Source organism: Alexandromys fortis, unplaced genomic scaffold (assembly GCF_014885135.2).
Source record: "Alexandromys fortis isolate MF-2015 unplaced genomic scaffold, M_Fortis_MF-2015_v1.1 scaffold_102, whole genome shotgun sequence".
In the NCBI taxonomy this organism is placed as follows: domain Eukaryota; kingdom Metazoa; phylum Chordata; class Mammalia; order Rodentia; family Cricetidae; genus Alexandromys; species Alexandromys fortis.
Window position 1 is genome coordinate 1,310,604 of NW_026067984.1, and position 72,089 is coordinate 1,382,692.

General features: G+C 43.2%; 1 protein-coding gene across 3 annotated transcripts; it reads left to right on the forward strand.

Annotated features, from left to right (window-relative positions):
* The first annotated feature begins 10,392 nt into the window (after window positions 1–10,392).
* On the forward strand, window positions 10,393–50,136 carry Gask1b (golgi associated kinase 1B). 3 transcript variants are annotated; one of them, XM_050158752.1, is made up of 6 exons: window positions 10,393–10,542; window positions 10,850–11,078; window positions 11,747–12,942; window positions 27,608–27,822; window positions 43,869–44,095; window positions 48,038–50,136. In XM_050158752.1, the coding sequence occupies exons 3-6, from the start codon at window positions 12,036–12,038 to the stop codon at window positions 48,243–48,245; spliced, it is 1,557 nt and encodes a 518-aa protein (XP_050014709.1). In that variant the 5' UTR covers window positions 10,393–10,542; window positions 10,850–11,078; window positions 11,747–12,035; the 3' UTR covers window positions 48,246–50,136. The 3 variants fall into 3 exon arrangements, with proteins under 3 accessions (XP_050014709.1, XP_050014707.1, XP_050014708.1); XM_050158750.1 differs by having other exon boundaries at window positions 11,805–12,942; XM_050158751.1 differs by lacking the exon at window positions 10,850–11,078 and having other exon boundaries at window positions 10,403–10,542; window positions 11,805–12,942.
* The last annotated feature ends 21,953 nt before the right edge of the window (window positions 50,137–72,089 follow it).

Consider the following 72,089-nt stretch of genomic DNA (forward strand, 5'->3'; position numbering starts at 1 on the left):
CCTTCCTTCCTTCCTTCCTTCCTTCCTTCCTTCCTTTTTTGGAGGGGAGTTTTTCTTTTTTTTTAAAATTTATTTATTTATTATATATACAGTAGTCTGCCTACATATATCCTATAGGCCAGTAGAGGGCACCAGATCTCATTACAGATGGTTGTGAGCTACCACGTGGTTGCTGGGAATTGAACTCAGGACCTCTGGTAGAGCAGTCAGTGCTCTTAACCTCTGAGCCACCTCTCCAGCCCAGAGGGGAGTTTTTCAAGGCAGGTTTTCTCTGTGTAGCTTTGGAGCCTGTCTTGGAACTTTCTCTTGTAGACCAGCCTAGCCTCCAACTCATGGAGATCCACCCTCCCCTGCCTCCAGAGTGCTGGGATTAAAGGCGTGTGCCACCACTGCCCAGCACTGTGATGCTATTTTCATTGATGTACCCCAAGTGTGGTTCTTCTAGGGCAAGGCAGAGAATTATAATATCAAGAATGCAGGAGAGAAGGCAAGGCTTGGGGAAAACCCTGGGACTGGGGAGGGATGGTGTAGGAAGTACGGAGCAACTAGAAGCCAGGGAGAGGATAAGCAGTTTAGACGTTGTTTTCCCCAAATTACAATAAGGAAGACTGATATGAGCTCCCAACCACTTGGACATGAGTGAGTAACTCTAGCAAACGCTCCAACAAGGGCTCTGTAGGCAAGCCTGACAGCCTTGAGTGTCCCTGAGTCCAAGAAATTTGCTCTGTGGTTTGGCTTTGTAGCAGTAATCTGTGTTAGGAAGCCTGGGCATGTTTGGGCAGAAACACTATTTCCAAACTTGGTGAGATGCGGAGATAACTCCATCTAGTAACAGTGACCTGATTTTCTCCTAGTAAAGGATGACTTGAGGATTGACGGATGTGGCTAGGACACAGAGATGGTGGGGTGGAGTGGGGTGGTGATGGGAAGCATTGAGACAGTTTAGTTGGCCTAGAACTCACTATGTAGTCTAGGCTGACTATAACACAATCCTAATTAGTCTTATGAAATGAAAACCCAGAGTCAGATATTAGGGGTGAAAGCTGAAAGATCAGAGAAGCAGAGCAGCCAGTCAGAGAGTTCTTACCTCTTTGAATGCTCAAACCAAAGTGGACAAGAACCTGTCTCTATAAGTCCTCAGACTGAATCCTGAGATCCTGTCTCCAACCGCCTAATATTCTTCTCTCTCATTTCCTGTCTCCAACTCCCTAGTGCTGGGATTAAAGGTGTGAGCCTTTAATCCCACTTGGCCCTGTTTCTCTTTTAGACAGATTTGAATCTCAAGTAGCTTGGTTGGCCTTGAACTCACAGGGATCCACCTGCCTCTATTCCCCCCCCCCCCCCAGTACTGGGATTAAAGGTGTGTGTTACTACTATCTGGCCTCTCTGGCTAACTAGTGGTTTAGCTCCAGGGCTCTGATCTCCAGGCTAGCTTTATTTGTTTAAGCACAAACAAAATCTCAGCACAGCTGACTTTAAAATCACAACAATCCTCAGCCTCCAAAGTTCTGGGATTATGGATGTGAACCACAATGACTGGAATTCTTTCTCTCTCCCCTTCGATAAGGCCAGGATTGCAAACCAAATAAACAGATAATAATTTAAAGAAGCAATATAAAAGTTACTTGGCTTGCTTGGTTTAAAATGTTGCACTAAGAGAAGCATACTGACAGAAAAACCAGTCAGTGGGAGTCTGACTGTCTTCTGCAGCTCACTGCACCTCCCTGCTGTACTGTTTACTGGCCCCATTCCAGCCCTACATGGGCCTGGCTTTGTTTCAATCTTTAGCTTTTTGCCCCCTGCCCTGTTTCAGGGATTAAAATATCTGTTTTCTGGTGACTTGAGGAGCTTTTCTTGTTATGACTGTAATATAGATATGTCTTCAATGCTAACGAGGTCAAATTGAATTGTCCAGGATAACAGATTTTAGCTTAGAATCAGGGCCCGGTCTGTAGTGAGATCTCCTACGAATCGGTTCTATATTGTTGCCAATAAGACCAATCAGCATTTGGTGCTGGGTCATTTCTTGGAACACGTAGCTGCTGCCATTGTCCCCATAGCTCGCCACACAGCAGTGCCCTCTCAACAGGTACTAAGGGTGTGCAGCTCTAACCAGAGCGTCCTTGAACTGGTGGGAGCCGCCTCCTCCACAGTTGCTTAGGAATCCCTCCTCTCTGGTTAGTCTATCTGGAGGAGCTTTCAGATCCCAGTATTTTGCAGGGTGGAGCTGTGGGGAAAGACTAACTCGGAACAAAAGGCCTGGCTCTCTTAGGACGGCTTCTACTCTGGTGTTAAGAAACACCAGTTAAAAGTCACCTTCCTCCAATTATTCCGTGGCCTCTACCTCGTGACTTTGCATCTTTGGTTAATTCAAGCATTAAAAATCGTTCTGAATCTCAAACCGAAGCATTAATTCCAGAAGAGAGTGTTGATGCATCTTCTTGGACAAGGTGTCACCCTATGCATCATCAGATATGCCTCCCTTCCCCCCACTTATGACTTGCATCTTTTTTGGTTAATAGACCTTGAGACATAAAATACAGGTAGGATGGAGTGCCTTCCTTCCTCTCATCAAGTTGCATTGATGTGAGGCTCCAGACAGAGGCACCGGATTCTGTTTCCATGGCAACTGCTTCACTGCCTAGGGGGAAAACAGGACAGCAATTGAAGTCTGTGTTAATGGCAGCCCTAAAAATAATCAGTAATGTGTTGAAATGAAAGACGCAGGAAATAATAGAAAAAATTAAATCCCTGCAATGTGGGGCTGAACAATGAGATGCTGGGCAGATCTCATCGCCACTCTCATGAGATCCAAGGTGAACAGAGACAGTGGTGATGGGTGTGCTTGAAGGAGAATCGATCATTCTTTTATTGGATCACTTATTCAGGAAACGGCTAAGTAGATCCGAGCCTTGAGTCAGCAGTGGCTTGATCCTGGGCTCTTATAGTTTTATGGGGTCAATAGACGAGGAAAGTTACCATAATTATTACAGATGTATTGCCCGCTATCCAGTAGCCATTCTAAACGTTTCCACTGGGTCTGACCATGCCCAGCTCCAGGGACAACTCAAAACAATTTATAGCATTTTATTAGTTTAGTTAAGGCTGTTGAGCTAAGGTGGAAGGCTCCCAGGTACACTTATCTATGAGACTGACTTCTGCTTGAAGCTCCGAGATCTTGTTTGGTGCTTGGAGAATGTTTTCATAATCTTCATTTTTCCTGAATATCAAAAGGATACATTTAATATCTGTCACTCCTGGCAGCTACTTTGTGATTAAGGGGAAAGGAAGTCTGAGAAGGAAAACAGCTCTCAGGCAAGGAAAATGCCAAGAGAATTACAGAGATGGGCTGAAAAGATGGCTCAGGAGTTGTGAGCACTGGCTGCTCTTCCCCAGGACTTGGGTTCAACTCCCAGCACCCACATGGTGCCTTACAATTGTCTGTAGCTCCAGGTCCAGGGTGTTTGACCCCCTCTTCTAGAATCTGTTGGCACAAGGCATGATCATGGTACACATACACACAATGCTGATAAAACATTTATACACATAAAATAAAAAAACCTAAATAAACAAACAAATTAACCAAAACATGAGCTGAGCTGAGCTGCTTGGAAACCTTTTGCTACCACCAGCAAAATTATTTTTGTAGCAGCTTGGGTAGAGATTTCCTGTTTTCTGTTGCTTGAAACTAAACAAAGAAACAAATCATTCCACTGGCAAGTAACTTCCTGCCATCGAATAACTTCCTCCATATGAACAGAGAATTCAGGTTCATCTTTGCTGTTGGCTCAGCTCCTGATTGCCCAATTCTCCAGAATTGCTCGTCCTGGCAAAATGGACCAGGTGTTTTGTGGAAAGATGGATAGATGGACATACAGCTAGCCAGTCTCTCTCTCTCTCTCTCTCTCTCTCTCTCTCTCTCTCTCTCTCTCTCTCTCTCTCTCTCTCTTTCACACACACACACATGCATACACACTTGTGTACAATGCATACATGCATGCATGCATACACACACCCCATTTTTAGAGGCTTGGATTCAAATGCTCCTCAGTTGCACTTTTGAGTTTGTTGCACAGGTAGCCATCTTGGCTTAGAGGTTAGTCTGTCTAGGGCCTAGTGGTGTGTCTGGGTGGAGGCTATAGTGAGAGTGAGCCGCTGCCACTATCCTATACTTGCCTGGCCACCAGGAAGAGCCACTTGTGGGGCCAGTCTGTATCTGGATCTTTCCTTCAGTTCATTTTGGACAGACATTTGTTTTCAGTAGGTTTTAACATTTCAACCAGTCTTCAGATTAGGAACAATAAGACACAAAGGCTACGTGGGATTTGCCCATTAAAATGTCTTGCTTCTTGAAGCATTTCACTGAATGACTTCACCCAACCAAGGCATCGTCTTAACCTTTGTTGTGCCACACTTATTTCAACGTTGACATCTCTAGGGAGTGCTCATTAACTTTAAGGTGTTTCTCTTAACTGGTGTCTGGCTGTAACAAGTCCCTTCCACTTGGAATTCCACCCTCAGTTTCACGGTATTGCTCATTTGCTGAAATCCCTGCATTGAATTCTTCTGTCTGCTGTGGTCTGTGGTCCTGTGAAGCTTGCCTGGCACACGGGAAGATTAGAGTGTAAAGGGATGGTGGAGGCTGATATGCAGGTAAACTCTTAGGTTCATCTCAGGTCCCATTCTCTCAAGTAGTTTGCTTCTCAGACCAAAGCTTCATAAACAGCTGTTGTAGTCTGCTTCTTTGCTGCTGTGGCAAAGCTCCATGACCAAAAAACAAGCCAGGGAGGGAAGGGTTTGTTTCATCTGACAGCCTCCAGTCCACCACGAAGAGAAACAAAGGCAGGCATTCAACATAGGGACCCGAATGAAGCACAGACCACAAGGAACAATGTTTACAGACTGACAGGCTGGATCTCTATGGCTTGCCCAGCTTTCTTATGCAATCAGAAACACCTTCCCAGAGGGGCCACCATGCACCGTGGGTTGGGCCCTTCCACATCCATGTTCAATCAAGAAAATGCTCCATAGACTTCCCAGCAGGCCAGTGATGGAAGCATTTCTCAGCTGAGATCCCTGCTTCCAAAATGGGTCAAGTTGGCAGACAGCTGATCAGCACAGCTCCCTCGCTTGACTCTCTCCTGAGATGGACGAGATGGTTGTTTGCTTCCTGGATTCTCTTCCTCATAATTTGGAAAATGCCCTTATGATAATTCTGAGGTTAGGACTTCTCCATGTGAGTCCCTTGGACAGGACTTCAGGTGCTCAGTGTTACTAGACATTTGATGGTCATTGCCTGCAGAGGTTTATAATTTTAAAGTTATTTTTAGTAGATTTAGTTTGTTTGTCGTTACATCAAGGTGCTTCATGTGCTGATTCACTTACTCCTCACACTAACCCTATAAGATAGGAACTTTTATTAATAATAGTAAAATTAGTATTGATAATATTTTACTTTTATTGTCATCAATCATCATTGTACTGGTAACTGTGTGTGTGTATGTGTGTTTGTGTGTACATGTGTGTAGGGTACACATTTATGAGTGTTCATATACATGTGGAGGCCAGAGATTGACATCAGGTACCTTCCAAAGACAGTTTTCTACTTTATTTTTTGAGAGGTGGCTTCTCCCTGCACTTGAAACACACTGATTGGCTACAAGGAGCAGGAAAAGACTTTCAGGGATCCTCCTGTCTCTGCCCCTACAGTGCTGGGTGGGATTCCAGGCATGTGCCACAGCACCTGGCTTTTTGGGGATCTGAGTTTGGGTCTTCATGCTCACCCAGCAAGCCCCTTACTAACGAAGCCATCTCCCCAGTTCCAGTTCTGACTTAGTTGAAGTGTGTCCCATTTAGCTTAAAAGCCCCAAATTATTTGGAAGAAACGCTTCAATTTCTGCTTTCCCACTTAGTGTCTTTTTGTGACAAAGATCCCTGATTTCAATTATGTTTCCAAGGTGCTAACTATAGCTTCATGCAGATCGCCACCGACTACTTCTAATTCTAAAAGGTGAAAATTACCCATGATTTGAATCCAAAGCAGCATGGAGAATATACTCTTGATTAGAAGACAGAACAGTGAAGCAAATTCTAATATGTCACATGACACCCGTGTCATGAACCTGAAATCGTGTGCTGATCACGGGCCGTGGCTATGACTGGCTTCTGACAGTCCATCTAGAGTTTAGCCATTGCGAGAAAAGGGGAATAAACGAACGAGCTCCAGCAGCCTGCCAAACACTGTGATTTCCATGTAAAGTGTTATCTAGTTTTAGAACCGCCCCCGTGAGCTAGATAAAACCAGCCTAGTTTTTCAGCTGAGGAAACTGAGTAGAATTTTCCCAAAGCACCTAGCTGAAGCAAGCATCTTTGTTTACAGATTCTTCAACCTAACCTAATGAGATGCAAATTGGCAATCATAAACGATATTGCCCACCTCTGTATTGTGAGCAGTTAGCGTGAACGTGAAAGGAGGAATTGCCTCTAAGCTGGTGATCACTGCAGCCAAGGATGGCTCCGTCCTTCAGAGGACTGGAATCCGACGCGTTCTCCCCTGTGGATAGACAACGAGGGTGGGCTGCAGCTAGGAGAAGCCTGCTCATTCTTCTAAAGACACTCTTCTTCTGTACCTTCCCTACCCGTCCCTGTTTTAGTTTAGGACACGCGCCAGACTTCTCATAAAAAGCTTGTAGGTTTATCTGTTTTGGTGGCAGTACAAATTACTAAGCACTCCCGAGCAGGGATGACTTGACTTGCAGACTGTCATTCCCCTGCATGGGATGAATCCAGTGGAACCTCTCAATAAAGCTCTTGTGTCCCAGGAGTGTCAAATCTTGTCACGCATATGCTTATAGCCCTGTCCTGGTTACTACACATAAGCCTTCCCCATGCATGTGTTTTGTCTGTGCGGCTGCTTAAGGGGAAGACACCACTGCCTCTGCTGCTTGGCTGTCACCGCTGTCTCTGCTGCATGGCTGTCACTGCTGTCTCTGCTGCATGGCTGTCACCGCTGTCTCTGCTGCATGGCTGTTGCTGCTGTCTCTGCTGCATGGCTGTTGCTGCTGTCTCTGCTGCATGGCTGTTGCTGCTGTCTCTGCTGCACGGCTGTCGCCGCTGTCTCTGCTGCATGGCTGTTGCTGCTGTCTCTGCTGCATGGCTGTTGCTGCTGTCTCTGCTGCACGGCTGTCACCGCTGTCTCTGCTGCATGGCTGTTGCTGCTGTCTCTGCTGCATGGCTTTCCCTGCTGCTGCTGCTGTCTCCTACAGTATGATGTGGTGCACCCATAGATGCTGTCCTGCTATGTTCTCCTCCCAAAGCAGACAACATACAGAAGTTCCTGAGCATCTTTGCAGAGAGCCCTCAGATCTCATGTTACATCTCCTCAGCAAAGACCCACAACGTGTTGCTGTGTCTCATCACGTCTCAGAACACCCCCATCAGGGTCTTCCTACAGCTATACCTCCCATGACGCTATTAGGGCTGCAGAAGGAAGAATGGGTGGGTGAGCAAGGCTTGTGATCTCTCCTGTGCTGTCTTTCCTAACCCAGTGTTTCGATGGGTTCATAAAACATGTATGTACAGTTATGCATGCACACATCGGATACGCTGCACACATTGGAATCACAGAAAGTGGCATATAAACTCTGAAAATACCAGATTTTTGCAGTTTTTCCCCCCCGTACTTAATATGATATTTATAACCGGAAGCATTTCTAGTATGCCAAATTTAATCTAGCATATCTAGGGGACCTTCCTTCAAATACAATCCTATAGTGGTTTTTTTTTTCATAGTATAAACTGTGCCAGAGGCAAGGGGAGACAATTTGAAATTCTGGTCTAATTTCTTGCTAGGGACTCGTGTTGAGCCAGCTTTGATGAATCTTTACCTACTTTCAAAGTGCAGATCGACTTTTGTGTGTTTCTGTCCAAGATGAGGGTGTCCTGGGGCCAGCGTGCAGATGCTGGTTCTTTCCCATGTGTGGTCGACTGGCAGGGCTGGGGGCAGCACATTGAAGATTCAGTGTCCACTGATGAAACAGAATCAGTTGTTTGGATTCCCTGAGTATTTTGCTAATAGCTAAGGTAGCCTTCAATTAATTTACTTCTTTTTAAAGCTTGGCTTCCTTGTATATTACTTTTAGGGAGAGAAAATATTTTAGGCACAGAGTTTATTAGTATCTCTGATAATAATCATAACTTTGAGCATCACACATGCCTTAGTTATATTGAAACAGGTTTTTCACTGCTCTGACTTCAGCTTGCCGCAAGTCCCACACTACCTGACAACATCCCTCTTCTTGGTTTCAGCAGAGATCTTGAGTCATAGGCGGCAGGGGCTTCCATGTTCTGAGATGAGGTGTGGATCCCCATGGGCGCAGTTGGGTAAACGAAGGGTGCGCGCAGCTGGTCACTATTCAGTTGTGTCCCTTATGAGGCGTGGGTAAGGAAGCCAGTTTGTTGGTCATGTGACATGCTGCCTTAGCAAACAGTCGGGAGGTTCTGTATATTATTATATGTGCACACACACATTTATATATGTATTTGTTTTAGTAATATATATTTATCCACCACACACACACATATAAAATAACTCTTGCATAGCAGGGGGCTGATGGATTTCAGAGTGTAAAGAGACATCAACAGCCATCTCTAGAGAGGCATTAATATTGTCACCTCCGAAGAGACTGCAAGATATTCATTGGAGGGCAGGGTTACATACACACCATGCCCAGGGAACTGCTCAGTAGAGTCTACAGCGTCAGAGGGGAGCTTTTCTGATCTTCTTCCTTCTTCTGCTGCCCTTGGACACTGGGATAGCGAGGGCCAGCTTAGCCTGCCGTGAGAAGATGGATCTAGAATGCACTCATTATACATGATTCAACTCTACAATAAAACCGGAAGATTCGGACTGTGTTACAGATTCGCATATTTTAAAAAAATATATAGATTCATCTAGGATTGACAATGGCTGGCAAACTTTAACCTCCTTCCACCTATGCCCCCAGTGTAGCTAGAGGAGCCCTGGAGTTTCACTCAAGGGGTTGGAAGAAAGTGACAAGGCCCCAGGTCAGGTCTCACGGGCAGTAGAAGGAATGATTTCTGATCATATCGAATGAACCTCATGGGTTATATTAGTTTTATTTTACCACGTAAACAATTTCTCATGCCTGTTCCAAATTCTATACTAATATCTTGGCACAGCAGGATTTGGTGCCACGGGCCTCAGTGGAAGATTCTTTGAGAAGTTCAGTAAGGTGTGGACAGGGGGAGATGCAGACAAACATCACCAGCTCTTCCCTGTGGTCCCTTCCTTCACTCTGTCTCCTTTAACAACACAGGAAGCTCTCGGGGTGAACGCTGTTGTACGGCTGTTGGATGTGGAATGAGAAACAGAATTAGGCAGGTGTGAGTATGCGCCACAGCGAGATGGGAGCACCATGTTTGCTTCCTTCCTAGCCCATCCTGTGCTAACCACATTCCTTAGCCGCTGCTAGCCCCCCTTGGGACTGAAGGAGGAGGAGGATGAATTGTTCTTCCCGAGTAATGACCATTATTTTGAGGTAAGGGAGGAGTCAGGCCAACTTAGCAGCACACACAATTTTATCTGCTTCCCCGGTACAGTTGCCTATAAGATGTCTGGAAGAGGCTTCTGCAGAGTGTTTACTTGTAACTTTTTAATTTAATAGTTTATGTTGTTAAAAACAGGTCTTAAGATCACCCGCATGTCAGGCAAGTGTGCCATCAGTAAGCTACATGGCAGCCCACGGCTTTCATTGGTAGAGACTTCGGCCAAGTAATCTTTCGAACACGTGGAAAGCACAAAATAGCTATAGGAAGCAGCTCAGCCGCTGACCCCTCTCAGAAAGTTCTGAAGTAGTCTCTAGACCATGGAGTATGTGCTTTAAGAATTTGGGAACATAAAGGAAATGATTCCAGTGTTTAGCCAAAGCCTGTCAGAAACTCAAGGCTACTGTCCATTTCGGAATCATTTTATCTCTTTTTATCATGATACCAGAACGTCTAAAGAGGGAGGAAAGTTTGAGAAGGAGAAATTCTCAGCTTTTTTTGTTTGTTTTTTGTTTTTTTGCATTGTTAACACAGTGTTTTAGGATTAAACAGTACCATATTCTGATCTGCTCACTTCCTGGCATCACGACCTTTTCCCTAACTGGGAAAACCACCCCTGTCCCATCATCAGTGGCTTCTTGTTTGACTCTGTGCTGCAAAAGCTAGGAAGCAAAGCCCAGTGAGACCCCAAGGTCGTCGGCTCCTGCCTTTGTGCCAGGACGTGCAAATGACCCAGGCCAATCACTAACCTGTTTTTAAAAGACCTCCAATCAGAAGGAGTCCAGGCGCCTTCCTGCGCTGTTGCTGGGTGTAGTTGCTCACCCCCAATGCCTTCTCATCTACCCTCTTATCTCAGGCTTCTTTTTTCCTCCTCACTTCCAGGGGCCCCCTTCTTAGCCTGGTCTCCGCTTCCTGCCGCCTGGTCCCAGAATTGCTGGGAGACAAGTGTTAGCCGGCAAACAGTCCAGAGGGAAGGTAAGTCGCAGGCCCTGGTCCTCCGGCGTCTGGTCCCTACCTCCATAGGGTCAGGCAAGGGTCAGCGGCACCCCTCCTTTTACAAGGCATTTATTTGGCAGGGAGTGGGGTCTCCACCAACCTCAGCAAACACTTCAGATCCCTTCAGCTTCCCCAAGGCTGACATTTCTGTGTCGCTTAGCAAGTGGGACACTAGGGGGCTCCCAGGAGTCGGAAGAGGCAGAAAGTTGTTTGAATGAAAACTGACTCCACTCCGGGACTGTGTTTTGAGAATTCAAAATTTAAGTTTTATTTTTATTTTTTTTAGTCATCTTTAAAAAGAACCTCACGTGCCTGAAAACTGCAGCAGCTGGTTTACAAATCGTTTTGCTTGGCTGTCCGGAGGCGGCAGCTTTTAGGGCTGAGCTGAGATGTTTGAAAGGTGGAGCCCCGTTGACCATGAGCTATGGTCTCCTTCCCGGCCGCAGCCTCGCAAAGTTCTGTGCCTTAGGGTCAGAGGTTCCATTGTTCCTGGAGCTGAGCGTGGGGCCAGCGGTGTAAGTAAAGAGGTCTTTTCTTTTTAAACTAGTTTCTTCCTCTTTTTAAACATGAGGAGAGAGAGAAGAAGAAAAAAATTATGGAGATTTCTTTCATTCTTCTCTCTTTAGTGGAAAGAAAAGAAATAAAAATACTTGGATTTGTGTGTGTGTGTGTGTGTGTGTGTGTGTGCGTGCTTGTGTGACACACATAGAGAAAATATAAATGTTCCTCTTTCCAAGTTTTACAGACGCTAAAGACTATTAAATACCAATGTAAGATGTTAGAACATATTATAGGGACAAACTGGGGCATTTCACTTTATTAAAGAGAATATGTTTAAATGTGAACTCACTACTTGGTGTTTTTGCCCAAGCAGTTAGTATATATCTTATAAAAAAATAAGGGTGCTTATACAATTTTTTAGATGTGTTTATTATTTGTCTTATTATTTCTGAAGCACACAAAGGGGGTGTGCAGGGGAGCCCAGGTCGATGATGCTCTACTGCTTCGCTTCCCAGTCAGGTGTAGTGGTTTAGCCCTGAGCCAGTAGCTACCCTTGGCAGCTTGTTTTCATTAAAGTGAAATCAGGCTCACCCAGCGATCTTGTTTCCATGTTTGAAACTTTTACAGCAAACTCGGTAGTATTTATGGAAAGAAAGGGTTACTCTCTTCTTTCCTCTCACAGAGGAACTGAAATGGGTTGAAATCGTGACTCAGTCAACTTTGTTTCCATTCATCCGCAGAGGCAGCCTTCCTTTCTCCTGGGAAAGGCAGACAGGGGTTTAAAAGGCCGGTGGCCGGTGCCCCAAGCGGTCCCAGCGCCAGGAGCGACCCTTCCCTTTCACCTCTGCCTATCGGAGACCACTTAGATATTGAAGCGGACTGGACGGCTGGATTCAGGAAGCCATGAATCATGTCATCAGAAACGAGCTGCAGACTTTAAACTCCGTTCAGCATGTGGAAGCGGCAGAGAAATGACCTGTCCAGACAAGCCGGGGCAGCTCATAAACTGGTTTGTCTGCTCCCTCTGCGTCCCTCCAGTGTGTAAACTCTGGAGCAGCCGGCGTCCCAGGACCAGACGGAACCTCTTGCTGGGCACTGCCTGTGCCATCTACCTGGGTTTCCTGGTGAGCCAGGTTGGCAGGGCCTCCTCCCAGCATGGGCAGGCCACTGACAGAGGCCCACCCCACAGCCTCGACATCTCCAAGGTATCCTTCCCTGAGATCCCCCTGGATGGTACCCTGGCCCCTCCAGATTCGCAGGGCAATGGGAGCACACTGCAGCCCAACGTGGTGTACATTACCCTACGCTCCAAGCGCAGCAAGCCTGCCAATATCCGTGGCACGGTGAAACCCAAGCGCAGGAAGAAGTATGCCCTGGCATCTCTAGCCCCTGGTCAGGAGGCGCTGGTTAAACCATCCTTTATCCTGCAGGAAGTTGCACCGGCAGCAGACGCTGAAGTACCTGGCTATGATCAGGGCTCCCTGACTAAGGTTGGAGAACGACCCTGGAGGGTGCTGCGTGGTCCTGGGATCAGAACTGGGGGTTCAAACTTGCGGCAGCCTAGGGCGCGAGAGAGCAACATTAGGATTTACAGCGAGAGCGCCCCCACATGGCTGAGCAAAGAAGACATCCGCAGAATGCGCCTGCTGGCTGATGGCGAGGTGACTAGCATCCTCCCAGCAGTTTCGAAGAGTGGTGCCCGCTTGCTGGTGTTGGAAGGCAGCACCTCAGGCTCGGTGCCTGGCTGCGGGCCTAGCCCCTGTGGGCTACTCAAGCAGCCCCTGGACATGAGTGAAGTGTTTGCCTTCCACCTGGACAGGATTTTGGGTCTCAATAGGACCCTGCCATCTGTGAGTAGGAAGCCGGAGTTCATCCAAGGTAACAGATTTACTAGCTTCTTATTTGCAGCTGTTGGGGATTTGGGAATCATTTTCTCTTTTTCCCTCACCCTCTCTAAATGATTGTCCCCCACCCACACTTCCCATTTGGACAGCAGCAACAGCAGCAGCGCTGTCTTTCCATATGCGTGACATTCTTTCACGCAGTCTGGCGCTGTGGGGCATGTGAGAGTAAGCCTACACTGCAGTCTCTGCTCTCCACGTCCCTCACTGCACGTTTTCGTGGCATATTAAATCTCATTCAAGCCAAGGGCAATTTGCACGATGACAGGAAGCCAGGGTGGAGGTAGAGGATTTGCTGACGGCCCTGCATATTGTTACAGCGTCCTGTGGAAACTTCCTTCCAAGGACGGCTTAAAGAATAAGGGGGTGTAGCGGGACCGGAGAGATGGCTCAGTGGTTAAGAGCACCCAGTGCTCTTGCAAAGGACTGGAGGTGGAGTTTTGTTCTCCACACATACATGGCGGCTCCCAACCGCCTGTTTACTCCAGTACAAGGGTGTCCAATATTGTCTTCTGACCTCTGCAGGCACCGCGAATGCTCTTGCACACGTGAAAACAAACACTTCTATACATAAAATAACGATTCAATAATAAAAAAAGAGTAGGAGGAAACAGTTCTTTCCTCAGTTAATAGAATCTTTGCCAGAGTTTCAGACTGAACTGATCACCTAAGAGTCAATGCAATGACTCCCTCTCACCAATCGAGTCAACCTCTTTTTCTAATATATAACGAAAATAAGGCAAAGCCATTGACGTACTTAGGATGTATACTAACTAGCCATGTAATTTCTTTAAATTCCATGCTTTATGGAGCACGACTTTCAAAATCGTGTCTTCCTGGAACACAAAGGTAGTGTCTAGGCGTGCGGCCGCTAACTGAAGTTTGGGGTCACAGTGCTGGTCCGTGGGAATGATGATGCCACAGAGCTGACAATCTGAATAAGGACGCCACCACAGGGTTAGGATCTGAAGTACCCTCAGTCAGTGACCTGTGTTGGAACATAGAATAATCCATACGTTGCAAAATAAATCCAGGCTGAAACGTTAGCCTATCTCTCAAGCTTCCCCAGCTATGGGACGGCAAGGCTGTCTCCTTCATGCAGCTGCTCACATGTGGAAAACAGTCCCTGGCACAGACTAAACCTTCAGTAACTGTTGGCTGTGGCTGCTATTACACCAAGTACACGAAGTCCTAAGTTCTCTGAGTTACTTTGAGCCTTCAGCCCTCAAAGGTCATTTTCTCTTGTGAGGAAAAAAAAAAAAATAACCTAGCAAACTCTTTCTCTTGACTCTCCCTGATTCATGCCAAGAGCTCTCTTAGATATTTCATTCTCTGCCTTGGGTTTCTATGTTATCCCAAAGCTAAGATTCAGTAAAACTTGTTAGGACCAATATGGACAACTGGGTGACCCCTCAGTGTCCTTTACTTCATTGTTAAGATATCGGCATCTGTGTCCTTGCCTAAAACACAAAAGGCCCTCATTCAACCCAAAACACCAAATGAATAAATAAAATATCAGTAATATATGATATGTGGAATTGGTAGTAATTATGATAGGCAAGGTGCTACCTGTGCTGTAGGCACTTGGTAATGCCTAAGTGAATGTATCTTAGTGTATTTGACCTTGACAGATGTGGGGACAGAAAGTGGTAGAAATCCCTGTTGGAAGAAAATTCCTTCCCGTTCCTGGAATTCCTTCATGAGAACCCTTTCCTTTGTTGAAGTTGTCTACAAAATCTGTTATCTAAAAATCCCGGGATATTCCCATATCTTGGGAAACCAACACCCACATTTGGGCACATCCCGCTGTCATTTCCTTAATAAAACACAACTTAGTTTTATAAAAATAAATGAAACATAAAACGATGTTTTCCCAGTAACTTTAAACTTGTCATCTATAAAGACCCCAGTGTCAACACTAGGACTAACATAATGGAGTTGTTAGCCATGTGCCTTAGACCACTTACTACCCTGCACCTGGCATCATGGTGCACTTGGGAAACCCCATACAAGGACAGAAAAGCCACACCCCCAGCTCCTATTACTTCTGTTGCAAGCAGGGATATTCAGAAGCTATAAAAGGTTATGAATTTTTCACCAAGCCACATGACTAGTGACTAGTAGAGATGGAACTTGTTCCTGCTTCTTCACAGCTTAATTCTTCCCCGGGTTTCTTCTGTGAGCCAACACCATATTTTAAATACTATTTGGCACAGTTATGGGATAACAACCAAACTGTACACATTTAGCATGACAGTTTCTGATTGTGCTGCTATGTCGACATGTTTATCTTCTTTTTCAGCTCAATAATATAACTGTGATAATGTCTTTGCTCAGGGGAAGAAGTATTGATGCTCCACTCTGGGCATGGTGGCACTTACTTTTACATGCAAGCTGAAATTCTAATGTTTAACAGTGTGAGCGCGTGCACATAAAAATATACTTGAACACGTCAATTTGGTTTTTTTTTCTGCCTCTCTTTTCTTACACAAGACTCTCAAATTATTGCAAAGGTCATCAGATGTTTTGTGGTGTTGTGCTGATATTTTCAGATGACTTTTGAAAATAAACTATTTAAAAATACTCGTCTAGGCTAAGACAAAGCAGACTGTGACCTTGTGAAAGTCAACACATTTAAAAAGAAAACCCAGGGCTGGGCAAGGTGGCTCATCAGGTCAAGGCATTTGCTGTCAGGCCTGGTGGCCTGAGTTTGATCTCTGTAACTCCCACAGTGGAAGGAGAGAAGCAGACTCTGAAAGTTGTCTTTTAACTTCAACAAGAGCCCTGACATGTGTGCCTTTCCCCCAAAAATGAATGAATGAATGAATGAAGAGTGGAAACCCAGTGTCCTCTGCGACCTCTGAATTAGTAAGTTTGCCTGACTTCCCTCGAGTCTGCACGTTACTGTGAGTGGATATCTCAGGAACACCATTTGGGTAGCATTTAAGCATCTTGCTGTTTTTCATACCCAGCATAGAAGATGCATTATGTATGCTTTATTTTTAGGATGCCGTTTTATTGCCATGGAGCTGTCATACTGAGTTAGGGGAGGCTAGTTCCAGAGATCCTGAGCAGGAAGCTGCTGAGATGACAAACTACAGGCCCCCCACAAACTTCCATTTAAATTCGTGTATCCCGAGTTGCTCTCGGTTTCCCAACTTGCATTGCCTCTTCCTATTATAGAGCAGAAGAAATGTATTGTTCCCCCCCACCCCTCGTGCCTTCTCGAGTTTACTGGAGCAACCTGGGGAGTCCTAGCTGATGGTGTAACCGCTGGGCTGAAAGAATGGCAGCTCTACTTTTCATGTTGTTTCAGGGGTCAGGTAGAGATGGGGTCCATTTCTTGGAGTTCTGTGAATCCCTCCACGATTGGAAACACAGTGGTTCTGAATTCTGCAAACTTCCAGCATGTCTGCAAGCTTTCTTAAAATATTTATTTAGGGAGTGTACAATCATGCTTTATTCTTTAAAGTGCATTGTGCTCTTTATCAGAAAAGTCCTAAGGCTCTTTCTTTAGCAATCAAATTGAGCTGGCCAGCTTAATACTTGCATTCATTTGCATTCAAAAGTTTCCTGAGCATCCCGTCCAAGCATCACCGGCTGGCTGCAGTGTCCTCTTATTTGTTTATGACATACCTTCCCAGACACGCTGGAGACCTGGCAACCTTCTGCTATGCATCCAGAAAGTTTTCCTTTATCTCACACAGGATTGGAACAGAAGTGATAATGAGTGTTTGTCATGGTGTTCACACTGTGAACATGTGTCTCTACTACACACAAATCTTTTCCTCTAGGATTTTATATATATATATATATATATATATATATATATATATATTCATTGAATACTGGTGGTTTTATTTTTTTTTATTTGTATGGTATATTTTTTTATTTGTATGGTATATTGGGGATAGTGTATATGTGGGGTATTCATATATTTTTCATTTTTTAAAAATTTTATTGATTTTTATTGAGCTCTACATTTTTTTTCTGCTCCCCTCTCTGCCTCTCTCCTCCCCTTCAACCCTCCACCAAGGTCCCCATGCTCCCAATTTACTCAGGAGATCTTGTCTTTTTCTACTTCCCATGTAGATTAGATCTATGTACGTCTCTCTTAGTGTCCTCATTGTTGTCTAGGTTCTCTGGGACTGTGGTTTGTAGGCTGGTTTTCTTTGCTTTATGTTTAAAAACCACCTATGAGTGAGTACATGTGATAATTGTCTTTCTGGGTCTGGGTTACCTCACTCAAAATGACGTTTTCTAGCTCCGTCCATTGCTTTAACAACTGTTTATGGAGCTCCCACTCTATAGCAGTCTCCCTTCCGGCCCTTTGGACTGGAAGATTACACACCATAGTTCAGGGTGGTTGTCCCTGGGGACCGGACATCACCGAATCTTGTGAGAGTGACTCTTACTGCCATTGACTGTAGGCTTCCTGCAGCAACCCCGTGAGCTCAAGGTCATGACCTCTCTAGATAGCTCTGCAGCTCTGGGTTGCTGGAGGGGCTGCACAGCTTCAGCAGGACCAGACAACCTAAGGGGCAATGCTTATGACTTCAGTACAATTTGGCTTTAATCATCTTAATGTATTGGCATTTAACTTTGTTTGTGGAGCACTGTCCCAGAACAGGGGAAGGGAGTAGGGCTTCTCATTCAAGGAGGTGTGAGACCAAGGGTGTATATTGGCAGTATATACTGCCCGAGTCTGATTCCTGATCCATTCGTTTACTGAGCCTTTTTTATTAGCATAATAATGATGGAGATTAGAACAATCATATTTGTAATAATATTTAACCTGGCCTTATTATTAAAATGGACTCAACACACACATATAATCAATATGTATAATTGATCAACACACATAACATATATAAAATTGATATAAATATAATTGAGTCAATATCTATAGACTCAAATATTTATTGTAGTACCTACTTTATACTTATAATGTGACCTTTGTTTTCATTTAGTTTCTAATCTGATTTAGCATCTTGTGGTGTGCTTTCTAGTTCTCTATATTTCTACTTGAGATCAGTAAATGGGCACCTACAACTGATTCAAAGCAAACCCTGTAGCTGGCAGTGGATGATACGATTGTCTCTAGGTTTTGGAAAGAGAACACTTTCCACTCCGTAGCTCATTAAGTCCTGCAAGAGTCTCACGGTAGAGGTGTCCTGTGGAGAAACTGAAGCCTAACAGATGGCATAGGTCCCAGGTGATGCCTCCTGGAGCTGAACTACAGGTGTGAGTTGGGAGGACTCAGTAGCTCATCCTTCATCTCTGCCTTGTGGCCTCTGTGATCAATCATGTCCTAGGAGGTTCTGCAGGGATTCTACCCGCATTCCTCAGCCATGCAGGCTGCAACCTCCTTATTTCAACAGCCTTATTTTCTTGTCTGGCCTGAGTGTAGTGCTGATGTCTTTATAGTTTGTCTCATATCAGTAGACCGAGGTCAGAAGGAGTGTGTGCGTGTGCATGCATATGTGCATGTGTATGTCTGTGTCTTTGTGTTTCCACCTCACCTTTCTTGTCCCTGAGTTCTCTAGCATCATGGATGTGTGAGAATCAAGTACCAGGTGAAGAGAATGAGGGCATGGAAATCTTCATACAACACTAGATCTGTTTCTCAAGTTTCTCTCTAACCCTCATTCATTTTCAGAGAGGTCTTTGGAATGGGAGGTTACTGGGGTCTTGCAGCAGCTACATATTTATTCTGAGCCCAATAGCTATGTCATAGAATATAAGAGTCCTCCGAGAACAGTGGGAGATTATGAAACAAATCATTCATGTATCAGAGTTGCTTTTACATTTATTTAGTTGTGTGTGTGTGTGTGTGTGTGTGTATGTGTGTGTAAGAGGACAACATTCAGGAGTCGCTTCTCTTCTTTTACAGCGCCATCCAAGGCTCAAACCCAGATCATCCCATGTGCCCTGGAGGTGCTTTAACCAACGAGCTATCTAACTGGCTCAGGCTTGTCTCTTACAAATCTTTATAGGTAGAGTAGGAGCTGGGATAGGTGTAGGAAGGCAGAAAGCCTTACAGACACGTGAAGGCAGTGTCTCAAGAAATGTCTCAAGTGTCTCAGGAAAATGCAAGTACTTTTAAACTGGAGATTGGGGCTTGGAGCATGGAGGGAGACAAGTCTTCTTAGACATGCAGTGTGATGGTTATCCCATCGGGACCCTGAGCTTTGTCTCCAGTATGTGGGCAATGAGGAGTAACAGTTTTAGAGAAGAGAGTGATGTGGTTGGGCTTGTATTCTAAGGTTACTCTTTTCAGTCACTCATGGCTCCTTTAACAGCATAAACCCAAGACTCCAGACTAGCTTATCCAAAGATAAGGAGGGTGTCACCTCCCAACTGTCACTGTTGAGTCTGGTACCCCTCCCACATTACTCCCACCCTCAAAAGTCAATTTGAGCCTACATTTTTTTTTTTTTGAGACAAGGCCTCTCTACATAGCCCCGGTTGTCCTGAAACTCACTATGTAGATCAGGATAGCCTCAAACTCTCAAAGATCCATTTTCCTCTGCCTCCCAAGTGCTGGGATAAAGGTGCCTGATTCTTGACGTTTTAACACAAACCTGGAAGCAGGAAGAGTCTAGGGGTTTTTGTTGGTAAAGTAGAGACACTTAGGGAGAAGGTGTTCAGGGTAGCACCACAGACAACCTTCAGAACCAAGGGTAGTTTTAAAACTGGAAGCGATGGCTCAGACTGCTTAGGCAGGTCAAGGTGGGTAAGTCATAAAGCATTCCTCCCGGTTCCCAGGCTACACACTTCCCTGAGCAGTTAATGCCGATGGCGAACTGAGCTCTGCTCAGCCCAGAGAAGATGAGCTAAGAGTGAGCGCTAGTTACCGGAATACATAGACATGTATTATTTTGCTGGCAGAAGTGGTCTAAATTACCTAGAATCTAATGCCTCTTTAATTTTAGTTGATAATTGTATATACTTGTGGGTTATAATTTTCTGCTTTGAAGGGGCGTGGTTAAAACAGGCTAATTAAATCTATCATGTCAGATACTTGGTATTTCTTCATAATAAAAACATTTTAGCTTTGCCCCTTGTTTTAAAGGCAGTTTTGAAATACACAATGTATTCTTATTTTAGTCACCATTCTGTGCAACAGATCATTAATTTTAAAAACTGTTCTCCCTCTCTCCTATGTATGCAGATGGGAGTGTTCTCACATGCATATGGCTTGGGTCTTCCTTTATGAATTTCACGGTGCTCTTTTGAGACAGTGCTTCTCACTGGCTCTAGTTGTTTGGGCTAGACTATCTGGATCTCCCTCTCTCTGCCTCCACCCCGACCCCACTCACAAGCACAGGTAGTCACACCCAGAACTCAGGTCTTCATGCCTGTACAGCAAGTACCTTATCCACTGAGCCATCACCCCTGCTGTGAGATTACTGAATCTTCTGTCTTGTATAATTGAAAGTTCAAACCTTTCTTCTTCTTCTTCTTCTTCTTCTTCTTCTTCTTCTTCTTCTTCTTCTTCTTCTTCTTCTTCTTCTTCTTCTTCTTCATCCTCCTCCTCCTCCTCCTCCTCCTCCTCCTCCTCCTCCTCCTTCTCCTCTTCCTCCTTCCTCTTTTAATCAATGTGGCCCATCAAGTAGACTTTCTCTTCTCTCCAGACTCCAGTAACAAGCATTTTATCCTTTTCTAAAAATCCAACTAATTTAGAGTCTACAGACGAGAACACACAATGTCTGTCTTTTCCTTTCTGTTTATCTGGGCAGTGCAAGGTTTCCTTTTTCCTTTCATGTTATCTTATGTGGCAGCATTTCCCCTCATATAGGCAGAATAGTATTCTGTCATGTGTGTGGTAGCGTATAATGATGGTCAGGCAGGTTGCCTCTGTCCTTGGCTGCGGGGAATGATGCTTAGGGAATACAGGAGTGCAGGCTCCTCGGTGAGGTCCTGGTTTCCGTCCCTGGACAGCATCTACAAGTGGGGTTATTGGGTCATGTATTTTCTTTTCCTTCCTCTGAGGACCGTGCAGAGTTTCCCACAGGGACTGTATTCATTTGCATTTTCACCAACAGTGTCTGAAGTTTCTCTTTTCTCGAGAACTCTGCCAGCACTTATTTTACATCTTAATAACAGCCATTCCAATAGATGTGTGATGATGTCTTCTATGTTTCAATTGGCAGAGAAATCTAGTTCCATGACTAGTCCTGAAGCCCACTACTTGGTTAGTTTTGTAGCATCTATACTTACGGAAGGAAGCTCCATAATCTTGACTCTATACCCTTTCTCCTTTAAAATGAACAAACCTAAAACTGTATGGAGATCTGTTTCCTTTTAAGACTCAGTGTGCTGGAGTTTGCTTTGCTGGACTCACACAGTCTTACGAGATGGCTCGAGGAACTTCTCTCTATGTGTCTTTGGTAGGTTAGTATCTTCCTCAGAGGGCTGGGTCTTGCCTCTGGTCCTGAAGAGCATGTGCTGGCGTCAGGATAACATCAACCATAGGTGCCTTTTTTTGAGCCTTGAGATGCTTCTTAGCAAACTTCGTGCCCTAGTGACCTGTGACTTCCAACCAGGTGTGTCAGCTCAGGCTTCAGTTCTTCACTGTTTCTGTCCACTCACTTCTTCACATGGCTGTTTAATATGCCGTGTGTGTATCCCTGGTTGACACTATTATGTTCTAAGATCTGTAAGGCTCAGCTTTTGCCTGGAACCTCAGAGAAATTCCTAGTAAGTTCTCTTTTTAAAAATATACGTCATTTATATTTTCTTCTACCCAAACTTAGGACCAGAGAAGTGAGTCCAGTAAATGACATTTTAAAAGTACTTTCAATGGGTAAAGGAATTAACAATCCCTAAAATCCTGAATATGTGTAAAATTTCCTCTGATTCTTCCTACTGACTCCTTTCTCAAGGCTACCACAGAGTCTGCATTTCTATGTGGGCCTCTCTTATGTGTGGTATCTTGTTACGCTCACTAGCTTCAAGCTGAGAGGGTTCACCGGTCTGTTCAATTCTGTCAAGTTGTGTACACGAAAGTAACATTATACAGATTGAGGAGAGGGAGAGAGACAGAGAGAGAGGGAGGGAGGGGGAGAGAGAGAGGGAGAGAGAGACAGACAGACAGAGAGAGAGAGAGAGAGAGAGAGAGAGAGAGAGAGAGAGAGAGAGGAGCGATTTCAAAATTCTTGGCCATGCTGCAAATATCTACCAGTGAGTTCAAGCCCCATCCCTTGGTATTTTGGGAAAGTGTTTGTCTCATGTAGCTCAGGCTGTCTTTAAGACAGTAATATAAACCAGGCTGTCATGCACGGAAAACACCGTAGCCTCAATTTCTGTATGTTGTGGTGAGGCGGCAGCACCATACCCAGCACCAGCCTGCCAATTTTGAAAAGATTAATTTTTAATCTTTATTTGTGTGCACTCTAATGTCCACGTATATATGACACATGTGTGCTGGTGCCCTTGGAGGCAGGAAGAGATAAGACCTCTGAGAGCTGGCGCTGTAAGAGCTTGTGAGCTGCAAGACATAGGTGATGGGAACTGGGCTCCAGTCCTCCAAAGGAGCACCAAGAGCTACACAACTGAGCCATCTTTCCAGGCCCAAATACACACATATGTATGTAATTGTCCAAATCCTGCTTTGCCCGCACTGGAGATTGCTGGAGTTGATAGGACTTAGTGAATTTTCGATGTTTTTGACATGACTGCTGGAGCAGCATGCATGGACCCCTTACTGCTTTTTGGCAAGGGACACTGTACTATAAAGCTTTCTATCAATGTTTCACTGGTGCCTGAGTCCATGGAGTTGGAACTCGCCTCCCACAATGAAGATGCTCCTCTGGCTTTGTCTGGGCCACCTTCTCTTTCATGGCTCTGTAGAGCTGTGCTCAGTGAAAGGCCCTGAGCTGAACTGCTACTCCCTTTAAGTCTCATTCACAAGCAGTCTGGGAACTTGGCCCGTGCGATAGAAAAGCCTTTTGATCCACAGCTCAGAACACTTTTGCTTACTTTTGCCTGGTGATAAATACAGGGAGACATTTACACTCCAGCAGCATGCTTAGCCTGCCCTTATGGTGCAGCAGAACCAGTCAGACAGTGTTTAAAATGAAAGGAATTTAATACACGTAGACAAAGGAGATTGTGCAAAGCATACATTCTTGGTTAATTTTCGCGTCCATCTTCTCCGAAGAATGTCTTCTTTGTGCTGGGGAGTAAAAAAAAAAAATGACTTAAGAGAACATCAAAATTCTGAGGAGATATTCAGATATTGGAAGAAAGGAACTTTGCTGGCAAGTCTCATTTTTACGACAGCTGTGTAACCTTTAATTCATACGGACATCCATACACATCTGTCAAAGGCTGCTTTCCCACCACTCTGACAGCCAGAATTTTATCTCTTCACCATTAAGATTTCTCTAGAGAGCAGGGCACTGCATCATCTTGACAAATCTGAATGGGAGGAGATGAACACGGCTCAGCTCGAAAACACTTCAGGGTGTCTGGCTTTAACCAGGCTCCTGTTTCCAGAGACCATTTTCCCATCATCACTTCAGACTCCCCTTAAAAGCTATATTTTATAGAAAGTAGAATTCTCCCCTCAGTGATACCTCCTGCTCTGGGATCTGCCACTACACTGACAGGTATTCTTAACTGTGGGGGTCACAGACACCCAGGTATAGTGGGAAGGCTGAGCCACAAGGACAGAAAAGAGGCCCTGGCTCTACTCACCAACCACAGAGCCTCAGATCACCAGCTCTCTTTGTTCTCTGGGAATCCCTTTCCCTGACAGCCAGGGAAGAGCGCTATTTTGCTGAAGAAGCATGCGTGGCTGTGGGGGAAAAAAACAAGTGTGCTTTTCTGCGGAAGCACCAGTTAGAGAATGACTTCTCGATAATCCAAATAGGAAGTATGTCAAATGGCCAAGCACGGTGTGTGCCCGTGGTCTCAGCGCTTGTGAAATGAGAGGAATGAAGATTGAAGCCCAGCTGTGGCTGAAAACGTGCAGCTGGGTGAGAAGAGAAAGCCGCGAGTTGTGGTGATGCACGCTTTTAATCCCAGCGCTTGGGAAACAGACACAGGAGATCTCTATAGAGCTGAGTCCAGCCTGGTCTGCATAGCGGGTTCTAGGCCAGCCAGGGCTACATAGTCTGACCATTTTCAAAACAAAGACAAAACAACCAAAGTCAACAAAGAATTTCATGATTTACCAAAGAGAAATGGCAAACCCATGGGCTAGTAAGGATTACAGCTTGTGGCCAAGGATGGCCCACTACCTATTTTGATTTCATGAACTGATGTCTGCAATTCTACATGATGACCTCTGCATTTCATATGCCTGGGAAATAATAAAAAGATTGATAATGTTACTGCGATACTTGGGAATCATATGGAAGTCACACTTTAGTGTTTATAGTCAAACGGTATTGGCTCAGTTGTGACCAATTGTCGCTTTGCTATCACTCTTTTGTGCCCTGGTGATACCGAGTCCTCATGGAACTGAATGGCTATGGTGGAGACCATGTGGCTAACAAAGCCCCAGGTATTTACTCATTGCTCTTTGCATGGTGTGCAGACCACCGGGCTACATTACCCTAACACGGTTACAGCTCTGCTACTTAAAGATTTAACTGTAAGACCAACAGGTGTGCTATATTTAGTGAAACAATGATAAGGATCTGTCTATAGGAAATAGTCCTATTTTTTTTCCTTTCTATAATTTTTTGCTTCTTTATCCTGGGGGGAAAAATTCAAGCGTCATGAGAGCAAAACACAAAAGTTGACACCCATTTGTTTGTAATTTAGCTTCTGTTTCTAGAACACTGCATGGCATCTAGTAGCTGCCCAGCGAGCAGCGAAGGCTGGCTGGCTGGACGCTGATGAGCTATGAGCCTGGAGGGGGTGCATGTTTAGAAAAGCTGATAAAAACATTTCCTGGTTATGCATCTATGCTAATCACTAGGATGATGATTTTATTTATTTTGCCTTATTTTTTCTTTCATAATTTATATGTGCCAACATGCAATGTTCAAATCAGGGTAGACCTACCGTGCTGGTCTTACACAGTGGGCGGATATAGACAAAAGTTATATAATTAACATGCCCAAAAATCTTGAGAAAGGGATTTATAATGTTTGCACCAGGTAGAAGTGATAAAAGTTTGAGGGTAGATTTTTCTTTTTAACGCACAGCCTTATTTAATAATAACAAAGTTAGTTGACAAAGATACATGGTCACACCTTCTGTTACAGAGGAGGAGGCGGGCTTGGAAGGGCTTTGTTCCTTGTCCAATGTTACAGAGCAAGGGGGCGATAGATCAGAGAGCCAAGGTCTGTTGGGTTCCATAGTCTAAGCTTCAGCCACATGTCAATCATGTTCTCTTCCTAAATGTCTACAGCTTTCTATTTATTCAGGGGAGCGTGGAAGGGGCAGGAAAACAAACTGAATGTGGTGGTGTAATGATAACAAGGAGCTGCCGTCACAGCGGGTGAGAGACAGAACAGGCACGCCATGCAGAGTGAGGTTGGGTATTTATTTAGTTGGTTATGGAAGGAAAAGGGAAGGAGAATAGGAAAGAAGGGAGAAGAGCAGAGAGAGGCAGAGAGAGGGAGGGGAGGAGAGGAGCCACCACAGCAGCTGCCTCTTTGGGAGAGAGACAGAAAGAAAAGGAGCTCAGGCTGGAAGCAGAAGGAAGATCTGCTTGTCTCTGTGGTGGACTGGGTGGGAATGGGCGGGGCTTGTCTCTTAAAGGAACAGGACAGACTATTACAGGTGGTTTGTGGGCTGTGTCAGGTGAGTGTTTTTCTTAGCTAGTCTTTCTCATGTAGAATTTTCCTCATTGCCTGAGTTGAGGAGACTTTTTAAAATTTAATTTCACAGTAAGGCGTGAGTACTCGTAAAGATGAGGAGCTAGCCGCGAAGGTTTCTCTGATTTTTATAGATCACTTATTTCTTGCTCCTCCCAGGGCTGAGGTTGTACAGGAAATGGCTGCCTGCCTGTCCCATGTAGTGGCTGTGCAGTGACATGTGGTGTTAGGCTTTATACCTTTGAACACTTCCTTGCTTGGAGATGAAAAATGCTGTTTGTGAGTCACTGGGTGAAGGGCACAGGCTCATAGCCTCTCAAAGTCCAGATGTCCCATGTGTTTGTCTCTGGAAGCTGCATTTTCTACTCATATTTGGTGACACAGGTGTGATGTGTCTTCCCCACACGATAGACAGATCTTGCAAAGATTTTATTCTCTCTCTTTCTTTCTCATTTTTTTTTAAATTAGCACAGTATTTGGGGTATACAGAACTGTCTTGATCTTCTTAGAATGTAATTAGGTCTTAGGAACCCCTGTCACTTAGTAAAAGAAAACAGAAAGAAGGGATACAATGGCTACCCCACACTGTTGATGAAATGGATAATGAGTTTTCTTGGGAACAGCTTGAGATGGGGGCAATTGGAATAATTAAGTGCATGCGTTTGAAATGACTGGTGTGCCACCAGCTTCAGAACGGGTCAAGCAGCTGGCTGTTTCCTGCAGATAAGAACACCCTGAGCTGCTAGCTGGGCGAAGAAAGTTGTAGATTCCCAACACCCAAGGCCATTGTTCAAAGGGCTTTCAGAAACTCCCTGGGCATGCCTGGACATCCCGGCAGGAATTCCTCAGAGCTCTATTGTTCAGGCTTGTTCAGAATGAGTGAAGGGGGCTTTTTAGATAATTGTGTTTGAGCTGGTTTTTTTTTTTCAAGAGCCCCACACGGACTTCTGAGTTAAAAGCAAAGCCGGTCACCATCTCTGTGACTTTATTTGGTGGGGAGGGGTCCTGACAGCAACAGTTCTGGCTTTAACCCTGAAATGTTCAATGGACTCCATCATGATCCTTCCTGTTGATGATGACTCCACTGGGGTTTAGCATACTTTATTTAGTTTAGCAATGATACAAATGGCATTTCTATCTAGCGACTGAGATCCAAACAACTTGAGTGACATTTTAAAAAAACATCTGTGCACACACAGTTGAAGAATGTGGCATTTGCTGAAAGACACCGTATGAGGTTCTGTGTGTCTGTTCCTTTCCAAGGGAACTGTTGTGCTCCTATCAGAAAAGAAAAACAGAAACAAGCACACGTCTTTCTCCCGCTTTCCTTCTTTGGAGACTCCAGTAATTGATGTGAAACATCCAATTCCTCTTTGAAACTTGTGACTTCTAAAAATTCTCCCCACCCCCGGCATCCTAGTGTAGCCCTTCAAAAATCAGACAGCTGTTATTACAAACAGAGACCGCTCTGCTTAGACCCTGAATAGACAATTATAAATGTCTGGATTCCTTCCTTCCTTGTGGTGGCTGCTTTTAGATGTGGAATAAAACCATGCAAACCAGAGGAGGCCTGAGTGAGTGGTTAGTATCCTGTTCCTGCCACATCTATAAACCTTGTTAAATTTTCTTTTCATTGTCTATAATAATTTCCCACTTCATAAGACTTATAACTAACCAGGAGTATCATTGATACAAGAATATCAAAACTTGTGGAGATGCAGGGACGATGGAATTTGTTTAACCAGTTGTTTCACGTAGGACAGGTGAGAGAGGGTGTGGAAGAGTGAGTGACCTTCCCTAGGACACTTGCCCACTCAATGGGGCAGCATGCTGAGCGAAATGTTTGCTTCTCTCATTCCGCAGATGGCCGCCCTCGCCCTTTCATTCTCTGGGACTCATCTCTAGCATCAGCGAGCAATGATAGCCATTCTTCTGTTAAGATCACCTGGGGAACTTATCAGCAGTTGCTAAAACAGAAGTGCTGGCTGAATGGCCGGGTTCCCAGACCTGAGTGGGGCTGCTCTGAAGTCCATCACCACGAGTGGTCCAAAATGGCTCTCTTCGATTTTTTGTTACAGGTAAGTTTATCCAGTCGCCTAAGTGGTTCTCTGAGATTGATGGTGGTGTTGTAAGGCCTCAAAGGGATCATCAGAACCTGGAGTTTCTATGAAGTTGTATTTAAGTCCTGGAGTGCTGTGTCTGGCCAAGTGCAGCACACGTATTATGAAAGTTTACATTCTTCTGGGAAGTGGTCGTGGATATTCTTTATAAAATTACTTTCTGAAGAAGCAAGCTACTGGCTAACCTGCAATATTACCGCTCATCGTAGCTACAGGGTATTGAGTCATGGGGTGTGTCTTACATATTCCCTGGGTCAGCTAAACTTGGTGAGGATGGGTAACTCATTCAGGTTCTAACAACTGCTAAGAACGGGAGCTCAGACTCAGCTCGGGCTTGGCGATATGAAAGTTTATCTTCCCTAGTAGTGTTCCAGCACTCCGTGGAATGCTATAACCACCATTTTCTGTATTTTCTTTCTAGTACCCACTTCCCCTCTCTCAGCAGGGCCTCCCTATGTAGCCCTGGCTGACCTAGAACTCACTGTGTGGACCGGAATGATTTCGAACTCAGAGAGATCTGTTTGCCTCTGCCTCCCAAGTGCTGCCATTAATGGTACACACTTCCTACCGTGCCTGGCTCCAGTGTTGTTTTTCAACAACACTTTCATAAAAATTGAACATTTAAGAATAATACTCTGGAGACAGTCTTAGGTCCAGTTGGAAAACAGTTGATTGGACCTATAACAGTTATACACATTTTGCTTGGTTTGTTGGTGGTATACTATATAGAGTCCATAACAGCAGGGCTTTTGGTGATAATTCTTCCCAAGTGACCCGCATAGGACTTTCCAGGATTGTAAAAACCCGGGCAATATGGAAGTAGCTTCTGTTTTAGTTCCAGCTTCAATTTTCGATATCCTAAAACCAAAACCTGCAATGTCTTCGGCAATAGGGACTTACTCTCTAGTTCTGACATTCACCAACAGCAGGAATAATAGACTTAGAGGTTTGTGAGAACTGAGGGGCCTCCTTAGCTAACAGTTTATAGGTTTATAGGTCTATGTCTTACTTAGATGTAGCCGTCAACTTCACAGAGCTTAGGTTCAGCTGCAAAGAGTCTCAGCTGGGTAATTTTCTCCATCAGGTGGGCTGTGGGCCTGAGAGTGAGGGATTGTCTCGATTGTTACTGGCTGTAAGGTGGTCCTGAGTAAAGCAAGCTCACTAAGTGTGAGCCTGAGAGTGAGCCTGAGAGTGAGCTGGAGCAGCATTGCCTCATAGTTCCCGCACTGAGCCCTTTCTTTGACTTCTCCCAGGGATGGATGTGACCTGGCAATGTAAGAAGAAGCACACCCTCTCCTCTACCAAGCTGTTTTTGGCTAGAGTGTTTTATCTTAGCCACAGAGGTAGTTAGAATAGGGGCGGATCTATTCCTGGCCCCAAGGTTTCTCTTTAATAAGGTATGGATTCTGAGAGTGCCCTTTCCCTCTCAGAATCTTTGACATCCGCTTTCCCTTTCCCTCTAGATGGGTTTACACATTTGTAGCCTACCCAAGACACTTGCAGGCATCGTGTAATGAAGCCTTTTTATGGAGGGCAGGATGTCTTAAGGCTTTCCTCTGTCCACCTTAAGCAAGTGCCGATTGGTCTTTGGATTTAGCAGCTAGGGTTATACTTTTCAACATGTAGAAAGGTCCTTTAAAAAAAAAGCATTAAAAGATCTTACTATTTCTATCAACTGTTTTAGAAAGAGAACACTGTTGAATAGAGTAGAATGGATGGGAGGCAGGACCGTATTTAGCCTTCTTCAATCCAATTTGTTCTCCATTAGCTGTCCTTGCTCACTCTTCCCGGGACGTTACCGTGTGACCCCTATGCGTCTCTCCACCCTAGGTGGTTTCCACCGGGCTGCCTCGTGCTGCTTGGCTAAGCCTGGGTCATGGTGTGCTCTGACCAGCTGCTCAAGCACAGACTGTGGTCCAGTGCCATGGCTATAATCTTAAATATAATCATATTTGACTGCTGAAGGAATCCTGGGCTGGGTATATAATCTCTACCCCCAGTATATTTTCTTGTGGGGAGAAATATATGCCCACTTCTAGGACAAGGCATCCCTTTTAACTGTACCATTCTGTTTTCCATTCTTTCTTTCATGTCTTTGGTGAGCTGGTGCTTGGGCATTAAAGCCTCCCAACATTCGCTGTTCAAGCTTACCCTAGGAACTCTGTGTTTACAGAAACCTTGTTACATTGGATATTGGGTGTCCTGGGTACACCCTTTGCATAATTCCCAGCTTAAATGTTTAAGTCACTCCGATCTGACATAACCTCTTCTTCCTCATCAAGATCATGCCCCACCTGTGGCTCAGTAAAGTAACAAACACCTTCTGGGAATGAATTTCTTCCTTAGTCCTCAGCCAACCCATCCCATAAGGCTTGGTGAGCAGGTGAAGGAGGAGAGAGCCGATACTTAGTTCCCGGCAGCTTAGGCTCAAAATAACCACACAAAAACTGTATTAATGAAATCACTGCTTGGCCCATTAGCTCTAGCTTCTTATTGGCTCACTCTTACATATTAATTTAACCCATTTCTATTAATCTGTATATGCTACGTGGCTGTGGCTTACCGGGTAAAGATCCCAGCTCCAGTAGCGTGAGAAAACAAACTTGGAGCTCTGTCCCCAAGTGTCTCACACCTTAAGTCCTTGGATTCTGTGTAAGGGATAGGAAAGGTTCACTGTATTCTAACCATCTGAATCAGTTGTACGTACGTGCTTTATCCCTCAGCAGGGCTAATGCACTTGAAGGAGTTTATGAAACAAAGTCTACTTAAACTGGCCAGTTTCGTGAGTTCTGTAATAGTTAATATTTTTTGGTATAAAATTTTTCTATTCATTCGCATGGAGGTTGTTTTTTAAACAGAAATACGCCTTATCGAAGTGTTGCTTGGGAATGTAGCGAGTGGCTTCTGTGAACGATTTTAGATGTCACGCCTGCAGCGAATTACAGTTGCTTGCTCTGTGGTTGCCAGAGCAAGGGCCAGGGGACACAGGACAGTTGTTATTCTCTGCACACACTGTCCATTCGTTTCACACAATTAACAAATCTACAGTCAGAAAGGCCGGACCATATTTCTGCCTCTGGAAAGTGCAGAAGAGCCACAGGCAATCTTTTCTTCTTGAAGTGTGGGGGTATGAACTGCACAGGCCAAAATTTATCACCACAGAAACGAGAAAACTAAGCATTCTAGAGACTATTTTGTTTCTAAGGCTTGGCCCAATTTCTCTCAAAAGATTAGATAAAATAACAGAAGCAGGCTCAGCACGTGGAATCCCTGTTTTCTGACTTGGGAGACTTTACTGTCATGGTAAGAAACTGAGATGGATTAGTTTGTGGAAGATGATTGTCAACCTTGCTGCTAGTCGTTTCTTAGCCTTGAGAAATCTTTTCAGCTTCCCTCTTTTTTGGCTTTTCCATCTGTAAAATAGGACACTGTTTAGAGGACTATTGAAAGAACAAATTGCTTTTATACATAACTTTGTGTATTTAGAATGATACTTGATACGCAGTCAGTAAATATTTATTAACTCTGCAAATTAAGCACCCAGACATTCATAGACATAAGTAGAAGTTAAGTAAACCAATCTTCCCTTCATTTTATTCATCGAATGTAATTTGACAAATAACTTAATTTCTTTGAACATTTATGGACCGATATATTTTTCTTCTAGGTTGTCTGTTATTGAGGTTTAATTCTTTATGACAACTCTGTCTTTTCTTATAAAGTCTGATTTCCTCAAGGGCAAGTTCCTGTCTTACTGGACTTGTAACCATTTTGTTAGCAGCCAAGTGTTTGGAAATGTCACAGTATCTGGGCACTGTTTTTGTTCCGGGGAAACTATCCAATTAAATTAAAATATTAGATCTGACATGCCGAATTAGGATTGTTATAAGTAGAAGAAAAGCTGCTTGTGACACAGACAGTAAGTAACGTTGTTAAGGGAAGGGGGGTTGGGGGAAATATTCAAAGCGAAGAATCGAATGAACAGAAAATGGTTAGCACTTTGTATTGTCTGACGGACGTACACTTTCCGAGACTGTTTGTAGGATGAGAAGTGAATGGATATTTTCCTTAAGGGAGCAACAGTTGTGTGTTCAGGGATAGCTGATTCCACAACCACCAAAAGTTAGAGCATGTGTCTTTGCACTGCCATTGATTTCCCCAAGTTCTCGTTTGTTGTCCTAGACACAGGGAAGTTTAATTCTGCGCATAAAAAGGTTGAAAGAGGCCATCTTCTGCCTCAAGGGTCATGAGATTTCATATGAGAGAAAGATAGCCATCATAGAATATACCTGGTACCATAATAAGTCTTATGGAAAGAAACCGGAAGCTGTGGATTATTTTCAAATGGTTGGCTTGAGAATGAAGTTAGGGAGTTTGACATTTAAACCAGAAACCAAGACTCCATAGAAAGAAATTTTAATGGAGAAGAATCTTAGCAATGAGCTCAACGTGCGAAAAAAGTTTGTCGAGCGGGAAAAGGGTGCCTGAAGCGCTTCCTGTTTTTTTTTTTTTTTCCTGAGTAACGAAGCCCAGGTCATCAATTCAGCAATTAGCCACAGTTTGTCTTGTCATGACAGCTGTCTCCTCCAGTTACCTCTTCTCCCCTTCTCATCTGGTGCCTAAGGAATTCGCTCTGGGATGAATTCCATGGCATCCCCTTTGCTTTGATCTTTGTGGGTTGTTTAGTTTCCCACTTAGTGGTGTGATAAAACTAAAAATGCCATTTGTTTTGTGTATGTGTGTGTGTGTGTGTGTGTGTACACGCGAGTGCACGCATGTGAACACATCTGTATGTGTGGGTGTGTATGCCCTAGTGTGTGGAGATCAGATGTTCATTGGTTGGCCACTGAGGCACTGTGAATTTCTTGTCTTTGCTTGCTGGTACTGGAATTACAAGTGTGAGCCTCCTGGCTTTTAATGTGGGTGCTGGGACCTGAACTCAGGTGCTCATGCATGTACACACACTTTACCCCGTGAGCGTTCAGCCATCTTCTATGCAAAGGAGAACCTTACTCTCTTTTACAAAACAGTGTTTTACTCATTTTGAACATTCTCTGCCAGGCAAAGAAAGATTCTGTTTATGGCCCCTTGATAGATGAAAAAGGACTCCCAAACACAGTTTGGCTCAACCTTATTGGTTTTCAGTATCACGGCATTATCCATGTAAATGACCTCTGTCCGTGTATCATTACTGGAAGTTCCAACAAACGGTGCAGTTTCTCATTTACCCGACAGGGAACAGGGAGGGATGGTGGCTTCAAATCATGTCTTGGGATCAAGTAGCAAAGAAAGTCTGGGATTAGCTTCAGGGAGAGTGGTTAATTATCTTGATGAACTGGCTTAGACCCAGTGGGTGAAGAGGGAGTGGAACAATGGGGCCACAGAAGTGTGTGTTCCTGCTTCTTATTGTTTGTTGAGAAAGCAGCCCAATTCTTATGGGGAGTATGAGATCACCTGGGTGATTTCCTTGGCCATCCATCACTTGCTCAGGTAAAGGATGCTTCTCTACACAATAAAAATGACTGAGGTTCATAGATGTATTCTCTGGGACCCCAGGCCTTCCTTACTGAGGAGCTGTTAGCAGGCTGGAGGTCTTCGGTAAAGGAGAATCACATTTTGAGAGTGTGGTAACTGGTAGGTCTCCAGTGGATGATCAAACACTCATATTAGCTCCCCTCAGTGGACTTAATGAGTCATTGACAAACGTACAAATGGGAGGATGTGAAGTTGAAAGGGGGACGGGTTGGAGGGCATCTGGGGGGAATTAGAGTCAGGGAATGGGGTGTATATGATTTTGATTTATATACATGTATGAAATTTTAGACATTTTAGAAAACTTACCAAGGTCAAACGTCACCGGGATGGACGTGCATATCTTATGGTTATTATAGAATTCTAGTTTTATTAAACTGTCTCATTTTGTCCATGAAATTCAAAAGACACTATTTCAGCATTGCCGAGGCTTTTTAACACACTTAATGGCTGTGCTTAGGATGATAATGATGTTATCTTATTTAAAAAGTCTTCCCAAGGTCTCCCTTCCTTTTAATATTATCTTGCAACAGTGCAATTTAATTCAAAATATCCAATACTGTTTCTAATAACAGGGTGGACTGCCCAGAAACCTTGGTGTTTATTGTGCACCCACAATGTTTCTTGCTTTTTACTATTTAGTGGAAGAGAGACGTTGGATGTAGTATAAAAAGGATTACTTGTGAGATTAAAAGAATAAGAAACATAGGGTTTGGGCCTTAAATGGAGAAACTATGTAAAAATTATTGCTATTAAGGAAGGTTTGGGGCTATTTTTATATAAATTCTAAGAAGAATTGATCTTATTCTTTTCCTGTCTGTGACAGAGTCTTGCTATGTACCCACATGGGCCTTAAACCTCCAGTTCTCCTGCCTCAGTCTCCTGAGTGTGGGCCTGGAAGTCTGCCTCATTACATCCAGCTGACCGACTTTACTCAATTATCTCATTACCCTACGTTTAATTCAAGACAGTTTATTTAAAAGTGAACCACACATTCGATTAGTTATTATTTTTATGCATGCCTAGCTCACGAATTTGTGTTCTGGAGCAGCTGGTCCCTTAGGTTCTCAGACTGCCTGAGGGTATTTTTATCAACTCATCCCTAAAGGCTTCCTCTCTTGACCTACCTGCTTCTTTCTCCTCCTTACTGAGTTAAATCTGCCAGGTCTGTGCATCCTGAGCCAACTTTTAGCCTGCCTCTGCTTAGAGTTTCACAGTCAAGCAACAGCAAAGTTTGAGACTTCCTCAAAACGGCTCCCCAAATCTGTCTCTTCCTGCCCACGCCACCTTTAACAGACTCCTTTATGAGCCAGACGCCACCCAGAGCTCCCAACTGACCTTGTGGGTAGTCTTTCTTATCTGCCGTTTACCGTGAGAATCGTTGCTAAATCTACCACTCAGAAAGCTAAACTATATCTGTAAGGACTTCCGTTTGATTGGATAATTAAGTTTAAATGCATTAGTGCTTTAAAAATTATTGTGGAAGCCAGGGGTATAGCTGAGTGATGGAGGACATGCTTGACACACGTGAGGCCCCAGCACCTATCCTCAGGTCCGAAGCGAGTAGGCACGTAAATAGTGCATTTCAGCACTTCTTATTTTACTGTATAAACCAAATTGGGAGTTATAGACATTTAGAGAACCGTTGGTGGGTTTCGATGAAAGTCAATGTATTTCTATTGAGGGATTTCTTAATTCTCAGTTGACCTCAGTTATCATTTGAGATTTGAGGGCTTGCCTCTTGATGCTGGCAAAACATCATTGCCTGCCCTGTTTCTCAGTGAGACTCCTCCCCAGGTGTCTTTGGGTTGATCCCACATCTTCCTCTTCGACCATTCTTGTATATACTTCCATTCAACAGACAGCTCCTTTCGATTTCTTGCCTCCAAACTGCATCTCATCGGAAGGTCCACAGAATCTTCCTTGGCAGAAATGGACAGGATTTCCTCTGAGAATTAGGTTTTCTCAAGACCTCAGGATGGGAGGAATTACAGGGTCTCTAATTCAAGGGGCAAATGCTTCCCTTTGATGGGCCTTAAAAGGAACACCCTTGTGGTGCTGACTTCTCTTGTGAGTTGTATGAAGAAGGAGAGCACATGCGTGTGCACTGAGCTGTGATGGTTTTCCCATCTGGGCTTTGACCTCGTCTTCTGCTGGAGACTTGAGGTTTAGAAACCACATTCTCTCACTTCACAACATGTAAACTATTTAATTGTTTTGTTCTGCAAACAAGAGAGGGGGAGATGAAGAAGAGCGGTCCTTAACTACATCGACTCACACTTGGCTTAGGAACCAACAGCTGGCTTCTGCAGTCAGTATCTACTTTTCTGGAGACTAGCCAGTCCCACCCTCACTTTTTTTAAAAAAAGTGTTTGGACAGGGTCTCACAGGCTGGCCTCAAACTCACAATCCTTCTCCTTCACTGTTTTCCTGTATGCTAGGATTGCATGTTGGTACCACCACATCTGCTTTAGTCCACTTTCTTTACAGAATAATTTGTGCCTCAAAAAACCTATGCCCCTTGGTAAGGAGCACATAGTTTCCCAAGATGTATGCTCCCAACATGAAATATTTAAAAATGTTAATATATTTTTCTTCTAAATATTGAAAATAATTCATTGTCCATATTTACCTGAGGGTGCAGTCTTCCATCATGTATATGCGATTTTTGCTGGTGGAAGGAGGCATCTCCATTATCTCTCATTTTTGGATGTCCAAAATCTTTTCTAACAGTACTTTTGAAAAAGGCGGTTAATAGTCGTCGGGCATAGTTGCGTTACTGCACTGCAGAATAGCTTACTCTTCCTCTATCCCACTGTAACCCTGTGCCGATTAGTCATCTCCTCTTATCATCCCCTCCCAGCCCTTCCAGTGTCTGGTGAACATGAGTCTGCATACAGTTTCCACAGCATCAATGCTTCAAGCTCTCACAGATCAGTGGGGCACATGTGAGTTCTCTTTCTGTGCTTGACTAGTTTCATGTAATAGAATGTTCTTCAGTTTTGTCCATGTTGTCCAGAATAGCAGGATTTTATTCTCTTCTATAAATAATGCTCCACGTGTGACTCATGGTTTCATTTTCCATTCATCCACGTAGATACCTGATATAACTCCATGGTTTGGCTGTCATACACAGAGTATGGCAGTGAACGTGGGATGTAGATGTCCAGTAGACACACTGATTTCATCTTCTCTGGATATGTACACAGGACTCGGATTTCTGGGTCATACAGTAGCAGAACTTTGTACATGCTTTTGTACGTATCCCAGAAACCTCTGTCTTTTATTTCTCTAAACTAGGAGATCAGTTGACCCAGGTGATTGCTTTTATATTGAGTCAAAGAGAGAAATGTTTGATTAAAACTATGCTATACATAATCCTATATTTCTTTGTGATAACCAGCCAGATATTTATTGTTCAAGTCTAATTTTATTGTTAGTCAGAAGCAAAGAACGTATTGATTAGCTATGGGCCAACTTTAAAATCTATTTTCACAGTTGCTGTGAACTTTCCAGACAGTACTGATATGAATAATACACAGTTAGAATCTTTCAGTCATGTGTCTGGTCATACATGGGGTGATGGGAAGATGATGAGTGTGAGACAGCCTGTTAGGCTGTACATAGCCGTCTGAGACTCAAAGCCTCTTTAACACGTTCTGTGAGCTAGAGTTCACCTTCTTCCCGGCATCATTGCTCCTTTCCGAGACCCACTTACTAACATGTTTCAGGGAGACTGGAGTTTTGTGAGTTGGACTTCTGGGTTAATCTGTTGTGAAGCAAATTTAAAACTCTGAACTTGTCATTGAGTCTGATGGATATTGATATGCCCTGCCCATTCTCCCAGACATTCCTATAGAACCACTATAATGCGTAGAGTGTCATCATCTACTCACACATATGCTTGTAAATATACTAGTGTATGGCTATTTAAAAACCTTTACTGTTTGGTATTAGTTACTGAGGATATAGACTCAGAGACAGGGTTGAGGGGGAACCAGGAGCTGCTTGGTCCATTATGTACTCCCCAGTCATGTTAATGTCGTTGTTTACAGACATCATTCTCTAAAAGATGGACGGAGCTTCCAAAACCATTACTGTGATGGGATCAGATCAAGTGAGATTTGGTCTGGGGCAACGGCTTTCCAAGGGACTACGAGGTCAAAATATTTTCGTAATACCGAGACTTGTTTTCTTTCTCCCTTTCCCGTTTTCTCTGTGTTAGTGTTCATGCTATTAAGTAAATTTGTCAGAAAACATTGCTGGCTAGTCAGAGGCTGCGGCAGCCTCCACACTGTCTAGCAGCTTATATCAAAGTTAGACAACTGGGGACTCCCTCCCTGCAGCAGAACTTTCTGCCTCGAATTGTCCTTATCTGGAGAATGTCCCTGGGCCTGCAAGACTGACCTTATTTGAAAGCTGTCTCTAAACTAGATGCCTAATTCATCTCGAGCTTGACCTATGGCACAGATTCTGGCTAGAAGATTTGTGCTGGGAGTTCTGCTATAGGACCCTACTGCCATACTTGTTTGTCCTCAGGCTCCCCCATCCTATGTATTCCTTATACTCTGGAGTAAAGTTGAGCTGATTTGCCAAAATCTGTCTCCGGAAGACTCTCTGTTCCTGTTCTCGGCCGCATGCAAAGCTTTCTGTCACCCTTTCTGCCTCTTTCCTGTCTTGAACTGATGACTGATAGAGCGAGAAGGAAAGAAGATCCCCCCGCACGAATTTGTTGATGTCTTAGCATGAGTCAGGGTAGGCAGTAATCCACCAGTAATAGTCCGAGTCTGCGTCTCTTTGCATGGCTCACGAAAATACAAGGAGTAAACACCAGATTTTCTCAAGAATGGCCATGGTGAATGAAATGGTGCTTTATTAAATGTCTGCCTATAAGCTCATACTTTTTAAATACCGTGAGTGAAATCTCATGTATTGCATCTCAAAACTCAATTGTTATATTGAGACGGTTAATAGGACAATAGATGGAGGAACATGGATGTCTGGCTTCATCGCCAGTCAGAGGGGTTTCCACTGTTCATGTCAGGTAGGTGAGTGGACCCTTGGGGAGACAGTCTTCATGTTTTTCATTAACAAACAGTTATCAACTACACATTCTTTCTAAGATAGGAAGTGCACTGGTAAAGACATACAAAACCAACCATGCCTAGCACAAGAGGCTGTAACATCACGGCAGTAAGCACACTGGTCTGTAAGCATGAGTTTCTCTTCCTAGGCGGCTGAGTTACCCTCTTGGAGTGGTTCTCTTCATTTGTATGTAACATTGGTATGTATCCACATGCCAGTTTGGATTGTCTTAATGGTTAAAACATCTATAATGTAATAAGCCTTAATGTTTTGAAATATTTTTAGTCAGTTATATATAAGACCTTAATTTATAAGAAGCACAGAAATGAATCCATGTTAGAATGGGAGATTCTACATATAGTGGATGTAAAAATAATTTTGAAAGCAAGGTCAATGTAGAAGGCAAAAACAAAATATTTTGAAAGACTAGAGAACAACAGTCCATTTGTCAGAATTGGTTAGTGTTCTGAGTTCCATTAAGAATATGAATCTAGCCAGCTGTTGGGTTCATCACACCAATTCTGGCTGTGGTCAGAATGGCATCTGAGCATGGTCATATAGTTGGTCTTTATTCTTGTTAATTTCCTTTTAATAAATTCCTATTATTGAAAAAAATACAATTGACAGGGATTCTATGTAAATGCTAACTATGGACAACGTCACTGTACAAGAGACCAGTTTCCAGTGATGTTATCCCTTCATATATGAACAGGTGGAAGTTTTAGCTCCTTGATTAACCTAGCTCATGTAAGCTAAAGTGCTGTCTCATTTCTCATTAGAGGAAGGCATTTTAAGAGGATTTTCTTAGATTAGGTATACTTCATTTCTAATTTAAAATTTTTTGCTCATTATAAATTCCTAAGAAAAAAATTTTGGTTGTTTCATTCTCATTTTGTTTATTTTTTTAATGTTAAAAATGTGATTTAAGTGTATGAGCATCTTGTTTACATGTATGTGTATCACCTATGTGCCTGGTACCCAGGGAGGAGTGAAGAGGGTATCGGATCCCCCGAGACTGGAGTTGCCACTGTGTGGGTGCTGGGAATTGAATCTGAGTCCTGTAGAGCAGCAATACTTTTTTAATCCCAGAGCCATCTCTCCAGTCCCCTCCTTTCTGTGTTAGATTTCCCTGCTTAATATAAATTCAGGCTACAAACCAAAAATTTACAAGATACAAAAATACTTGTCTTTTTCTGTTAGTTGGCATGCCTTTTAAAAATCATTGCAGGGAGGTGGGTGTGTCTCTGGCAGAGGTTATTTTTACTCAGTTCTGCCTATTCAAATTATAGGAAGTGAATTTCTTTCCCTAAAATAGGCTGTTGGTTGCCTGGGGCCTCTCTCCAGAGCCTTTCTGTGGTGCAGTAAAAGTTACAACATTACATCTGATGATCTCAATACATCCCCGCACTGCACTTGGAGCAGAGATGAGCTACTATGCCTTTCGTTGTGATCTGTGATAAACTAGAGATTCGTTTGTGAATGGGCACACACGGATAGCAATTTATTTTTACTTATGTATTTATTTATTAAAGATTTCTGCCTCCTCCCCGCCACTACCTCCCATTTCTCTCCCCTCCCCCAATCAACACCCCCTCCCACAACAGCCCAAAAAACAAACAGAGTTCCCTGCCCTGTGGGAAGTCCAAGGACCACCCACCTCCATCCAGGTCTAGTAAGGTGAGCATCCAAACTGCCTAGGCTCCCACAAAGCCAGTATGTGCAGTAGGATCAAAACCCAGAGCCATTGTTCTTGACTTCTCAGTAGTCCTCATTGTCTGCTATGTTCAGCGAGTCCAGTTTTGTCCCATTTTTTTCAGACCCAGTCCAGCTGGCCTTGGTGAGTTCCCGATAGAATATTCCCATTGTCTCAGTGTGTGGGTGCACCCCTCGCGGTCCTGAGTTCCTTGCTCGTGCTCTCTCTCCTTGTGCTCCTGATTTGGACCTTGAGATTTCAGTCCGGTGCTCCAATGTGGGTCTCTGTCTCTGTCTCCTTTCATCGCCTGATGAAGGTTAATATCCAGGAGGAAGACTATATGTTTTTCTTTGGGTTCTCCTTCTTATTTAGCTTCTCTAAGATCACAAATTATAGGCTCAATGTCCCCATCTTTCCCAACAGGGCACTCTAACTGTGTTGTGCAGTGTGTCTCAAGGACCAGGTTGTGACAGCCATGCAAACAGTGCATGCGAGCTCTTTAGAGATCTCCATAGCATTTCAGGAGAGCACTTTGTCCACCAAGTGGAATGAAATATTTCTTCTCCAGCTAATTCTGTCTGATTCTTTAAACTCAAGTCTTAGGAGCACTCCTTCGTGCGTTTTCCCTTGCAGTTCTGGGCTGAGGTTCTTGGGCTTCTTCTGAACCTCTTATAGTAATCCGTATTTACTGAATACTGAATTATTTAACATTTTGTGCAAATGTAAACAAATGCCTTTTTTTTTTGTCCTCGCTGGGAGACAGTACTGGAATGATACGATCAGTGTGGATAAGAGTGTGGGTGAGAGCAGCTTAGACTTCTGTGCTGGGATACTGAGTTCTGTCCTGTGTGAGAAGAGGGACCCCGAGATGTTAGCTACCTCTGCTTCCTAGCTCAGTCTCCTCATTTAGCGTCTCTTGCTTTGTTGAGACATTGTCTGCAAGACTTGGTTAATCATCTTACTCTGAAGACAATGGAGAGATGAATAAGCTAACCTGAGTCCTTGGGGGACTTGAACACCTAGCTGGGTGGGGTTCCTCCCTTTGTGTAGAAGGAGTCGGTTTTCTGCAGCTGTCTAGTGGCTCTTGAGGAGCCATGCAGCTAGGCAGAGGTTCCCTTGGTTCCGTGCTATAGCAGGCATTTTAAGTCACTTGGATGATGTATTTTTTTTTTCCTACAGACAAAACTATTGCTACCAAACGAAAATGGAACTAAGGGTGGACTGTTTTGAAGGAAATATACCTAAAAATATCCATCCCCATCTCTTTAAAAAATTGGCTGGAACACCTGGATTTTTCTGAGTGTAATTTTAGTTAGGTAAACACTAAAAAGATATTACTTTTCTAAAGAAGGAAAGAGCACTTTTATGGAAAATGACAGTTGGCAGTCCTCTTCAGCGGTACATCAGTTTTGCAAAGATGATTTTCCTTGTCTTACAGTTGAAGAAAGTGTGAATTCAGTGAGGGCCAGTGACATGGCTAAGTTGGTAATGGTGCCTTCTGTCAAACTTGATGACCTGAGTTCTGTCTCTGATACCCACGTGGTGCAAGGATAGGGCCCATATCCAAAGATTGTCTTCTGACCTCCACATGTGGAGGTTGTCATGGAAACACACCCCCACCACCACAGCCACACAGAATAAGTAAATTAATAAAGTAATAAGAACTCAAACACTAATGTGATTAGCATCATTATTGCTTAGCTGAAAATATTTACCCTTCGATAGGCTTCTTTGCAGGATACCCGCTTAAGAACAGAGAGACACAGATGGGCATTGCGGGTACTTTCTATACAATCCTTCAGTGTTTGTTTTAATGTGTGCACTAAACAAGCTCATTAAAAAGACATCTGGGCTTCCTAGCTGTGTGGGATGTGCTTCATTAGGCTTTAAAAATTGGTGAGCTGTCTTAAAAGCATGCAGAATTATATTTGGTCTATATCTAAAGCATCTGCCAGGCAAATGGTGCTGACCTTAAGAGTTTGGGTTACGGCAGTCAAATGATCCTTGGTATACTGAATGGGGACTAAGAAGGAAAATTATGACAAACTTCTGAAGAGTTAGACGGCATGATTTAATAGCTACATAAACCATTGCTAAACAAATACAAAAATAGAAGGGCATACTTTAGTCAGAAAGCAAGGAAAACAGAGAAAAAGAAATCATTTGGGGCCTGAAGTCTGACTGTTATATGTTATATATTATACCTCTAGGTATACATTCGCATACACTCAGCACATGTTTGAAACTGAAGAGCATCTGTGGCAACATTCCTAGAAGATGCTGGTCACCATCTATGATGTTGGTCAGAGTTGCCTGGCACAGTAGGCTGTCGGAGAATTGGTGAAATCATCAGAATGTCTCATGACTCTAAATTAGATTACATAGGACACTTTAAAACACACTGTAGGGAACAGCTGAACTTGGGGAAAGCAATAAAAAGTTGTTCTACGTCATTCTTTTCCACCTCTAATTGCCCATGCTTTCCTGGGGTTTAAAAATAAAAACCATAAAATATATTTTCAGAAATGTCGGCAGGGCCTAAATTTATGAGAGCTTATGATCAAACATGAATACACTGAATACTCATGTTTTTTGTTATAGTTTGGATCATAATTCTCTCCCACATTCCCATGTATTGAAGGCTTGGTCCCCAGTTGAAGGTACTGCTGGGAGGTAATAGAACCTTTAAGAGGATGTGTTCAGTAGGAGTTTTTAAGTAATCATGTTAGATCATAGGAAGGGATTTGAACCCTCATCACTCCTCTTCCTCTCCTTGGTTCTCAGCTTCCTCTGCCTTCCAACAAGTCCGAAAGCTAGGAGGACAGCCAACTAGGGACTAAATTCTGCAAAACTGTTAGTTAGGGTTAAACTGCCTGGAGCCTGTTTTTCATTATTACCATCATACATTCGTGCTCAATTATATTAATACTTGTAGGGGAAATGAATTATTTTATAGTTTTGACTATACTAGACTATATAATTGGAATTTTAGTTGGAGTTTAACTCTTTAGAAGAAATTTATTGATCATTTCATTTTGTTTTTGTTTGAGACAGGGCTTCTCTATGTAATAGTCCTGTCCTGATCAAAAGAAGTGACATTGGACAGTATTGGAACTAATCTTTCTACCTCTGCATTATAACAAGCCTCTGAAATCTCAGTAGCTTTGGCACGTATTCAGGATCTAGCTGATGCTTTATTATTGGGTCATATACCTCCTATAGATTTCCTCTGTCTTATTTCTGGTTAGCTACTACAATACTGAAGTCTGTACAGTAGACTTTACAGTCAACAAAATCATCAGAATCTACAGAACCCAGCCCAGGGAGAAAACAAGAGCTAGACCCTTGGGTCTGTAGAAGTATGGCGCTGTGTCTCTTCTGCTGAAGAGTCAGAGATTGTGCTGGCCACATGCTCGAATGTGATTCCGTGGGAACTGCGGATACCAAGGGTGGAGACGCTTGAGTTGGACGACCTGACGTTGGAGCTGTTAGCAGAAGCTGGAAGTGCTTAGGACTCTGAGTCAGAGGACTTTGAACTGTGGACTTTTCTAACAGTTGCTTTCAATTAAGCCAGCCTGGCCTGCTGGGATTCTGGCAAGTCAGCTGTTCGGAAAACTCCCATTCTTTGGAAATGTTCTGACTTTCCCAAGCTTTTACTCAGCATCTTGGATTTTGTTTTCATTTCCATTTTCAGATTTATAATCGCTTAGATACAAATTGCTGTGGATTCAGACCTCGCAAGGAGGATGCCTGTATGCAGAATGGACTGAGGCCAAACTGTGACGACCAGAATTCTGTGACTTTAGCACACATTGTCCAGCGAAAGAATGACCCAAGGCATTTGGTCTTCATAAACAATAAGGGCTTCTTTGACAGAAGCGAAGACAACTTAAACTTCAAACTGCTAGAAGGCATCCGAGAGTAAGTTTTTGGTCTGTTGTGCGGGTCCCATCTTTCTTTAGCCTGGGCTGTTCTGGAACTCTCTGTGTAGCTCAGGCTTTCCTGGAACTCACTGACTTCCATGCTGACCATAACCTTGCAGTCAGCCCCCTGCTTCAGCTTTCAGAGGGCTGGGATTACAGGAAGAAGCTGTCACACCCAGAACAAAGACTGCACTTTCTAACGACCTGACATCTTGGATGATCACATGTGTGGTAAACGACTAGTCACGTTCTGTGAAAACTCAGGCCTGATGTTGGATAGATTTCCAAAGAAGTTGTGAGTGTGGGAAGAGACACCTAAGGGAGTAAAATAACCTTCCCAAAGCAGCCAGTGCACCTATCAACAGTCCACAATGCCTACATAGCTCCTACCACATTCTACCTTCACCACCTTGCTCAGCCTTCGTTGTGAGAACCTGTGTGGGTGAGGTTGGACAGATTCGGTGCTGTCAGGAATAGGGAGAATCAGGTGGCAGAAACTCTGTGATTAGGGCATGGGAGAAACAACAGAGATGTCCAGATCAATAATAAATGATTTGGCATGTCAATAGAACTGATAAGTGTGGAAGGGTGTCAGATTCATGATAAACCCACACGAGTGCTATTAATACAGGGAAATGAAAGACTCTCTGAAGAACAGGGCACCACAGGACAGCAGACCCTCCATGTTGGGTAGTAGGACTTTGGAGGACTCAGAAATCTTTACAGTAGACAGACTGTGGGGTTGGATCTTGAGCAAAGGAAGGCCTGCAGGAAGCTAGACCATGAAGTACTGTTATACACACTACTGACCAAAAACTCAGAGGTGATCTAAACAATTTGGGAGACATTTGGTAGAACTTAGAAAGGATACAGAGTAAAGGGAGGCAGCAGCGTGAAGCTAAAGAAGATAGTTGTGCCCAGTGGAAGTAAGAACACAGCCGATCTCATGCATTTGTGGATAGAGGAGGTTCAGATTCCTGAGTTGCAGGAACTGGCCACAGAGTCTGATCAATCCCATCCCAGTTATATAAGTCGTGACTAAATTTCATAGCTTGTGGAGCCAACCACGATCATTACCCATTTTAGTCAGAAATAAGATTCCATAATTAGATTGGAAGCTTAAGAGTCCATAAGATAGCAACAGCTCCCCAAGAGCGGAGCAATGTCAGGAAAACACCCCAGTATGTCTGAAGTTAGTGATAGATCTCGGCTTTTCCAAGCCTGCACCCCCTGTTTTTTTCTTGCGGATATTTGTACTTGTGTTCTGATGCGACTACTCAGTGTGTTCCATGCCCAGAGCTTGAAGGCAAACCCAGAAGAACACCAAAAGGGTAGGACTCCCCAATGATCCTTTGTCTGCAGCCCATTGCAGTTGCTTCTCCTTGACTTTGTGCTTAGACAATGTGGATTTTATATACTCTCAATACTGAAAAAGCATACTCTTCCTGTTGGTTTCGAGAGTCCCATGAGGCTTCCCCCCCCACATCTTTCCCTGTTGATGCTCTTCACAGCTCTGTGAATTGAAGGCAGAACACGTGACAGAGTCTCCCTTTTATATGTCTAAGCCAAGGAGAATTTATTGCATAGGAAAATTGACATTCTCAAGACATCACTTAGTAAATTGATACTACAGGAGCTTAAATTTCTTAGGAGAATTGAGAGTGCCAAGGGCATACATCTATCTATCTTAAACATTCACATAAATGTGAATACTTTTTTTATAAAATATATAGTTAACTAAGTATAATTAATTAATTATTGATTAATTATGAATATTAATACTTTATACAACAAAATGCTGCTTGGTTAATTCATAGCCCACAAGACTACATGATCCATGTCTTTAGGGAACCCAGAACATACAATAAGCCTTATTTAACTTCACACTTGTGAGATTTACTAAGCATGCTCAGCTCTGTGACCTTTGGTCTTCTAGCAACCTCAGAATTCTCGACCTTGGGTCCCTAGTGCCCATGCATCCCGGGTCTTGTCTCCAGGTTTGTCTCTAAATAAGTGCACATTCTTGCCATGTAGTTTTTGAGGTACAGCTGAATAGATTTGAAAGTTACTCTTGAACTCCAGTGATTATATGGTGATTTTAGCAGCATTTTAACCAGAGTTGGAGGAGGCCAAGCTGACATGTGACAGAATATAATTTATGATTTAAATGAGAATTTTTAAAAAGATTTCTGTATTTACTGCTAAATCCTATATATGCTAGACACTGACTCTAGCCTTTCTATATGAAAAAATGCAAGTTCAGCGAACTCTCTCAAGGTGATTCACCCAGATCCTTCTTAAGTGACCTCAGGAATGTCTAGTGAGATGTCATCAAATGTCCTTGCTCTGAAAGTTTACAGTTGCCACCCTTTTGTAACTGTAACTAATGTCTGAGGCTACCGCCTTACAAAATGGGAAGATTTATCTTGGTTCACAGCCTTAGAGGTTTCCGTCCACAGCCACCCGGACTCTGTTTCTTTGATCCTTTATTGGTGCTAAATGTCACCACACTTCCATAAACCAATGCCATATAAAAAACAATAGTAGAGTAATGGTTTTGTTTTCTTCTATGAACAGCATGTTTGCAATCAAGGATGAGAGGTTCCTTTTCAGTGAATGGCCAGGAATTAAAAGAGGGAAAAGGAGAAGGTCGAGTCCAGCATCCCTTTCAAAGCACGCTCCAATGACAACACCCTCCATTATACCTCACATCCTGAAGTGAGCACCATCTCCAGGCATAGCACTCTAACGACTAAGTCTTTAATACTTGGACATTTGGGGGGACCTTCAAGATATAAATTAGAGCATCATTTAATACTCTACGTAAGAAAAACACTGTCCTCTCTCCCTTCTCTTCTGTCATGTCTATTGTGGTTGCTCTTACTCAGATCATGTCATGTTGGTGAGACTTTTTTGGGTACAAACTCCCTGATTTTCTAGGCCTTTTAATCTTTCCAGTCTCTCCTCTGCGATGTTTTCTGAGCCTTAGGTGTGGGAGCTGTTTTTATAGATAATCCATTAGAACTTGGCTACATGAGTCCTCACCCCTACTCAAAGAATTACAGGCAACAAAAGGATGCTGAGAGCCAGAGAAATAGTCTTATCCAGGGAAGAGTACACCAATTGGTTGTCCACTACCAAATGGTCAACCTTGAAAACACACACACACAAGTAATAGTATGTAGACTGGGCAGATCTTATTTGAGAATAGATATGAATTCAATACACATATGTTTATGTAATAACAATGAAAAAGAGGCTATGAATTTGAAAGAGATCAAGGAGAGATATATGGGAGGACTTGGAGGGAAGAAAGGGAGAGGGGAAATGATTATATTATAATCTCAAAAATAAAAGAAATGACTTAAAAAAGAAGAGAAAAAGACAAGTACTGGCAAACACTCAAGTTCCAAAAGTGTAATCTGAACCAGAGGGAATTCTTCTTGAGCTTTCTTAAAAAAAAATAATTTACTTTTGTTCTTTTACAAGTTTGAGCTAATTGAACTCTAAACTCTAGGTTTTGCTCAGGGAGAATACCCATGTTTTGCTTCTCACCTTTTCTTTCATTGGACCCACCTTGCTACTGAGAAAGCAGATAAAAGACTTTCTGTGGGACGTATGGAGCTTGAGATGAAGGGAAATACTTCTTCAGACCTCAAATGATCTCACTTCTGTGCTCCTCTTTGCCCGTCTGTAACAACCTTTAAGTAAGAAATTAGGATGTCAAGTTCTAGTTTAGATAATTTGGTTCAATTGAAACAGAATTTTTTTTGCATTTTATTTTTAAGAGAAGTGTCTGCTTCATGGCGACAAAGGCCTTCTGGTTCTCAAGGTCCCATTTGGTAGTGTGACGTGTGCCAGATCAATGAAGGCAGAGCAGCTGGGGGAGGAATAATGACTGAGCAATCGCGAAGAGTGAAACGCTGTGTTATCGTTTCAGGTTTCCAGACTCTGCCGTTTCTGTGTTGAAGAGCCAGCACTTGCGCCAAAAGCTCCTCCAGTCTCTCTTCCTGGATCAGGTTTACTGGGAGAGTCAAGGAGGAAGGCCAGGCATCGAGAAGCTCATTGATGTGGTGGAGCAGAGAGCCCGAATCCTTGTCACCTACATCAACGCGCATGGAGTCAAAGTGTTGCCTATGAACGAGTGACGAAGGGCCTTCTGCCTCGAGGGCTGCACATGTGTGACTTTTGGGTTTTCTTAAATACAGCACATCAAGCATAAGTGTTTCTAGGAGGGAGGCCGCGTAGCTGAATATACAAAACTGACCCAGTATATATCATAAGCCAAGTTTTAAAAAAAGTTTGCAGAGTTGAAAGATACGCATATTCAAGGAGTATGGGAATAGCATATTGCTTGCAAAATGCCTGATGGTATTTTTTTGCCTAATTTTCTGGCACATGTGTCTCAGCATTGTTATTACCCAACGGCCCCAATTATTATTCCCAGTAATCTTTAAACCACTGTCATGTCATCTGATGGAGCAATATCAACCAGAGGCACTGACTCTTCTCATAACCCATTCTCATGCCGTTTGACCAATCTGACCAGCTCCCAGCAGAGAGTTTATTGACATTATCCTGATGATGATATTACAACCATTTCCCTAACCCTATCCAGGAGCAATTCTACATCCGGAAAACTGAGACACGTGGGCTGTGAAAGCAGCAGAGTCTTGAAACACCTTATAAGCAGACATGGTAGTAGATTCATTCGCAAACCAGCAGTGGGTTTCCTATATAATCAGGTCTCTCTGATCAACCAAAATCTCATACCCATTCCTTTTAAGAAATCAACCATCAGCATAGAAATATCTGTATGCAACAATGGCTATATTAGTTCACTTTACTCTCTTAATTTTGATTCAATTTATGTCTGGTGGTTAGAAAACTAAACCGCTATAAGGCATGATATGATGTTACCTACTTGAAAACTTATTTTGTGGCATCTCTTAATGTTCTTATACGTTGGTTGGTTGGTTGGTTTTTTGCAAAAATGATTATAATGTCTCATGTAGTCCAGGCTGACTTTGAACTCCTTATACATCTGAGGATGCCCTTGATCTTCTGGTGCTCCATCCCCCAAGTGTTAGGATTACAGATGTGTGCCACCATGCCCAGCAGTGCCTGCTCTCAGACTCAGAGCTTCGTTCATGCTAGATAGGGTGCTGTGTGATTGAGCCCATGACCCCAGCCCTCTCTTGTTTGTTTGATTTTAGTTTTGTAAGACAAAGTTTCTCTGTGTGTAGCTCTGGCTGTCCTGGAACTTTCTCTGTAGACCAGGCTGGCCTCGAACTCACAGAGATCCGCCTGCCTCTGCCTCCCGAGCACTGGAATTAAAGGCATGTCCCACCAGCGCCTGGCTCCCAGCCCTCTTTTAATGACTGTTTGTTTACTAAATTGCCATTTTATAAAGGATATGCTGTAATATCTGTAGTTTTTTTTAATCATAGAAGACTTCTTCTGTATAATTAGGTTTCATCTGATTTAATTGTTATTATCTAGGAATTGATGATAAGTTCACATATTAAATATATTACGTCGATCAATTCAATATGAGAAGTCTCAATGAAACCCAACCTGCGTGACTGGATCTTTTCAAGACGAGCACATGACTAGAGAACATGGGGCAACAGATTGGCAAAATTAAGCCTCAAACAATTCTCCCCTGAATCCCTCTATCAGCTTTTAGTTTGGTTGGGATGACTGAGGTGTACAGTGTTCATGCTCTTAATTGTTCTGTCTTTGGGGAATATGCAACGATGTTACATTTTCTACTTAAAGGGAGGCTCTGAATCCAGATCAGGATATTTCTCTCTCACTTTTAGCTCTCACCCCTTATTTAAAAGCGGATTGATTAACCTGAGATGGTGGTGCATACCTGAATTCCTAGAACCCAAGTAGCTGAGGAAGGAGGATTGCAACTCTGAGGCCAGTCTGGTCTGCATAGTGACATCCTGTCTGAAATGTATCCCTCCCTTCACAAATGCTGACTTTTTCTTTCTTTGAAAATTTAAAAATAAAACATTACAAAATTTTTCATATTTGCCTTCTCTTTTATTTTCAGTTGTTGTTCCTAACCTGCACAACATTTTCTGTATTCCGATGAAGAGTAATTTAATACAACATGAACTTAAAAAAAAACAACAACAGTATAGGCTACATCATAGAAGGAAAACGTTTGTGTAGGTGCTAATTGATACAAACATCCCAACCTATGGTAACAGAATCTTAACTCTAACCAAAGACAGACCAAGGGGAGAGGCAGCCTCTGACTCTCTTATTCCAAGCCCCGCATTTAATGTCATATGTGTTTTCTTTCCCTTGGAGTGTTGACCTTTGTCACATCTCTTCAATCTCCCAGACTATGCCCTGAGTCTGACTGTGGCCCTGGTCACTCCCTATGTTGGCCTCTGTCTATGAATTTTATCTCATTAATCTTCGTCTTCATTATCCTTGCAAACACTTGTACACCCCACTTGACTTAGAATTAAAAGAATTTCTACCAAGTTGTCCCATGCCTTATTAAGATGACCTATGTTCATTTTAATACTTCTTTATTTTTAGAAAATTTACCATTTCATCCGCATAGTGATATTAATTTCAGGCACTGTGAGCATCTTAAAAGCTTGCTTTCATGTGTCTAAAGCCACATTGCCTCTGGGCGGCAGCCTGACCTCCCACAGGTGGGTCAGACCGTTTTTGCCTAGTTATTTCAACATGCTTGATACTAAACAGAAAGCTCAAAAACACTGATTATTTTTGTAATTTTTCTTTTAAGGGTTTATTTTTACTTTTTATGCATATGTTACCTGTGTATACACATACATGTGTATGCAGTACTCATGGGAACCGAAAGAGGGCATGGGAACCACTGGAGCAGTTGTGAGCTACCTGACTTGGGTTCTGGGCACTGAACTGAGGTCCTTTGGAGGAGCAGTGAGTGCCCCCATCAGCTGAGCTTCTCACCAGCCCTTCCAGTTACCCTTTAACAATGCGTTTTATTTTGTAAGCAGTAAGCAATCAATGGTGCATTAGTTTTGAAAAATAGCTCCAAGCCAACCTTTGCGTTCTAACAAGTAACAAGTCTTCCTTTATTGACATGATGAGAATGCTTTGTGCATTTCAGATGTGCTCAAATTCTACCGTGATTTGGTTTGCGTTAGCCCATATTGTGGTTTATTTGCTTTGTTAGAGCAGGCTTAAAATAGAAGAATTGGCCTTGGCTTACATACAAGTGCTTATTCTCCTGTGACATTTTCCTTTTAGTGGATCTGAAAATGCACACATCTTAGACTCTGTAATAAAATATTCCAAATTAAAGTTGTGAGATATTCATGTATGTGTGTGCGTGTGTGCATGTGTGTGAATGAGTTTCCCACCAATCTGTCTCCGTTTTATACTGTCCTTTGGAAGAGCAAATAATTTGCTTAAATTGGAAAACAGAACAAACAATACTTGTTTGTGGGAAGGGTGGGAAAAAAGAGACAATTTAAGGGCTAAGACGTCTTCCTGGATCATGTGCGCACACATTTGATGTGATAAGTCATGATCGCTATGCTTTCTCTTGGTGTTCTTAAGCACTGTACTATAGGGTTGACAAAAGAAATTAGTTAGCAGGTACCGTACATCTTAGGAAGAGATTTAACTTTTGCTTAACTGTCCATGGCGGGCATGATCCTTACAGTATGTTTAACGTCTCTTTCCTATCAATTATATTAAATAAATTTGTTAAGTACTTAGGGACTGATAAAAATGTAAAATATCCTAGACTTATTCTTAATTTTTTTAATCTCCAGACTTGAATAATGAGGTGTTTATCATACTATATCTTTAAATATGCATTATATTACATGTAATGAATAAAATATCTAGATGGAAATTTATAGGCACATTGTTTTATGATATCTTAATGTCTATTTGAACAGACTTAGGTAAGACACCTTTAATGTGCTAGTCTGAAAAATATACTGAAATTATATATAGATAAAGTGAAAATGAATTTGATAATTTTTTTTTTGTAAAAATTAAGCAATATAGTCAAAAATCAAGCTAGGGGAATTCAAGGCATTCAGTAGCCTGTGGCATTATGATGGTCTGAGTCCAAGCCATACCTTGGCTAGTGAAAACTCCACTCACTTGTGTTCTGTCTTATAACACTAGCATCGAAAAGTGTTGATCCCACTTTCAGTGGGATCTCATACCCATGGACACCCAGTTATGGGTGGATCACTTAGCTCTTGGTCTGCAGTCTCTGAGGCTTAAAATGCCTGTTTTCCAGCGAAATAAAGAGGATAAGAAATGATATTACCTATAGTAAGAAAGATTGTCACTTAATAAAGCAAATAATTACTTATACACATAATCCGAAACTTCGATTTTTGGAAGAAATAGTTTACAAACTGTTTTATTCTTGAATGAAAGCTGAAGAACCAGTTATTGTTAGTAATTCTTAAATGTTTTTAGTCCACACCATTAGTTCCCAATCCATTGACACAAATTGTATTATTTGTATTATTTAATCTTTAATTTATTAAAATTCTATTACCTGCCTTATTTGCTCTTATTAAAAACAAAACAAAACAAAACATGGCCTGTTTTGGAGTAGGAGAGAAGCTACATTAATGTGCAGTATTAAAATAAGCTATGTGATTATTACCCAATAGTTTACTGAACACTAGCAATGTTCCAACATTAATAAAACAATTTTCTTTTTTCTTTTTTAGATTTATTTATTATGTATACAGTGTTCTGTCTGTCTGTATCCTTGCTGACCAGAAGAGGGCACCAGATCTCATTACAGATGGCTGTGAGCCACCATGTGGTTGCTGGGAATTGAACTCAGGTCCTCTGGAAGAGCAGTCAGTGCTCTTAACCTCTGAGCCATCTCTCCAGCCCAATAAAACAATTTTCTGAACAAATTAATGAACTTTTGCCAATGGAGTTATTTCTCTGACATTGCAAAAAGCTTTAATGCCATGTGACCCGCGCCCTTGTCTTTCAGAGGCCTTGGGCTTCCTGCCCTTATCAACTCTGCCCCGTTGCTGCTTACACACAGCTGTCTTGTGTCACAATATGGCTTCTTCCCTACTTTTTAAGCTCTTGGTCCCCCGGGGCCGGGGCTCTGCTGTAAGAAAGGCCTGACTCAGAGTTGCTGGCAGTCTGCTGCACAGCCTGAAGACTCACACGCTGAGAGAATGAACCACAGGGATCCTTCTGGTCAGGGCACGTGTGCAATCAATGCAGCAGATCTCTGCTCTGTGGAAGCTTGGGTACCCCTCTCTCGTTATTCTTCTAAAAGGCGCTTACTTTGATAAAATAAGGCAGAATTTTGTGTGCATTCAGGGACCCTCATACGTGGTCTTTCTAAAATAAGCAATCTGTATTTCATAACAGTACTTACCAGGAATTTCTAGTGCATTGTGATACAGAGCTAAAAACTGAAACCGGCTTCCCCCAAGCTCTTATGCCATGCTGCAGAATAGCAGGCTGCAGCTCTAGTCCAGCAGGCTAGACGGGGCTCTGAGACAGGCATGGCTCTATAAGCCAGACTCAACGCTGCGAGTCTGCAGGGCTGCCAGCGGTCTCTTTAGACCCGAGACAATAGGCGTGATTATGTCTATAAATTGTCATTTGTTATTGGCTCAGCTTCTAGCTAAGAGAATAAGACACTTGGGTCTTGATCTCAGGAATATTAGACTTTGAGGTCAATGCATTGTTTTTTTTTTTAAATCTTTGTAGCGTTTTAATAACAAGCACAAACCATGATTCAGATATTCTTTCTAAAATGGTGAGAATAAGTTATGATTAAGCTTGCTAGTCTCAGACGTTTTTAAAAAGGGGAATGGAATAATTTATAGCTGCCTCCATGCGGGACTCAATATTAATCTCTTTTAATCAGTTAACATGACAACTAAAATGTAAGACAGCCCCAAATATTCTGGCAGCTCTTGCGACAATATTAACTGTTTGCTCGTATTATGATATTCTCTGGTGCCACTTCCTTTGTAATGGGGATGTCAAAAGCATTGTGTTCTGTGGGAGGGAGGTGGTGCGTTTTAACAGGAGTGCATGGCAAGATCCTGAGTAGCAAGTCTCTAACTAAAGACAAAACTTCCTAGTAGTCAAACCTCAACCGTAGGGTGCTTTGTCTGGACTGGAGACATTTTAAACCTGGGGCCTTTGTGGTGCCAGTTGTTAGGTACAGTGGGGGTGGTTTAGTGGTGCAAACACTGTGACAAAAGTCTCTTGGGGAGGAAAGGCTTAGTTTGGCTTACACTTCCAGGTAACTGTCCATCACTGAAGGGAGCCAGGGAAGGAGCCTGGAAGCAGGACCTGAAGGCGAATGCTCCTATTTGCTTGCTCCAGGCTCACCCTCAGGGAGCTTTCTTACACAGCCCAGGTCCACACGCTTAGGGATGGTGCTGCCCCTGCTGGGCTAGGCCCTCCTAAATCAGTCAGCAATAAAGGAAAGACCCCCACAGACACGCCCACAAGCCAATCTGATGGAGGTAATTCTATGAGATTGTCTCTTCCCAGGTGTGTAAGGTTGAAAACCAAGATTAGCTGACCCAAGCAGTTTCCATGACAACCAAGATTAGCCCTCACCCTGCTCTCCACTCTCCATAGAAGGAGTGAGTGAAGGTCTTGTTTTAGGTCTCTCAAAACCCTTAATTTTGCCTCATGTTGACTGGAGAATAAGCTTGCGATCACGTGATTTTTTTTTTCTGTCCTTCAGTTCACTATGACTCTCTGATGCTCTCTGATTTTGGTGGCAGCCATCTTAGAGAGAGCAACGCCTTTCTTGCGTTTCTGGCCTCAGCTAATTTTAGTGGTTTCTGTCCTCATTTGTGGGTATAGGCACAAGAGAAACAGCTCCCAATAACTCCTGACTGTCATCTTCAGCAACCTGGGGTGTGCCCTTAAACTTTAAGGGAAACTTTACTGAAACCAAAGTAGGAGTTGTGGCTTCAACGCTGAGAAGAACCTCAGGTCTAGGCAGCTAATAAAGCAGAGCTGAGGTTTAGTAGACCTGTTGATATTGTCTTAGGTACCAGGGCTAAGAGACACAGGTGCTCTGAAGGAGGTAAGACATACTGGCGATCATGGGCACGGGATTCTCAAGGAGGAGCTGCACCACCTCATTACTCTTTACAACAGCCAAGGACAGGATTCTGGTAGAGTTCAAGGTTGCAAGTTTAAAGGCTCTGAGGAATCTACATACGGTCCCAGGGTAGTCTCTGAGGCATCCGATAGAATTCTAACTGATAAGGTAAAAATCTAGTGTCACAGCAAGGCAGGATAACTTCATTATAAGTTTTATTTGGGGTCCTCAGGTGATGTCTGGGGAAGGGACCGAGGCCTTTCTCAAGGTCATGTAATTCAGTCTTAAGCCTATTCATTATAACCTTAACAAAATATCCATTAACAGAGAGATAGTAACTCGGTGTGGGCAAATGGTCATTGTACTGGAATTCTTGTTTCTCTATTGGCTTCAATCCACCTCTGGAGTGAGGGCTCCTTTCCCTTTCCCTAAATTTACCTGTCTTTCCACCCTACCCAGGTTCCCACTAAATGTTCTATTTATTTATTTATTTATTTGGTCATGTTTTATTGAGAGACTTCAATGTGTTTTTCAGAAAAGTCACCATGTGATGGTCTGTGTTCCAGTAGACTGGCGCCTATTGCAGGAAGGGGCGGGGGGGGGGGAGGAATGTGGGAAAGTAATTTAGCAAGCTCTAGAGGAGTTTTAGGCATGAGATAATCAAGGGAAGAGGCTGGATAGATATAGTTTTCAAGAGTTTTTTTTTTAACATGTAATTGTGGGTCATTTAGAAATCCATAGGAAATGTAGTGACTTCTGATAAAAATGCTGTTGAAGAGATAAAAGTTCAAAAAATATTTTAGAAATACAGATAAAAGAAGGCTGCTTCAGGCTTTAGATATATTTTCTTCAGCTGTCACACCAGCAGTCTTTAAAGAGAATTATGTAAACCAGAGAAGGTCATTGAGGACACATCAAAGAGAAAGACTCAGAAGGACGGCACCTATTCAAACAAACATGTGTGCTCATGCAAATCCATACAGATACACAGACAGACACACAGACACATACACACAGATGCACATAGACACAGAAACAGACACGTGTGTGAGCGCAAACACACAAACAAATCCAAGTGAGCTAGATCGTTTTTTATTATCTTCCTCTTGAATAATGGATTTCTCCTCATGGTTGATGACAAACCAGCTTTATTTACGAGCTCTGACTGGAGCTGTGAACTCAGGTTGAGGTGCCGGGAACCATGAGATGAAACTCATTCCTCAAATTTCTCAGGGCTTCTTTTGATACAGCGGCTTCTCAGGTTGTGACACAAGAATTTACTTCATTTGCTAATGTGATTTCTCTAGTGCTTTTTTTATCTATTCATTCATATAACCAGTGTTTTTTGAGTGCCAGCTGTCTGTCAGGATTGCTTTGCCCCACCCCCACCCCAAGAAACCAGGAAACAGGCAATTAGGGTCTTCCTCATTGGCCGCTTCTTTTCTTCAACCGAATGCCGGTGCATCTGTGGGAAAACAGGAGTTAGGAGCGCTGTTATAAGCTGTGCACACATCATGAAGACTAATTTCATGCTCCATTCCCTTAGCTGTGCCTTCCCGGTCTTCAAAGGTCCCTGCAAGGAGAGGAAATGTACACGTCCAGACGTCTTTGTATACACAGTGAGGATCTCTTGGGTCAGTAAATGTCCAGACGTCTTTGTGTACACAGTGAGGATCTCTTGGGTCAAATGCTCGTGGCCGCTCCCCCCAGCCTCTTGATGGGCACCTTCCTGTCTGCAGTGGTGAGCTTTGCAATCTCCCACCATCTGGTCTTCTTCTACTTGGTCTTTGGGAGGGAGAGCTCCCTATAAATTACCACAACAACTACAGAAAGCAGGCGTTTGGATTGCTGCCAGGCTTGGTAGGGAACTTTCAAATCAAGGAAATGTTCTAAAAAAAAAAAATCAATATTTAAAGAGCATACTTGGCAAGATGCTCTCCTCTGAATGAAATGGATGGTGTTTGTGAAGAAGATGACGAATGGGGGACAGTCAAGTTCAAGAGCTGTCCTCTGTGAGCTCAACCCTGCCCCAGAACTTTCCCTGCTGCCAGAAACCCTTATATTTTGTGCCTAAGTGCACTGCAGAATTGCTACCTTTATTTCATCATTTCTTCTCTCTAGAATCCTCCTCAGTGCAATTTCTGCTTATTGAGGTAATTTCTCTGCACTGTCTGGACACTTCATCTTTGTACAAATTCTAGCTTCTACCTCTCTCTGTCTCTCTCTCTCTCTGTCTCTCTGTCTCTCTCTCTCTGTCTGTCTCTCTCTCTCTCTCTCTCTCTCTTTTTTTTTTTTTTTTTTTACTAAATCTGCTCTCTTCTCTGCTGGGCCACAGAGGTGTGCCCTTTGACATTCTGCCACTCCCGGGCATCTACTTCCCTTTATACATGGGCCGTGTTTCTTCTAGGTTAGTGCTCTCAAGCGGATATGCAATGTTGCTTCTACCTCGGAGGGAAATCACAGTCTTGGCTTCATCATTTTCACAGATATCTTGTGTGCGAGCACGGGCGTGTGTGTGTTGCTGAGATACGACCTCAGTATTTAGGGTGTGTTGGCTCTGATCAGTCTCCTAGGACCCTTTTGCCTTAGTCTCCTGAGTGTTGGAATTAACATGTGTATACCACTGTGTCTGGCTTTTGCCTGTTTGTGCTTCCAAATTTTTAACGGTTCTTTACACAAATGTTGGATGTCATTAAAATGAATACAAGGAACAAAGGGGCACACAGCGGGAAACTTAGTTGCAAAGCTGACACACTTATGTTTGTGAAAATAGGTCACAAGACTTTCCTTGCTTCACCCTGAGCTCTTTCAACCTTGCCTCCATGGCTTCCCTGAGAGAATCTGTATTGGTGCCTGCAATGAGATATTTTGCAGTTACCACAGCCACTTGTAAAACTGATTGACACCTGGGGGAGTCACCGTGACTTTCCTGATATCTCTTGCCTGTCTGACATCAGCCAGGTTTGTGAGGTGATGATCTTCGATGTCCCCTCCTACCAGTTGCTGATACTGAACAGGATAAGTGCTTAGCGTGGGTTTGGGCTTCTTGATTCACAGAGACAAAGACTTGTATGTGCAAGCCCAATCCAACTGTCATGATGCTGAGCTGCACAAAATGAGGGCACCCATTAAACAAATGCTTCTTTCTGTCCCAAGCCTTGATGAGCATTTTCCTTGATTCCTTTGAATTGCTCTGGTATGGAAATGACAACGTAAAGCCATTCTTTACATTTGATGTGACTTCGGACAAAGGACTGTGGGGCTGCTATGGTGTGAAAGCTGTCAAAGTTCACAGAACAAAAGAGGCCAAAGCGCCCTTAAAATCACAGCATTTCCACTTCATTTTCCTTTGTGTTGTTAGGTTAAAAGCTGGATTTGCTAATTTGCAAGTAGACATAACGGCCAATGCAGCCCTGGTTGACTGACTGGCCAGTTAGTGTGCTTTAAAGCAAGAGGTAGGCATGAACCCAGGGCAGATTTACACTCAGAGAACCTGCTCTCTACTGAGAAGTCTTTTCTTAGAGTGCAAGAAGTCAGTTTATTTTCAAGACTAAGGACTGATACTTTTCAAGACTTGATATTATTATTTTTATTGAAATATTTTTGGAGTGATAGCCTCGTGATCTGCAATCAGAGCAATGGCAGCCTTAACTATGACAGCACAATATATATTCAACAACTCAAAGTCTGTTCAGTTGGTTTAAGTTTTAGAGCCTTTTTACTGAGGATTGGAGGAAGTTGAATTATCAATATATATATAGCACAGATTTTAAGAATATGGGGTTCTCCATACAGCATCCTGGTATTAGCAGGACACAGCATCAAACGCAGCTGAGTTTACTTTGTGATAGGCAGAATAGAGTAAAATTCATGACCTCAGTACAGCTTTATTTTGTTGGATAAAATACATTTTCTGAAGATTATATTCTTTTTTATAAAGTCCAGACCTCTGCCTTAACAGAAGTGAGAGAGAGCTTCTCTTTTTCAAAGGAATAGTTGAGAAATCATTTTACAAAAAGTTAATTGTTACAACACAGAGTTCTGTAAATTCGGTTTATCCATTGTCTTCCTTGAACAGTAATTGATTTATATTTGCTAATTTTTCAATCTCATTCCATAAAAAGCCTTGACATACCTGGTTTCCAGCTCAGAATAGCAAAATACTTAAGCTATAAAAACACTAATGATAAGACAACCCCAAAAGTCCTGAGTTCTAGGAAAGAGACTCAGAAATGATTAGACCATTCTAAGGACATGTGGCCCTGGATATAAGAACATATGAAACGTGTGAGGGTTCAAGAGCTCGGGGTGGGGGTGGGGGGCTAAGGTCATGAACACCCTGCTGAGGAAACCGAGCTTTGGTAGCTTTCCATAGAGACAATCATACAGATGATACGGAAAATGAACCCAGGATTGGCAAGGCTGGGAGAGGCAGCCAGGAAGCGTTTGAGGGAACAAGGTAGGTAAGCTCGGAGGATAAGAGGTGAAAGATGAGCTCATACTTAACAAGTCTGATCAGCAGAACAAGGCTAATAAGATTTTAAGAATGGTCACCACATTTCTGAGCTGGGCAGTCAGTTTCAATGGTGCTTGCCACTCGGCAGGATGGGATAGATGAACGAAGAATAATCTGGTGAATAAAACCTTAACCAATATTTAGCTTAATACATGTAGATATGAATTCAAGCAGGAATGGGGGGGGAATCTAGAAACTAGAGGAGTGGTATAAAGTACACAAAGGCCACCAGGCTCTTACTGATGGCATTTGATGGGTGACAAACGTCTGCTGTGGGTCTCATAGGTTGTTTAGCAGCTCTTTGGCTTCTACTCACAATGAGCCAGGAGTGGCTTCTCCTGTTATGACAAACAGAAATTCCCATGGGCATGACCAAATGCCCTCTAGATGGCCAAGGAGCCACCCCGTTGACAGCCACACTGATCTTGGTGTATATATAATTGAGGAGCTGTTAATATGCACGTGGAATTTTAAATCCACATAAATAGAAGAAATCACCCACAGAGTTTCAGATCCATTAAGTGATGTGCCAAATAGGTGCCAAACCCTCCCACTGTGCCGGAGCTGGTTGATAAAGTATAAGCTGGCATTAAAAGTTAACACTGAGAACATAGCAAAGAAAGGCCTGGACACTACAATAACATTTTACTTTTTCAAAAATGGATTAGAGCTTAGGTCAGTAAGCACGGAAGAGCCCTGAGCAGAGGTGGAAGGGAGTGAAAACAGCCCCAGGCTTGAATATTTCAATATCTGCACATGAACTTTAGAAAGCAAAGTTTCTTTATGGAGAAAAAAAAACTTCCAATAAAGCATGGATGAGAGAATTGTGAAGCTTCCATGACAGGTGGGCAGTAACTATCTGCCCTTTGACCCAGTGCTTGACAAGGAAGCTCAGTTCTTCATCTGTTGCCAGGGGGAGAATATTTCAGATCAATAAAACCCTCTACCGATATGCCATTTTGGTTGGGAGTTCAAATTTTCTGTATGCGGCAAGCGTAGAATCACCAGATAAGGGAGTAATATAAAAGCCGGTTCTCAAGCACCCCTGGGTGTGAAAAAATGATACCCCATATTTCAGGAGGGTCACCTTCAGTAGCCATCTGTGTGAAGACACTAGTGAAAAATAAGGCTCCCTAAAATAAGTTAAATTCAAATGGAAAGAGATCATTTGCCATGCGCCAGAATTTATAGACAAAAGAACCAATCTACTGATCCAATATGTGGTGCAGGGGGACAACCCAGACAATGTGCGCAGTCCTCCAAATACTAGAAGAAAGTTGGAGAACTTTCCTTGTTGAAGGATGTTTATATGATTTAGAACAAGAGACCATGAGAGAAAAAAGACAAAATGGAATACTGTCTTTCAAAACTGAGTTCTTAAAATAACAGTTACGTAAGCGTAGTTAAGAGCACAGGGCTCAGAGAATGGCTGGCCGTCTGAACGAGGAACGGTTCTCAAAGAGTGCCAGAAGATAAGCTTTATCGGAAGGAAGGCTGGGGAAGACCTGTATGTATCTACTAGGAGATCTACCAAGACAGAGCAGAAAGGGAGAGGTGGCCAGTGTGGGAGGAGCAACTGTGTCTTCATTCCTACAGTCGACAAAAGTCACATATTCCCAACTAGAGAAACAAACAGCGTAACACAGACCTCAGTTTAGATAAAAAGTTCGGCACAAACACAATGTGGACACTCTATGGTATATGAAAATGAGCACATATTCCAGAGAACTAACCTAGGCAAGGGCAACAGAGCCAGACAAAACAGGCCAGAGACCCACTCCTTAGGCTGGCAACTGTCAGGTATGCTGGCGAGCACAGGAGGTGTTTGAGAGACCCGACTCTTCTCAGGTTGCTCTTGGGAGGGTTGTTCGGCTACCCCATGCCATGCATGAAGCCCACTAAACAAAGCTTGGCCTTGCGGAGCATGCGTACCTCGCCTGAAGCCAGTCTGCTTCTTCATAAAGCGCTTTGATCTTGGGACTCTCTGTTGATAACATAAATCACATCAAAGATCCTCAGTCCCCAAGCTGTCACTCGGCATTAAGAGATGTTGCTGTCCAATTTTTTCAATTTATTTTATTAAAGCAGTCAAGAATCAATTATATGTGGAACAATATTTTTTTTTCTGCTTTTATGGACTTCTGATGAAATCAAATATGGCCTGCAAAGTTGTTTGCGTTAGAAGAATTCTCTGTCTGGTACTAGCTTTGCTGAACAGTGCAAGAACTGGTAAGTGACGGATCTCTGAATCTGAGGAAGTCCTAGGCAGATCTGTCAGTAGCAACCTTGACAATCAAGGCTGGAGAGATTGCAAAGTCCCTCAAGAGCCTGTGTCGTAAACACAAGGACCTGAGTTTGGATACTGAGAACCCACAACATGTAGGCATAGCAGTGTAAGTCTGTCACCTGAAACTTAGGGCCAGAAAGAGGGGTAGGGTAACCCCAGCAGTCCCTGAAACTCATTGGCTACCCAATCCAGATAAGTCAATGAGCTTCATACTTAGGGAGAGAGCCTGGCTCAAAAAATAAGTTGAAGAGTAATGAAGGAAAGACACCCAATGATGACATTAGATTTCTGCGCTCATTTGCATGCAACACACACACACACACACACGCACACACACTAAGAAATATAAACATAATTTTTAGAATTCTTGACTTAAATTTTAATTTTTCATGACAGGCTGATACCATTCAGTTGGCAACTGCTTTCCCCTCTGACCACACATAAATTCATTCTGTGTTCTTGGCTTTTACTGTTCTACTAGTGAACTACGAAGCTTACTGTCATAGCTCATCTTATTTGAACTCCACCCTTGTTATCTAACTTCTGTGTGTTTCCTTATGGAGCTAATCACTAAATTTGGGTTTACAGTTTAGTTGGTGAGAGTTTACTTTCACGTGTGCTATTTTATTTTATGCGTTACAAAGATCACTTCGCTCGGTGTGATTTTAATTTTGGTGTGACCTGTTTATTTGAGGTGGCATTTTTATTTTGCCGTCCTTTCAGACGGCTATCTTCTATGTACTCAGAACGCTAACAGCCAGCGTCTGTGGTTGCCAGATGGGTTTTTGTAATAAAAGTCAAGGCTCACATTTACCAAACATTTTCTAGTGTAAGGATTTTCTGTCTTAACGCTCCTAGCAGCCTGCTAGAAGAGAAGGATTTCCACAATTCCTGACAAACAGGCAGGAGACCAGTCTGAGAGAAACAGCAGTCAGCCCCCGCTTCAGATGGCAGGAAAAGGTGAGGTCAGTGCTGGGGGGCCAGGGCCAGTGGGCTTTCCTGCTAGGTTATTTCCTGTCTGCATCTCCACTCCGTTTTCATAACATTTGTGTATGCTGGCATTGACACATTTTATAAGGAAAGAAAAGACACCCAGGAAAGGAAACTGTTCTCCAGAGTCAATGAACTCATTGCTGGTGTCCTAGTCTTCCAAGGGTGACAGGGAAGTAGGTAGTTCTTCTGTTCCCATAGGAAGTGATCGGAAAGCAGCATTTTAGTTGCTAATTTAATTGTTTTCAGTACCGGCCAAGAAACAGCAGAGTGCAAAGACAAGTACCTGACCCCGTCTGCAGACTCTCGGTTTGAGGGCCAGCCAGGTCACTCTTTGCTTTGTGTCCTTGGACAAATCGCCAAGCTTCTGAGCCCCACGCTTTCTGTGTATAAGGTGGGAATGAGTCAGCAAATGTAGCTGATACGGATGCAGTGAGGATTAAAGAGAATAATTCATTAAAATCGTCAGTGAACAGGCTCGGCTTAGAGAATGGGCCTCGGTGCTGTCTTTGAGAAGCAACTGCATCAGTTTCCCCTGGTCAGGCAGGCCTCTCTTACAATCCTGAGTCCTCCAAGGAGCCCATGGCATTCCCCCAGCCAGTCTCTTCAGGTCCAGAAATGCCTGGTGTCCCGTTCTGACTTGTCAAGATGACAAGTGTACACATAGCTTCAGCAAACACTTAAGTATTTTATTTATTAACTAATTTTTAATTCCTAGAGTCTACAGATTGTTTTCTTCATTAGCACACACTTGCCTGTATGCTCTACATATTCCAAACAATATTCAAATTAATTTTTAGCATCTTCTTGAAAAGGTACATTGTTTTTACTATGCAAACAAGAAAATCTGAACTTTAAAATGTTCGGAAGTATGCAATTGTCCTCTGATTTGGATGAAAACATATTTTCATTCTTGACTTTGGTTTGGACCTTGCGTCTCGGCGGAATTCTAGTCAGTGGCGGCACGCTCTCCTGGATGGAATTTCAGCAATGCCGGAGCGTGAGCAAGGGTATTTCCAGGCAGAGAGCAATTTCCTTGACTTTAGTAGAGGGTCGTCTGAGATCCTTAGAAAAACAGCAGTCGTTATGACAACACAGGTGTTGCCCGGGACCTTATTACTGAACTTTGGTTGAGGTAATCCAGGGAGAGGAAGCAGCACCAAGGAGAGAATATCGCTTCTATTGGGAAAGGGGAGTCCCTGCCTTTTCAAGGGAAGCAAGGAGACCATTTTTTACACGACCTTGGAGAAGTACACAGAGATTCCACAGTCCCCATTAAGGGCACACGTCCAGGGACCCAAAGACCTCTCACAAAGGCTCCCTTCCTGGAGAGTTCACCAGCATTTTCAGCAGAACCGTGCTTGGGACCGGATCTTCATACATACACTCTGGGGGACAGTCACATCCAAAGCATGGCAAGTGTAACTGTGGACAACTTCTCTTTTAGAAGGGGGCCGTGGCTGAGAACTAGCTAACTGACCCTTCGTTAGTGGCCTTTATGTGGGGGAGAATCCAATCTGAGAACCAAGGGGGTAAGCGTAGAGCTATTGAGGATGCCTTTTTAAGTGGCCCAGCTGAGCCCGGTGGGACCACAGTAAGATCAGTGGTGTAAAAGAGAAATGGTCAGACTCTGAGCACGTTTTGGAGATGGCACTAACTGAGTGCATGCTGGTGTAAAGAAGATAGGAAACTTGATGAGAAACAAGAACCGGATGGGTAATGGCATGGTGGCGAGGGTGGAGGTGAGGGAAGGAAGCTTGTTTTGGGTATTTTATGTCTGAGATACTTCAAGGAGTTGAAAGGAAGTACAAGATAGGTGTAAGCAGAAGATATTTTAGTACCTGGGAGTCCAGGAAACGCACACACACACACACATCCACATGCAGACACACACATGCGTGCACATGCAGACACACACAGACACATGCAGACACACACATACATGCAGATACACACACGCAGACACACACATGCACACACACACAGAAAACAGACACACACACTTACATGCAGACACACACACAGACACACGCAGACACACACGCACACAGAGACACACACACACAGAGTGGGAAGGGAGGAGAGAAAGGTGAGAAGCTATATCTACCCATCACTATGATATAGATTTTATCATTATAAATATTTATAGTTCCCTGCATAAATATAAACATTGAAAAATAAAATATTTATATAAAATATATTTTATATTTCATATAAAATAGAAAACTTGTAATTTTTCTAAACTGCAGTCTGATTCTGGGGGAAAAGCCATTCCTCTCAATTACAGAAAGAAGGGATGCAATAACATCATCTTCCTGTTTCCCCTTGGCCCTTGTGCTGGGAAGCAGCCTCCAAACTTAAGAACATTTGGTCCAGCTGTGAAAACTAGACTCTCTTATCGACTGGAGGCCAATGATAACAGCTGCCTCCCGGAACCCTTGACTCCATTTCAAGAAACTTGTCTGCCCGAACTTTATTAGCAGGCGGTTAAAAACCATGCCTCCTCTGCTTACTGGATACATTCCCGTAGTCTCTCTGTAGGGTGTTCTCTCCACTGCCAAGCACGGAGAGGAGACTATGTTTTACTGTGGTTTGATTATGGAATGCTTTTTATAGGCTCATTATGAGAACGATTGGTCCTTAGCTGGTGTCACTATTTCAGAGGTGCTGGGACCTTTAGATCAACTGGAGGAAGGACCATGGAGGCTATGTCACCCCTAGAAGCTTCCTATCTCACTCCAGCTTGATTATGAAATCAATAGCTCTTCTCTGCCATATATAAGCTCCTTCTGCCATGATGTTCTACCCAAGCATACAGTTCACTGGGCTGAACTCTCTGAAACTGCACATTAAAGAAGTCTTCTTTTCTTAGATGGCAGCTCTCAGGTGTTTTGATCAGTGGTAGAAGCTAAAGCTGGTTTAAAACACGGGAATTGGTTGTGGCTGAGAGGGGTGCATTTCTTTCCGTTTAATGCAAGGGACTGAGCTGGGGACTAGCGCTCAGCCACTGAGATATACCCCTAGCCCTTAGTCTGAGTGTTTTCTAGTCAATGGGACATGGGCATAAGCAGAATTGCTAAGAGCTGAAGCTACTGCCTAGTCACGCCCAAAAGGGTCAGAAGCATTTACTTATTAATTTTATAAACCATCACAGTTTCTCATTTTGCTGCAGAATTGGTCTTAATTAGAGCAAATCAATTATTTGATCAATTTTAGTTTTGATGGTGGGTAATCTTTATGTCATTCTTCCTTTCTGAAGATTAACCTCTACCATAAGACGGGGGGCAAGAGGGGATGACGGAAGCGTTCGTGTGGCATTTCCTCACGCTCTTTGCAGACATGGAATAAGCTGTACTCTCCCTTTCAGAGATCTCTTTGCTAGGACCACAGGGGTCACTTTGACCTCCTGCCCTTTGGCATTGGATGGACTTTTACTGCTTCTTTAGTGTCAGGGTTAATCATTTCGTTTTCAGGTTAGAGTTGGACTAAAGGATCATGTAAAAATTATATGCTCTTAATGAAAAGTAGGAAGACCTGTTACGTTTCACAGGCTGGAATGAAGTTTGAGGACCTTAATTACCAAGCGGCTGGGCAAGATTGGCAATTTGCGATGGAGATCTTATGGTGGAAGATTCTGGAAGCTTGCTGCTTTCTTCCTCTGGTGCACGACACCGCTGCATTGCCGGAAGCGCAACCACGAAAGCTCTGGTTCCCACCACTCAGGTCTATCCCTCACTTTCTGTGCTTTTCCTCCTGGGGTGTTTTTCAGCTAGCTCTGACCTTGGAGTGCTCCTTACTCCTTTTGGATAGCTGTGCAGACAGCATCTGCTTCCGCGGTTGCCAGTGCCAAGGTCGTCTGCCAAGAACAGAGCCCAGGTTTCTCATCATGCTGCAAATAATTGGCTCTTGCAAAAGGATATCATGGGAATTAGAAGACTTTTTACCATTAAAACTCATGAAAAACATATGCAATGTTTGTGGATAGGAAAGAAGTTTATAAATTACTTATTTGCTTCCTGGAGGAACACAAAATTTCATCTCTCCCCTCTCTGTATTAGGTCTTGTAAAATTTCTGAATGCTGGCCAAAGTGAAAGTAGTCACCATATAGTTTAGTGGCATACATCACTGCAGAACAAAACAACATCTTGTTTTTCTCACAGTTTCATGGTAGTGAACCTCATGAGTATATACTTTTTGTCACCAAACTGTCATGATATGCAGTTTGTTTCAGGAAGATCGATAAGCTGGCTGCCTCTGCCTGCTGCTAAAAAATAAGGAAGTGTGGGTAGCCAATGAATAAGACTTCCTCTTCCATATGTAAGAGTGACTATATATGGCTTTCCCTCCTCATAGAGGTCAAGCGACTGAGGCAAGATGTGCATGCACTGTCTGAGGTTTCGCAAGCACCATCCTGCTGCATCTGCACCAACACAATGGGAGGAAGGGGCTACATCATGCTTCTGTTTTATAGACAAGAAAATTGAGGAAGCCTTACAAAGGTTCAGCCACCCAAGGACAAATGGCTACTCAGTCCCAATGCCTGTCTTTGATTACAGGAAGCCTAATTTTAGAGTCCAGATTTGAATGCTATATTATATTGTGTCTCCAGGAAGTTTAAGTAAAGTGAAAATGAAACTACTACTTACCTATTTCTGGAAAATAATGCTTCTCCAAAAATATGAGTTGGGAGAGCCAAGTTACTTTATAAAGATTGATTCTATTGTTCAGTATTAGTCATCTAATCCTTTTTATCAAAATTCATGCTTTTCAACGTCCTTAAGGACTGTTTGGCTTCATAACTCAATTAGAACAGGATTGATTGGATTGCTTTCTCATTAATGGAGCTATACTTTCCTTCCCCTGGATGGTTTATTCACCTTCCTCTTCACTGGCGCTGGATACTCAGCTTAATGCAGTAAGTGACGCAGAGATCCCTGCTCTAAAAATGTTTCCCCATTGATTTTATTAAAAAAGAGGATGGAGACAAATTAATCACATTCCTCATAAAAATGCATTCCTGCAATTATCAAGCCGTGGTGGTGCTTGAAGTCTCAGACGGTACAGAAAATGAAAGTCAGAAATAGGTCATGAGCATTGCAGGGAGAAGGCATAGCTTCTGAAAGAGTCTATCTGAATTTTATTGCCAAGTTTCAAGGACATGAAACATTATTTGATTAAGACGATGATTGCTCTATGTGTAACTGTCTGTTCAATATTCAGGGCTAGGCATTGACAGCTGCCCAAGCAAAGCCTTCAGTGGTTTTGTGGGCAATTGAAATGCCGAGAGGGAGGAGGGCTGTCTCGAGGAAGCAGAATTGAGGTGGTTAAGCAGCTGGTTAACCAGACCAAGGAAGATGCGTGGACTTCCTCTCATGAGTTTATTTACTAGATAGGGCAAAGAACAAAGGTTTCCTAGGTCATAATCAGTACCAGATTCCTCTGAGTTATAAGAGAGGGAGGGTTCCTTTGTTGGGGATAAAACTGTGAGCTTTCTCTTCTGTACTGGTTATAATTAGGAACAGTAAATGCAAATCAAAATAAAATGTCCCCTGTGTATTTTTGTGAGTTATATAAATATCATATTAGATTGAGAAATATGGCTACATGAAGTCCAACCGATACTTAGGGTTATCTGGCCCTGTCTCTAATGGGTTTAACAAGATAAAAACTGAGCTCAGTTGGTGTTAGTGTCCTCTTTTGGTGGATGAGGAAGGGTGGATTGGTTTACCTCTTTTAGTTCCATATATACTACATTTTGGTGACCTCATTTGCTGACTAAGGAAGGAGCCGATCAATCAGCTGTGTGGAACCAGGGCGTCACCAGGTAAATCAAGAGGAAAAGGGATTACAAGCTTTATGTGGTGGTTCATGATATGAAAATGGAAGCAAAGGAGAAAGGGGTCCCCTTTTGTCATTCCCATGGGCAATGCTTGACCAGAAACTTCCTCTGGTTTGTATCAGGGCTTTAGCTCTCAAGGGGATGACTTCCTGTGTGAAACCAGAGCACAGAACTCCAAGGTCTACAGGCCACTCAGGTTGCAGAGGACGTCAGCACAAACTCTATGACAGGTGAGAGGTTAAAGTTATACGACACTGGCTTCACCAAAGAGATAATGTTGTTTCCTCTTAAAGATAGTTTAAAATACAAACTTTTAGGGCACAAAAGTGACCCTCTCTGGAAACAGGGTCTGGGTGGGTCCAATGGGCGAAAGACGAGTTCCTCAGGGCAGACCATAATCCCATGTGATAGTGCTCTTCTGGGAGGGGCTGCAGATGGAGCTTGGTTGGTAGGATGCTGGCCAAGTCTGAACAGTATCCTGGCTTTGATGTCCAGTACCACAGAAACCAGTTATGGTGGTCAGTGTGTATAATCTTAGCCCTCAGAGGATGGAGGCTAGAGGAGTCAGAACTTCAAGGATCTCCTTCTGGCTGTGTAGTGAATTGGAGGTAGCCCATTGAGCCACTAGAGAATTCATTCAGGTTTTAAAGCACCCAGTCCATGGTACTTTGCCATGGTAACCTAGGATACTGTGGCAGGTAGGAAACTTCTGTCCCTTTCTTTTACTTAGACAATGGACCAAGACACTTCTCCCGATAGAGATGAACTCAGAGGGTCAGCTAACCATGTCCTTAAGTTGAAGCAAATAGTTTCGGTACCACAGCTGCTTTGAGCCATCCACGCTCCTGAAGGGAACCCCTTTGCTCACGCGCCCACAAATCTCCCGAATGATCTCATTGGTTCACTAAGCTATACTTGGACAAGAGTTGTTTCTTTGCTCTGTCACTGGCACTCTACCTGGTGTGACTAGACACTTACGCACGCCTCCCCCAGGAAAAGTCATAATCAAGAACGTCAAACCCGAGTCTCACGTCTCTCTCTGCCTTCCGTCTTCTTTTCACTCATCCTCTCTATGGAACACTGACCAAGTCACTTGCTTCATGTCTTACATTTATAAAATGAGGACCATTGGAAGGAAGGGAAAATTGTGATCTAATGCTCAGCAAGGTGACTGGAGTCAGTAATAGCGCGTCCGCGTCACCAGGGGGGTCACTCTCAGGTGTCTCCGCACATAAACGAAATGATGAGTGAGATAATGGATTTGTTAATTATCACGGGTTAGTCATTCTGCTTTCTACAATATATCAAATCATCACATTCACTCTGTGAATGGATGCAATTGATTTATCAATTAAAAACACTGGTTTAAAAAAAGCAAGGACAACGTTAATAGGTGCCTCATATATCAAAGGAGCTATTTGTGCTGACATTAATAAGACCTCTCCAGAAAACTAGAAAACCAGAGTCCATAGGTTGGGGTCTCTCTCTCTCTCTCTTACACACACACACACACACACACACACACACACACCTCACACCTAGAGAGAGAAAGAGACAGAAAGACAGACAGAGAGACAGAGATGAAGACAGGAATAGAGATTATTGTTATATTCACTTAGCACTGGTTTTTAAACTAGCATGAGAAACAGTGGGTGTCATTACGCACTTTAATTTTCCTACATGGATAGCGTTACTTTGTTAGTACTCATCCTTCACTTCCTTTCCTTGTTTCCCTCCATCCTTCCTCCCCCAAGTAATCCCCCCTTCCGGCCTTCATGCCTTTATAATTAAGTTTAAATAATGTTACACTTATAAATTTCTTTTGGCTTTTCAAGAGAAGCGTTCTCTGTGTGTAGCCCTAACTGCCCTGAAGCCCACTTTGTAGACCAGGCAGGCCTCAAACTCACAGAGATCCGCCTACCTCTGCCTCCCAAGTGCTGGATTAAATACATATGCTACCACCATCTGGCAAATATTCTTTCTTTATGTTTTTTTGTTCATACAAAATTAGTATTTTAGAAGGAATGGGCTCTTCACAGTTACGGAAGCGGGACCTTCTGTAAGTGTAGAATGAGCTGGTGTATTGTAGATGGCTGCAGCCACACCACAGCTCCATTCAAAGGCCAGTGTGGCAGATGGCGTCTGTGGGCCAGTGGTTCTCACCCTGTGGGTTGCAACCCCTTTGGGGGGTCTAACAACCCCATCACAGGGGTCACCTAAGACCATGAGAAAACACAGATATTTACATTATGGTGCATAACAGCAGCAAAATTACAGTTACGGAGTAGCAACAAAAGTCATTTCATGGTTGGGGGTCACCACAACATGAGGAATGGTATTAAAGGGTCGCAGCATTAGGAAGGTTGAGGACCACTGCCGTAGGCAGGTTCCTTTATAACCAGGACGTGCCTGTCTGCTATAGAACTGCATCTCACTTTTGTTCATTTCAGGTCTTTGTTGAAAGAGATTCAGTGTCATTTGTGATGGTTCATGGTGCCAGTGACCCTGGCGGGTCCCACGGCAGGGAGGAGACAGACAGGTATGCCATGGCCATGCTAAGAGAGCTCAGGTGTGGGGTATAGAGAGTTTATTTAGTGGAAGGGTATAGGAGGATAGGGAGAGGGGGGGGGGGAGAGAGAGAGAGAGAGAGAGAGAGAGAGAGAGAGAGAGAGAGAGAGAGAGAATGGAGACCAGCTTGCCTTGGTGGGAAGGGGGAGACTGGGAGTGGGCAGAGCTTGTCCCTTAAAGGGACAGCGTACCCAGGTGACAGGGCAGGCCAGCATAACTATGATTATAACATCATTAATGAGGTCAATCTGCATTAGTTAAGAAATCTACGCAGAAATTGCAATCAGGATATACTGTATGAAAAAAAAATCTATTCTCAATAAATGAATAAAAGAAGAATACCTCATTCGAGGTCAACAGCACTCCACAAATCCTGACAGAAACCCCCGGAATAGTATTTTACACACAATGTGGAACCCCTGTGGTTGTAACAAGCTGGCCTGAAAATGAAAGGTTTAAGTATTAAACGAAGGGTTTAATGTAAACCTAAGTAGTGACTTTTAGTTCCTAGTACAATTACTTCTGAAATTTGCTTGAAAAACAATACCAACCAATATAATAACAGCAAGAGAAGACTCTTGGGAGTAACACTGAAGAGCACATGGCGCCACTTTGAATCACGCAGGCCTCTGCATATTAAATAAAGAGGGATGAGCTTCTAGAGAGAACCGTGCACGGAAAGCAGCCTCT

What these genes read in the sequence shown, in the direction of transcription:
- Gask1b (XM_050158752.1), top strand. Translation starts at nt 12,036, where the DNA reads ATGACCTGTCCAGACAAGCCGGGGCAGCTCATAAACTGGTTTGTCTGC. An exon ending in TCTTCGATTTTTTGTTACAG is followed by an intron (nt 27,823 to 43,868) that starts GTAAGTTTATCC and finishes TTCCATTTTCAG; the next exon opens with ATTTATAATCGCTTAGATAC. An exon ending in CTGCTAGAAGGCATCCGAGA is followed by an intron (nt 44,096 to 48,037) that starts GTAAGTTTTTGG and finishes TTATCGTTTCAG; the next exon opens with GTTTCCAGACTCTGCCGTTT.